Genomic DNA, 72,089 nt, shown 5'->3' with positions numbered 1-72,089 from the left:
GCCCAAGTTCAAGATTTCGTGAGACATTCAACCTCCCAAACGCTTCGTCATCCCATATCTAAGGTTATTTATGATGGTTAATCCAAGATGTTTGCATGACAAGAGAGTAAAGAGTATGGAACAAGAAGATGGTAAGAGCATTAACATACATGGTGCCCGAGGCATGGGCAAGTACATAGAGCATAAAGCACAGGTATATACAAAACAAACAACCAACAACAACAAAAATCAAAATCAGCTGGCGATTTCGCCTAGGAAGGCATTGGGCATTAAATTTGGGCCTATGGAAATACCATGCTTCAACGCCAGGAGGTCTGGAGTTAAGGTTGATAGGTTCATTGACCTCAAGTCACTCTGCTAATTCTTTAGCACGTGATCGCACATCCTCTTCAAGCCTTCTATATAGCCATTTGACTAGGGTTCATCTACGGCAAATGCTACCTATTTCAATTGAGCATCTAAGCGGGGAACCACGTCATTCACTTTCGCCAAGTCACTCTGCAGCTCGACGATAATGACTTGGCTGGCAGCGATTCGGTGCTCCATGTCAGCCAGTTTGGCTACAGTCTTGTATGCCCGGGTCTTCTCTTGGACTTCCGTAATGCAGAAAAGAGCAATCTGAACCTCCAAGTTCTTCACCTACTGCAACTTGGACCCATGCAACTCTTTCTTCTTCAGGGAGTCGGACAGGGAGTTGAACTGTTTTTGGAGTCAGTTGTATGATCGGATTGAAGAATTACGCTCCCCCGCAGTTTCTCCACCTCTACCATCTGCAAGTCCAGTGACTCCTGCAGGTTGGCCCATGCCTCTCCCTAGAGTGTGTCATCGAGCCTATTATGCCCAGCCTCTTCCAGTGACTTGGCAAGATCAGCTTTAAGAGTGGCCTTCTGCCGACGAAATCGAGTCATCCTCTTTCGTCTTCGTCGTTGGACCAACTTGGCCTTGACAAGGGCCTCCTCTAACTTCTCCTTGTCCTCCCTCTCAACATAGACTGAAGTGCCCAGTTGTCTTCTTCCAGGGCTCCCCGATGGTGTACTATGAAGGCTGCCAGTTGCTTTACCACCTATCAAGAAAGCAAACTAGGTTAGGACACTTCAAGCGAGTCTAAGGAAAGAAAAATGAAGGCAGGACGATGGAACATACCCTGGAGAAAAGGTCTATAAGTGACCCAACCGTCTCTTGGACAGATTCCTCACCCGCCAGATTGGTGGGGAAATGGGGGAGACTCTAGGATGAGACCCAACTACCCTTTAAGGCAGGGGCAGGAGTCGACACTATTCCCAATTCCCAGCCTAAGCTCATCAAATTGACCTACAGTTGTTGGCTCCTTGCTGGTACAACCCCCTTGGGCTGTCGAATGGGATCTGCCCTAACACGCCCTTTGCTGGCAGGAGGTTTACTCCCTCTTGAGCATCAACCGTAGCATCAACCTCAAGCAGGGCAAGCGAGACAGTAATGATCTCCACCAGTTGGTCCTCGGCCTCAAGTTGGCCTCAGTCTCCAGCAGGGCAGGCGAAATTTCGTTAGCCCCCCATCAAAAGTATCTCAGCTTCGGGTCTGGGTGAGGTGGTCAACTCTTCCCGGCCCTTAGCCAACTCCACCTCAGTTGTACCCTCCACGTCTCTCTAGCCTTCCCGACTCGAGACTCAACCTCTAGGGAATCTCCCTCTGGCCTTCATGCTCAGAGGAGTATTGTATTGGTGACTTGGGAATAGATACCCTCCCCTCGTGGAGTTTCGAGTCCCACTCTTTGCCGGATCTCTCCTCCTCCCTGTCGACTAGGGGCCTGATGATGCCCTCCTCAACATCAATGGAGAGAGATGAGATGCAAACTTAGGAGTCTCTCAATACGATTTTCATAAAAGCCCCGTAGAAGTGCAGCAAAAGCCTCTTCTGGGCCCGTGTAATGGTCTCGACTACACTCACCTTCCTCAGCGAGACAATAGAAGATGAAGCCAGAGGAGCCAGAGAGGGACCGCTGCCAGAGGAACAGGGGCCCGAGGGACATGAACTACCTCAAGAGTCCTCAGAGTATCCCAAGGTACCTCAGTAGTCCCCGCTTGGCTTAGCGGGGTAGGACGCGAAGCCGCCTTGGTAGCAAAAGGTAGTGGAATGACATCTTTAACCTTCGAAACTAGCACCAAAGGCTTAGTGCGGCTAACCAAGATAGGGAGGGAGGGTTTCCCAGGAGGAGGCGATGGGGCAGAGTCTCCACTACTGTCTACACCTTCCTCAACTTGTGCATTCTTTCCTTTCCCCTCCATCTGAGGGCTCAGCAACCGCTTGTTGTACTTATGCACGATGCCTCTGATGGGGACAGTATGGTCATCGAAGTGGGTGTGCGTTGGGGGAGCCTAGTATCATCTTATGTTGGCCTCAATAAGGCCTTAGAATAGACATCGTTCGAGTGTGCCTTGGCCAAGGCTTGCACGATCTCCAACCGGGTCGCCTCCATGGGAGTCGCCTTGGGCTTCACTTCTTTATCTATGGGCACTACCCCCCATACGGCCCTCATGGGATACTCTCTCTGTATGGTCTACCCAACAGGGAACTCCCATCCCTTGCCAGTTAGAAAAAAAAAATGCCGAGTCCACTCTTTGACCTATTGGTGTTGTGATTCCGAGCGAACCACTGCCTACCCAAGGTGCAACTGAAGCTACAAGTATTCCCCTTATGCTTTAGAATTTTGTGCGCCAAGAGGAACTCGAATGTGGTGAGGTTGGGTTCTTGGGATAGACCTCCTCTAGTGCCCTACACCAAGAAATGCAACAACATACTAAGATCCTCCACGCACTGCGGTAAAGCTGCACAGGGGTGAGGCCGAGGGAGTCCGTAACCTCACGGACAAGCCTGCAAAAAGGGAGCCACAACCAACATGGTGGGGTCTAGCGCCACCTTTGAGGTAAAAGCCTTCAATGACCGCAAGAGAAGGGGAGAAAGGAACGAGGAAAGAAAGAAAGCAAGAAAAGAGGCAACCAATGAGAATGAAAGCAAATGGACCAGAAATGGGTTAAGAAAAGGGCCTTAAATAGCCTCCTCATGTCGGTTGAACTAACCCAGACAACGTGCAAGACAAGCACGACGTGGAGGAAAATGGACGGGCATAGATCCGTTGTGCATGTTGTACAAAGCAACATGAGAGAAGAATTGTATCTTGATTCTCCCATGCAAGAAGAACTAGACGAGTGCAATCAAGTGCATACCAAACCTATTAGAAACATGCCATACAAAAAGAAAATGAAAAAAAAAAAAAGAGGAGAAGGGCGAAGGCAACGTTGTAATTCCCACCGAACCAATTTAGCAAGAATTGGCAGGATAACTGGGAGGGGTTTTTCCCACCGAGCCTCATCACAAGTGAGCCTAAGCCTAACTCTGAGTGTTCAGCGTTGGTCTCATCAGCCTAAGGCTCTAGATCCATCCAAAGGGCCCAAGTCCTTTGGAGTCACACCAAAGAATGGAAAGTATGAAATGTGGGAAATCATCCATAGAGGACAAATGGGACCCGCCGACTCTAACGTCCACTGTTACATCAGGCATTAAAGACTTACGACAGTAGAATGAATGGAATATGCGGATGACCCTCCATTCTCTGACAAAGGGAATTAGAAGTGACCACGTCGTTTACCCACCACTGGGACTCGCTCTAGGAGCCACGTCGCATTAAAAGAATCATGTTAGAAGCCACGTCGCATTAAAAGCCCTGACCCAAGCAACCACATCGCATTAAATGCTTAAGCTAAGATAGACAAGAGCGAGATGACTCAACCCCAACACCAGGAACGGGATGTTCCCTGGGGACTTAGTATAAAAGCCCCCCACCCTGGTACAAAGGACTATCTCTAAACTCTAAATACAAAAGCTATTGTAATACGCACAAAGAAACTAGCTTTGGCATCGGAGGCTCCCAAGACCACTTTGAGCCCACGCATGGGGAAAGCAGATGGTAGGGGTAGATGGGACTCACTGCCTTGACAACTCCCCGATGACACCCAACACTCAAGAACTTGTGCATCCAGGTGAGCAAGAAACACAAGGAACCCTAGATCTCCTAACATTAGGTATTTTGGGGCTTAATAGGGAGCATCTACAGGGGAAAGTGACTGAGGGAGCCACACCTTATTATGGTGCCATTCCCTAGACTCTACACTGGCATTAATGATGCACACTTTGAAGCCACGTCGCACTAAAGAATTCTAATAGAATGAACAGTGGAAAAGACATTGGCTCCTCAAAGACAGATACGAGCTGTCCCCACCAAAAACATAGTATAAAAGTCGATTTCCAGGTACAAAGAACTCTCTTTGATTACTCTAAGCTTACGCATAAACTACTAAGTAGATATTCTGACTTTAGAATTGGAGACTCCCCGGCCACAACCAAGGCCACCCTTTCTCCATATTTGCTTATGTGTGCATGTTAAAGCCCGAAGACCTGAGTTGCTAAAACTTGGCCCAAAGGTGCTCGAAACACAATGTTAACAAGGGTGTCGTTTGTGAGATCTTTATAGACTTTTTGTGTCCTTTGTATGCTTGTGACAACCCATTCTTAGACAGCTTAGGGACAAGAAGAAACAACGTCAATAAACAAGAAAGTGAGGCTCAGCACAATGGAACAATTGGTAAGAAAATTGACTACCAAGGTGGAGACCCTTCAAAAAGAAAATGAGAAACTCAAAGCAACCACCAACGAACCAAAAGATGTGGCGAAACCAAGCAACAATGAGCACGTGGGATCTAGGAACTTAGGAGAAAGCGGCAACAGAGAGGAGGAAAGAAAAAACATGCAAGACGAGCTGCGTAACCTCAAAGAGAAGTACGATGAGATGGCAAGTAAGATGGGCACATCTTCATCGGTAGACCAATTGCTCACCAACACAAGCCTCCCATACAGTGAGGTGGTGATGGCCATGCCCTTACCACCAAAGTTCTGGGTGTCCCTCATGGACATGTACAATAGGACTAGAGATCTTCTCGAACACATGGAAACCTTCAGAGTCCACATGACTCTGCATGCTTTCCCAGGAGAAGTGGTCTGCAAGGCCTTTTTGTTGACTTTGAAGGGGCCGTCAAGATTATGGTTCTTTTCTTTGGTGCCCAGGTCCATATATAGCTTCGGGGAGCTGGCTAGTCTATTTCTCACACAGTTTATGGTGAGCCAAAGAAGAAGACATGCCACAGCATACCTCTTCACCATCAAGCAGGGGGAAGACATGAACCTGAGGACATACCTGTCTAGGTTTAACAAAGAACAAATGACTACGGACAACCAGGATGCGAAGATAACTCTGGAGACTCTCTTGGGAGGAGTGGGCCCCGATCCCAGTTCATGGCAGAGCTGGAACAAACAAAAAAGGGTGAAGGTGCAAGCCGACAACTATATCAATGCCGAAGATACACTTCGGGCCTCAACGGAGCCGATGAGGAGAGAACTGGAACAGACAGAAAAAGGTAGAGGTGCCGACCAGAGGCAAGGACCCATGAGAAACCAGAGAAGGGACCATGCGACAACAGGAGGGAAGAAGCACCAACGAAAGCCCTAGGCCTTCAATTTGACCTGTCAGCACTCTCCATTCAGAAAGATGACCACCATCTAGCCCAAGCGAACAACTACAAGAATGACAGCCGCTATTATTGCACCTACCACCAGTCCCCCACCCATAACACCGAAGATTGCATTTCCTTGAAAGACAAAAGAGAGGAGACTGGGCGATACCCAGCCACCCGAAGGCTAAAGCGGGAATGGAGGAGGGGGTTGCAGGAAAGAAGTATGGAGAGGATCAGAAGGCAAGGAAGGGAAGGGAGACCGAGGCATAGAGTAGCCGCGCAAGGACCCCAAGGTGATCACCCCCACACACCGCATCAAGGAGGACCACTGCTAGGGGAGATCAGAACCATTGCACGAGGCTTCGCTGGTGAAGATGCAACATCATCCATGCGGAAAGCGCACACCAAGCAGGCAATGTAACAGCCCGCTAGAAATTCATTGGTGGAATTTCTATTGACTTTAGGAATCTCGTAAAAACCCCATAAGTTTTTACGAATCGACCAATCGCATAGGTTTTACTCTGTCAACATAGTCAGTGTTATCACTCACTATGGTACTAGAAATATGAGTTTTATTTATTTGAGATAGTTAGAAGTGTCAGATTGCATTATGGTCTATGCCATTAGACTCAGTGGATTATTTAGGATTTTATGGCGCAATAGCCTATTTTCATAATTCCGGACGAAACGTCTGTAGGAAATTGTGAAATTATTTTTAGGGGCAGTTCGAGGTTGAATTTTGGTAAATGATTTTCACTGTAGGTTAATATGAATTTTAAGAATTTTTAGTGTTAAGTTTATGATTCACATTTTCGGAGTGAATAGTAACCTCGATAAGCGCAACAATTACAGTATTTCAAAATCATAGTGTGAAATGTCCAAATTAGATTAGAGAACTTTTATGTGGACACTTGGCAAGATAGTAGCCACACTTAGTGAATAATATTAGACACTTGGCACCATGAGGAGTGTTTGATGGATTTGAAGGAATTAAGGTGTGAGATCATGTCACCTAAGCAAACTTTGTTTCCTCTGCTCAACCAAATTGTGACAGATCAAAGAGGGCTTCAATCCTAGTAAAACCCTAAATGGTGGGAATCCAATTGAAAGCCCAAAAGCATTGTTGAAATCGAAACCCTAAACGGTTTCCCCAAAACCCTAAAGTTGGCCTCTAAACATTTTCTAATCCGATTTATAGCATTGTGTTTAATCACTTGATTAAATCACTTCCACATCCTATTAATCCTTCAAATTTGTGTTAGAACATCATTATCCAACCTTGTTAACCTTGAAAAATTGATTGGGCCAAGTGATATTGGATTTGGGCTTGATAGCAACCCAAACCCTCTTTAAACCCCAAAATTTAGGCCCATTCGGTTTAGGCCCATTAAGGCCCACGAATTTGGTCACCATAGGATTGCTTCATGGCTAAGTTTTGTACCCCCACTTGGCTGGCCAGATCTGTACAAGAAGAGCCTAGAAGGTTCTTGAAAGACAAAGTAAAAGGGCCACCTCACTCTTTCACTCTCACACTCCACCTTGAGAAAAGATCTTGATCTGATTTTTATGAGAAGAAAAGGCCAACACTCAACCATTCCTTCAGTCCTATCACTTTACATAGCTTGTGTAAGAAGCTCTCCACTCCACTTCCCACGAAAATCAGCTCTCCTTTACACTTTTCCTTCATAGAACACAAAAGACACTCTCAGACAGTTTTTCTTACCTCTTTTGAAAGCCCATTTCAAAGCTTTTTTAGTGTTTTCTCGCAATGTTTCCTTGATGAAAGTTGTTTCTTTTGGAGTCTAGTTTACGTGAATATCTTATTCGTTCCATTTGGAGATCATTTGTTTGGTAAAAAGTTGTTTATACCCTAGAAAGGTCATTCTGGGCGATAAACTGGAGAGTGTGTTATATTTTGGAGTTTTTGACCAAGCTAATGAATAGATCTTGGTCCGAAATTTTTATGGAGTACCGTTAACATGTGTATATGATTATTGGTTGAGGATTTGTTTCATGATTAAAATTTTTGGTGAAATATTTTCTTAGGTCTAGAAACTTAGAAACTGGAAGAGGCAAAACAGTTTCTGTTTTTAGAAAGTTTAAATCGTTTATGGTTTAATCTTATTCCAATGGCTTTGATATTTTTATCGGAAGATCCTAAGCCTCTTATATACATGTTAGAATGTTATTTTGAGGATATTTGATGTTAGTTTCGAAGATATGAAATTTTATACAATGAGATATTCGGTTAGGCCAAAGTGATGATGTTCTTGGCTAAATTTATGTTTTGGTTGATGTTTACCCATGTGATCTTGAGTTTGAAGTTTGGATCTGTTTTAGGACACCTTTTTGAGCCATGTGATGTTTTGGTTTGAAGATCACTTCTTTATAAGTCATGGATCAAGAGGTTGATCAAAACAAGTTAGAAACAAAATTCTGTTTTGAACTTAGAAGAGAAACCAAAAAGTTCAAGTATGGTTTTAGTGATTTTGATGAATTTTGTTCATGATTCAAAACATGATTATTCTTAAGAATATGTTATGAGTGTAGTAGAAGAAAAATTTTGGTTTAATTATGAGTTTTGAGATTTGAAAGAATTACAACAATTACAACAAAATCAAGAGAAATAGCCTTGTAAGTTTCGGACCTATAGAGTTTTAATGGTTGTGTTTAGTTTTAAATTTTTTTGAATTGATATTTGAGCTCAGGACAAAATTTACATAAGGTATGTAAATTTTGGTATTTTTGGAGTTAGGATGCAAAATCCATAAGTTAGGGGTAAAATCGTCATTTTCCCACTTGTAGAGGGTAAAATGGTCATTTTACTCGAAGTTGATATTTCTCCATATTCCTAATTGTTAGTGATTAAGTTCTAATTTTTAGAAATCGCTACTTTCAGTTTCTTGTGATCGCACTTGAGTTTTGTCTCGAAGTGCGAAGATCGAGGTAAGTTAGCTTTTAACTTACTATCAATTTAATGTGTATGTGTGATAAGTAAGGGAACTAAATTGTATGTATGCATGTTATCATTGTGCCATGCCAAGTCATTACATATTTATCTGTTACACAGAATTTATTCTGTCATGAATTATTCATCTGTACACAAGATATTATATCACGTATTGCTATACCTTGCAAGTATGTCATGTTAAGTTAAGTATGCCATATGTTACATGTATTTCATGTCACGTAATATTCATTGTCACATGTCATGCCATGTTTCGAAATGTTGTCTGTTACATGTCATGCCAAGTTATAGAATATTGTTTGTTACATGTAAGTCATGTTACGTAATATTTTCTGTCATGTATGTCGTCTTACGTTCATTTCACGTTACGCTACGTCAAGATTTCTGTCTTTTATGTCACGTTCATGTTACGTGACGTTACGAAATGTTATGTCTGCCAGTTAAGTCATTCATGTCAATTACGACCCTAAGCGCTAGGATTGGGTAATATCCTAGTGGAACTCCTTTGTTCACGCTAGAGTGTCAAAATAAGTGTGAAATTCCCTAGGTTGACGAAGTACAGTCAACAGGTTGCGAATGGGGCCTAATTAGCTGGTCACCGGAACGCGCCAGGCACTAACGCCGATGGAGCCACACATTATGTTACGTGCAACAAGTGTGGCACAAACATATAAGTCATGGGGCCACAACAACTGTGGAGCATACACTACGTGAGACACAGCAATTGTGACACGTAGAATACGTGGGGCCACAACAACTGTGGAGTACGTATTAACGCACTCACAGCTGGTATAGAAACTTGTGATGTGATGCTGTAATCGGCAGGGACACACGGCTTAAGGGGACCTGTGTAGTACCCATATGGTCACGTTAATGATTAAGTCTATTGAATAAGATTCCAAGTTCAAGTCATGTTTCACATTATGTTATGTTCAAGTTTACGTTCACGCAATCATGGTAATCCCATGAGACAAGAATATGTTTCAAGTTCATGCTATGTTATGTTATGTTCACGTTCACGTTATATTCCAAGTTCACATTTATGTTATGTCATGCTCAGGTTCAAGTTATGTTCAAGTTCATGTTCAAATTATGCATGTTCACGTTCATGCTATGTTTCAAGTCCATGTTATGTTCCAAGTTCACGTTCATGCTATGTTTCAAGTCCATGTTATGTTTCAAGTCACGTTCATGCTAAGCTTCAGTTTCAGTTTAAGTTATGCCAGTTATGTTATGTTGTATGTCAAGTTATGCTATGATTACTTATGATTTGATTATGCATTCATGCTTTTACTGCCATGCATGCATCATTAACCTGTGTGGAAGTTTCTTATTAACTTGCTGAGATTTGTAATCAAATCTCACTGTGGTAGTCCCAACTACCATTCCCCCCGAATGGTAGATTTTGCTACAAGATCTGAAAGAGAACTGGGAATTGACCAACTGGGAACGGTTGACTAAGCGATGGTGTGACGTAGATGGTAGTACAACAGTTACCTCAGATTACTACTTGTATTTGTGGAGTTCAATCTCCAACACTCTTTTGATCACAACCATTTTGGACTAGTGTTGTGATCTCAGTTGTTTAGTACGTCATTATGTATGAAGTATGTTTTTTAAGTATTTGGGATATTTCAGTTTGGTGCATAGTATTGCTGAAGAAACAAATTATCCGCTGCGAATATTGCATAATGCTAGATGCATGTTAGGAATATTACATCTTATATATCATGAACGGGAGCAGGTAACCTTGTGTTGCATGTCTCGACGCTTCAAATGTCCGTCCGACCCCAAGCGAAATTTAGGGGCGTCACAGGCGAGATACAAAGATGTGTATTTGGCGGAGTGCCGCCCAACCAAGTACAAAAGGCACAACCCGGCCCTAGTCATTTCCTTTGGGGAGAGGTGTGACACCCCCAGATTCCACTTGGGATTGGACGGACTTTAGAAGCGTTGGGACATGCAGCACTAGGTTACCTGCCCCCATTCATGACATATAAAATGCAATGTTCCTAACATGCATCTAGCATTATGCAATATTAGCAGTGGATATTTTTTTTTTTTTGAGTAATACTAACCACCAAACTTATAATATCCCAAATAGTTAAAACATAACTCGTGCATAATTAATGAAATCAACATCCACGATTACAGCACGATCTCAAAAGATTGTAATCTCAAAATAACGGGGACCTGGCTCCATAATTACATTGCCAAAATATACTATTGGGCTAGTTCGTTGAGTAACTCACATAACTCAACTAACGATGCCAGAATACTATCCAAAGACCTAACTATGGAGATTGCAAGCTCCGCATTGCGTCTACGGCGTCTAGTCAACCTCCTCTAGTTTGCTAGTGTTTGTACCCTACTTTGAACCTGACACATCGTCTACCATTTGTGGGGAATAGTAGTTGGGACTACCATGGTCAGATTTGATTACAAATCTCACCAAGTTAACAGGAAACTTCCACACAGGTTAATGATGCATGCATGACAATAAAATCATGAATACATAATCAAAATCATAAGTAAGCATAGCATAACTTGACATATAGCATGGCATAAATGGCATAACTTGAACTGAAACTGAAACTGAAACTTAGCTTGACGTGACATGACATGTACGTGAACTTAAAACATAACCTGAACTAGCAACATAGCATGAACGTGAACTTGAAACATAGCTTGAATGTGAACATATATAATTTGAACATGAACATGAACATAACCTGAACCTGAGCATAACATAACATAAACGTGAACTTGAAACATAACGTGAACATGACATAACATGAATGTGAACTTGAAACGTGATATGGACTTGAAACATAGCATGAACGTAAGCATACATAACATGAACGTGAACTTGAACATAACATAACGTGAAACATGACTTGAACATGAAATACATGAACTTGGAATCTTATTCAATAGACTTAATTGATAAAAGTGGTCATACGGGTGCTACACAGGTCCCCTTGAGCCGTGTGTTCCTGTCGATTATCGCATCACAACACAGGTATCTATACCAACCGTGAGTACGTTAATACATACTCCACAATTGTTGTGGCCCCACGTATTCTATGTGTAACAATCGTTGTGTCTCACGTAGTGTATGCTCCACAGTTGTTATGGCCCTATACTTCATGCTCCACAGTTGTTATGTCCCCATGAATTGATTGTGCCACACTTGCTGTGGACACACGTAAAATAAAGTGTGGCTTCATCGGCATTAGTGCTTGGTGCACTCCAGTGACCAGCTAATTAGTCCTCATTCGCAACCTGTGGCTATACTTCGTCAACCCAGGGAATTTCACACCTATTTAGATGCTCCAGCATGAACAAAAGAGTTCCACTAGGATATTATCCCATCGTAGCACTTAAGGGTCGTGATTGACATGAATAACTTAACAAGACTGTTCTCGAGATACACAAACTAGATTCGAGATAGGATGACATGAAAATGAAAAGATAAAAGTCTTGACGTAGCATAACTTGACATGAACGTAAGAAGACAGACATGACATACTTTGAGATATAAATATAACAGGCAACATTTCATAACATAGCATACATGTAACAGACAATATTTCGTAACATGACATAACATACAATAAACAACATTTCGTAATATGGCATAACATGTAACAGTGAATATTAAGTGACATGACATACATATAACAGATGGCATACATAATGTGACATTCTTGCAACAGATAGTAACATGAGACAGAATATATTGTGTAACAGATAAGTATTTTGTGACAGAATAATTCGTTTAATAAATAAATATGTGATGACATGGCACGAAATAGTATATATAATAACATATGAATATAAACTGTACTTCCCTTACCCATCACTCATATACAATAAATTGATAGTAAGTTAAGAGCTAACTTACCTAAATCATCGCGTTCTACGAGAACAGAGCGAGAAACACACGAAACTATAAAAGGGTATTCTAAAAGTTAGAAATTTAATTACTAACAATTAGAAATGTGAAAAGAGACAACTTAGAATAAAATTACCATTTTACCCTCTACTTGTGGGAAAATGACTATTTTACCTCTAACTTAATGATTTCACATCCTAATTCAAAAAATTATCAAAATTTATATTCCTCATATAAAGTTTATCCTAGAGTCAAATATCAACTCAGAAAAATTTAAAACCATTCACAATTATGGAAAACTCACTATGGCCGAAACATTCATAGGTCATTTCTCTTGATTTTGGTTGCAATTTCTTTCATCTTCAAAACCCATGATTAACCCAAAATTTTGTAACAAAGATCTTCTTATCCTAAGTTTAAAAACACACTTAAAATATCCGTTAAGAAAAAGCTAATCATCAATATAACGCCCACAGATTCTGCTTGGGATCGGACGAACATCTGAAGCGTCAGGACATGGAACACAAAGTTACCTGCCCCCGTTCATGACATATAACATGCAATGTTCTTAACATGTATATAGCATTATGCAATATTCGCAGCAGATAATTTTTTTTTTTAGCAATACTATGCACTAAATTTATAATATCTCAAATAGTTAAAACATAATCCATGCATACTTAACAAACTAAACATCCACGATTACAACACGGGTCTTAGAAGACTGTAATCTCAAAACAACAAATACCTGGCTCCGTAATTATATTGCCAAAATACACTATTGGATTAGTTTGTTGAGTAACTATCCAAAGACCTAACTATGGAGGATGCAAGCTCTGTGTTGCGTCTACGGCATCTAGTCAACCTCCTCTAGTCTAACAATGTCTGCTTCCTACTCTTATCCTGACACATCGCCTACCATTCGGGGGGAATGGTAGTTGGAACTACCATGGTAAAATTTGATTACAAATCTCAGCAAGTTAACAGAAAACTTCCATATAAGTTAATGATGCATGCATGGCTGTAAAAGTATGAATGCATAATTAAAGTTGTAAGTAATCATAGCATAACTTGACATATAGCATGGCATAAATGACATAACTTGAACTGAAACTGAAACTTAGCTTGACGTGACATGATATGTACGTGAGCTTAAAACATAACATGAACTAGCAACATAGCATGAACGTGAACTTAAAACATAACATGGACTTGAAACATAACTTGGACTTGCACATATATAATTTGAACATGAACTTGAATATAACATGAACCTGAGCACAACATAACATAAACGTGAACTTGAAACATAACGTGAACGTGACATAACATGAACGTGAACTTGAACAAAAGATGAACGTGAACATGACATGACATAAACATGAACTTGAAACATATTCTTGTATCATGGGGTCATCATGATTGAGTAATCTTATCTCATGGGGTTATCATGATTGCGCAATCTTATCTCATGGGGTTACCATGATTGCGTATTCTTATCTCATGGGGTTACCATGATGGACATGAACTTCAAACTTGACATGAACGTAAACTTGAATATAACATAACGTGAAACATAACTTGAACGTGCAATACATGAACTTGGAATCATATTCAATAGATTTAATTAATAAAGTGACCATACGGGTGCTACATGGATCCCCTTGAGTCGTGTGTCCCTGCCGATTACCTCAACACAACACAGATGTCTATACTAACTGTGAGTGCGTTAATACGTACTCCACAGTTGCTATGGCCCCACGTATTCTACATGTCACAATTGTTGTGTCTCACGTAATATGTGCTTCACAGTTGTTGTCACCTCATACTTCATGCTCCACAGTTGTTGTGGCTTGTTTGTGCCACACTTGCTGTAGACACACGTAAAATAAAGTGTGGCTCCATCGGCGTTAGTGCCTGGCGAGCTTCGATGACTAGTTTGTTAGGCCCCATTTGCAACCTGTTGATTCTACTTTGTCAACCTAGGAATTTCACACCTATTTAAACACTTCAGTGTGAACAAAGGAGTTCCACTAGGATATTGTCTTATCTTAGCGCTTAGGGTCGTGATTGACATGAATAGCTTAACAAGACTGTTCTCAAGATACACAAACAATATTCGAGACAAGATGACATGAATACTAAAGACAGAAGTCCTCATGTAGCGTAATGTGACATGAACATAAGACGATAAACATGACATACTTTGAGACATAAATGTAATAGACAACATTTCATAACATGACATGCATGTAACAGACAATATTCATAACATGACATAACATATAACAATGTAACCAAGGTATTCATCTGCCAGAAGTGAGGGTTTATGAACATGTGGCCTAGACTCTTTTAAAAAAATATATATATATATATATAACAGACAACATTTCGTAACATCAAATAACATGTGACAATGAATATTACGTGACACGGCATACATATAACAGAGGGCATATGTAATGTGACATACTTGCAACATATAGTAACATGAGACAGAATATATTGTATAACAGATAAGTATTTCATGACAGAATAATTTGTGTAATAGATAAACATGTGATGATAAGTATTTCATGACAGAATAATTTGTGTAATAGATAAACATGTGATGACATGGCATGGCATATATAACAACATACGAACATAAATTGTAGTTCATTTACCTATCACACATACACTGTAAACTGATAGTAAGTTAAGGGCTAACTTACCTCGATCGTCACGTTCTATAATAAAATGCAAAACACGAGGAACTGTAAGAGGGAACTATAGTGAAAAAAGACAACTTAGAGTAAAATTATCGTTTTACCCTCTACATGTGGAAAAATGACCATTTTACCCCTAACTTAACAATTTCACATCCTAACTCCAAAAATTGCCAAAATTTACATTCCTCGTGTAAATTTTGTCCTAAACCCAAATATCAACTCAGAAAAATTTAAAATCATTCACAATTATGGAAAACTCATTATGGCCGAAACATTCATAGGCCATTTCTCTTGATTTTGGTTGCAATTTCTTCCATCTTTAAAACCCATAATTAAACCAAAATATCCATTAACAAATATCTTCCTATCTTAAGTTTGAAAACACACTTAAAATATCCATTAAGAAAAGATAATCATCAACACCAAACTTTTTGTAAGAAGACATCTCCAAGAATTCCAAAAAACAAAATCTTACTTCTAACATATTCATAACATCATCCTAAGATCAATCATGCTTTAAATCATCAAACAAAAGTCAGCAAAATCACAAAACAACACTAGGAGTTTTTGGTTTTACACTTAATCCAAAAATAGAAACTTTTATCTCAACTAACTTTAATCAATCTCTTGATCCATGGCTTAAAGACATGTGATCTTCAAACTAAAATATATCATGGTCTAAAAATGTGTCCTAAAGAAGATCCAACCATCAAACGTAAAATCACATGGCTAAAATTCAATAAAACATGGATCTAACACAAAAACATCAAATCTTAGGCCTAACCGAAATCCTCTTGCATAGAAAACCAAATCTTAAAAAAAAATACTAAATATCTTCAAAATAACATCCTAAAATAAATATAAGAGGCTTAGGACCATCATATAAAAATATCAAAGCCTTTGGAAAAAGATTAGACCACGAAATATTCAAACTTTGACAAAACAAAAACTGTCTTTCCACTTCCTGTTTTCAAGTTTCTAGATCTAAGGAAATCTATCATCAAAATCTTTATTCATACAACAAAACCTCAATGAAAATTCATAAACACATGCTAACAACACTCCATAAGCTTGGTCAAAAATTCCAAAACATAACATTCTCCCCAGTTTCACTCCCAAAATGACCTTTCCATGGTTAAAAATACTTTTGACCAACCAATGAGCATGGAATGAGACTAATAAGATATCCACAGAAACTAAACTCAAAGACGAACAACTTTTATGAAGGAGTCATTGTGCGAAAATACCTACAAAGAGTCAAAACTTTCCACGCAAAAAGACCCATAAATCTGCCTGAGAGAGCTCTTTTGAGTTTCTCCCTAAGAACGGGATGAAGAAGTGATAAAATGGAGTGAAATGTGCCTTGCACGACTTTAGACTCCTAGAGGGGGAAGTTATGGGCTTGAATGACCCTTGATTGGAGGTGGCTATGTGACATAAAGTGGAGAATAGTGAGGAGCAAGGATTGCCTACAGTAACTGTGAGATATGGAGGTTGATGGGGTGGATTTCTCCTTCATATCAAGGCACTATTGGGTGCAGCCAATGGCAGTGAATGGTCTGCCATGTGGGGGAGGAAAATTTTTCAAGAAACTTTTCCAAGGTGGCCAAATTCGTGGGCCTTGGGGGGCAACCAAGTGGGTTTCAATTTGGGGTTTAAATAGGGTTTGGTTAGGGTTTGGGATGCTAACAAGCCCAAATCCAGTTTTTCTTCGCCCAATTAAATTTTCAAGATTTAAAAGATTGGACAATGATGTCATAACAAAGATTTGATTCATTAATAGCATGTGAAAGTGATTTAATCAAATGATTAAACACAAAACTATAAATCGGCTTAAAAAGAGTTTGGAGGCCAACTTTAAGGTTTGGGAAACCATTTAGGGTTTCACTAGGATTGAAACCCTATTTGGTCTGGCACAATTTGGTTGATCAGATGAAACAAAGTTTTGCTCGGATGGCATGATCTCACACCTTGATTTCCTTCACAAATTTATCTAATGGTTCCTCATGGTGCCAAGTGTCTAATACTATTCACTATGTATAGCTAAGGTCTTGCCAAGTGTCCAAATAAAACTACTCTAACCTAATTTGGACATTCCACACTATGATTTTGAAAACACTGCACTAGGTGCGCTTATCGACGTTACTATTTACTCTGAAAAAAATGCATAATAAACTTAGTATTAAAAAATCATAAATATTCATATTAACCTACAGTGAAAATTGTTTACCGAAATTAACCTCCGAAGTGTCCTTAAAAATAATTTCGCAGTTTCGAACAAGCGTTACGTCCGAAATTATGAAAATGAGTTATTGCCCCATAAAATCCTATGTAATCAACTAAGTCTAATGTCGTAGACCATAACGCATTCTGACACTTCTAACTATCTCAAATAATTAAAATTATATTTTTGGCACCATAGTGAGTAAAAACACTGACTATGTTGACAGACTAAAACTTGTGCGATTGGTCGATTCGTAAAAACTTATTAGATTTTCATGAGGTTCCTAAAATTAATAGAACTTCTACTAGTAAATTTCTAGCGGGCTATTACAAGAGGAAAGGGTCATCTATCCGCACGACGATGCCCTGGTAGTAACTATGCTGGTCGTTAACTTCACCACTCGGAGGATCATTATCGACAACAGCAGCTTCGCAGATATCCTATTCTGGGAAGCCTTTAAGAGAATGGGAATAGATGCCTCCCGACGCCAACCAACCCCATGACGCTATAAAATTTCTGTACTTGAAGCCAGGTAGGGAGATCGCGATGTGGACACTTGCGCAATAAATCATTGAATCTCTCCCATGCCTCATATAATGATTCACCCTCAATTTGGGTGAAGGTAGTATTATAATTCCTTAAATTCACTGTCTTGGCTGGAGGGAAATATTTTGCTAAGAATTTTTGTGTCAACTCCTCCCAGGTGGTGATGATGCCGGATGACAAAGAGTTCAACCAAGCTTTTGCTTTTTTCTTAAGTGAGAAAGGAAAAAGTATCAATCAAATTGCATCATCTGTCACTCCGTTGTGTTTAAAAGTATCCCAAATTTCTTGAAAATCTACAATATGGACATTAGGATCCTCTTATAGCCCCCCAAACTGGACGGTTTGTTGAATCATTTGAATAATTTCCGGCTTGATTATGAAGTTATTGGCTTGTATAGCTAGCTGCCTTATACTAGATGTTGCCTCATTGACAGAGGGCACAACATAGTCTCTTAACACCTTGTTCTCCTAGTCGGCCATATTAAATTTAGATGCGACAACTTCTATCTTCTTCTCTTTATTAATCCAATGTAAGATTCTTTCAATCTCAGGATCGAAAATTGTATGTTCTAATTATTTAGATCAGGGCATGCACTTCTAATTCCTGTAAAGAAAAAACCAAACTAACATCTAATTTAAACCATTTTTTTTAAAATAAAAATAAAGTCCAAAGTAGTAAAAAAATCTAGTTATTATCAATATCGGTAACAAATCATTAATCCCAGGGAACAGTGCCAAAAACTTGTTGTGCTGAAAATATCTGCTAGTCCGCAAAATCGTAACAAGTAGTAAAGTATATTAAAGAAAACGAATGTCGAACCCACAGAGATTAGTTATGTTGTTGTTAGGGGTGTAAATTCAAACCTGAAAACCGGTCCGGACCGGACCGGTTTTACCGGTTTTGAACCGGTCCAATCCGAGACCGGTTCTTAGAATGTGAAAACTGGCCAGTTCCGATCCGGTTCCGGTTTTAGGATTTTTTGGACCGGACCGGTTGATAAAAATTATATATAAAAAATAATATTTGTATTATTGTATATATAAGTTTTATACAAAATATTATATATATATATATATTAATATATATAAGTTTTATATATTATGTATAATTATAAATTTTTATGTGAAATTTTAATATATAATATATATAATTATATATATTCATATATGAAATAACTTCTTATTATAATTTATAAATTATTACATAAAATTTTAATAATAAATCACTAAAAATTTATAACTAATACTAATAGTCTAATATAGACTAATGACTATAGTTATATTTATAATTTATACTACAAGTTTTTACTAAAAGTTTATTACTAATACTAATATTAAATATATAGTTTATAATTAATACTAATATATAACTTATAACTATACCAATAATCTAATATGAATACTATTATATAGTCTAATATATTAATAAAAGTATAAAACAGTTCTTTTTAAATCAGTTTTTTTTTTCTTTTATAAACAAATTTTCAATAACAAATTGTGAAACTTACATTTTAAAAAAGCCGGAGAACCGGACTGGACCGAACCGAAAACCAGAAGTACCGGTTTAGGAGGGTAACCGGTGCGTAATCGGTTTTGAAAAATACAAAACCGGTACATACCGGTTCGGTCCTAGATTTTGTCCAAAACCGGACCGAACCAGACCGGTTACACCCCTAGTTGTTATGTACTAAAATTTACTACATTAATTACTATTTGGAAAACTAAAATTTATAGAATAAGTTATCTATATTAAATTGGAGAATAGAGCATTAAAATTAAGATTTTAAAGATAATAAAAATAGATCTAGAGCCTTTGATTTCACCTAGTGGATCCCACACAATTTATTCTTCCTTATTATAAAATTTCAATTATCCCACGTTGATGATAAAAATCCCTTAACTATTTAGTATTTTCTCTCGGACAATACTAAAAATATCTCCAATTAATAACTTCATATCTCTATGTGAATTTAACTAATTGGAGACTCATTAAATTCTTTAGATTTTTCCTGAAAATTACACTAATCTCGATAAAGTATCTCTACTTTTGCTCAACTAATGGTGCTTAAGCATAAAGTTCTTATCACAAATAACATTTTGATCTCATTGCGATTCAATAGATCGAACAATAATTAGTTAGAAGATTGCAAGCATTACGAATAAGGAATAAACATTCAATCATGAAAATATTGAAAATAAAATAACTTAGAACATAAATTGTGTATTCAATGCTAGACTGCATCAAAACTCTAGAAAATAAAATTAGTTTATAATGAAACTGAAAAGAAAAAGGATAAAACTAGCGTTCTTCGTTGGAGTCGATTGATGAAGCATGCGGCTCTTGCCTCTGCTCCCCCGATCCGCCTCCTTGAAAGAAACTTAAAGAATAAATTCTGGATTATTTGCCTCTAAAACTCAAACTCTTCTCGTTAATTTCGTGCTAATGATATGCTTATATAGGGTAAAAAAGAAACCCTAACGTTTTCATGACTCCAGCCTAAAAAATCGTTTAACTTTTAGGACTATTTTTGGCAACCTCGTACGCACTCCAAGATAGCTTTCCAAATCATATATAATCGCATCCATCAGATATGTGAGTAGAAAGTTATGATCAAAATACTCAAGCATGTCCAGGCTGTCTCCTAGTGTATTCCAAATTTGGACTTCTTGTGGATTCCTTCTGTGATTTCTTTCTCTTTTTCTAGATCAAAATTACTTTCAAACCCTTTGTTAGTTGTTGCTCATGATTTCATTTAGGTTGGTCTTTTAAGTTGGTCAGTTAGACTGGTCGCCCAATCTAACCGCACGAAACTCGCCAAGTCTTCTCGCCCAAGAGGTGAAATATATCGTTCATCGCCTAACTCTTGTCGCCAATTTTGGTCGCCATTGATTCTCCTTGCCTAAATCTCCTCGACTCTCTTCAGGTGTAGTTGCCTCTCATCGGTCTGTATTTGTAATCTTTTTTTGTATCAAAATGCTCTCATTTCGCATTAAATCTTCTCATTCCTTCAAATTCAAGAAAATAAAAGAATATATATATAGAAATAAAATAAAATCATTAGAATTGAAGGAAAACTGATACTTGTCATAAATAAAAGAGTAACAAAAATTACATAAAAATTACACTTATCACCTGGCATCTTACCCCAACCTCTGCAACAAAAAAGAGTGGGATCAGCGCTAGCCTAACCCAACAGATACCTTCCATGTGATGTCAACGAGAGGGAGCAGGTCTAGTCCCAAACTCTTTGACTACTTACCTCCCCACCAGGGCTAAAGGGCGGGCAGGCAGCCCAACCTCCTTCACAGGAAGAGCGGGTCCAGATCCTCAACTCCCCAAACAACTTACCCAGCCCTCATCATGGTGTAGGGAGGACTAGTTTCTTAGTTGTCCGACACTTACCTCTCTGCGAGGCACCAAAGGGATGAGTCATGCCAAAGGCTACTCTATCCTTCTCGTGGTGGAGAGTGGGTCAGCCCTCTACTGCTCGAAACTTACATTCCTTGTGAGCGTCAATAGGCAGGAGCGGGTCCAGTCTCAAACTACCTGACAACCTACCCCCTCGCGGGAGATAGAGGACGAGATGCACCTTAAGGCCATCTCGCTCCTCCCACGACGAAGAGCAAGTCTAGCCCCTCAACTACTCGACAATTTACGCTGGCCTCCGCCACGACGAAGAGTGAGATCAGTACCAGCCTGACCCAACACTTACCTTCCCTGTGATGTCAATGGGTGGGAGAGAGTCTAGTCTCAAACTGCCCGATAACTTACCCCACCCCCACACTGCAAAGAGTAGACCGGCTTCATAGTCGCCGGAAAAATTACCTTCTTGGGGGACGAAAGGGGTGGACTTGGCCTAAGGCATCCCGACCCCTCCCCTGATGGAGAGTGGGTCTAGTCCTTCAACTACCCGACACAACGCCATCTCCAACAACGGCACGTCGAACGAGCAATGCCTTAGACTCCTCGCCATGATCCTTCTCCACCAAACGGAACTCCAAGTGACTAATACCTCATACCTCCAGCCAAACAACCCAAGTTTGCAAATTTTACACTCATAGGTTGAGAATGGGTTATGTCTCCTCGGGGGGACCAAAGGGGCAAGCTTAGCCAAGGGCATTCAAACCCTCCCCCTTGGTGGAGAGTAGACTTAGTCCTTCGACTAAGCAGCATTACGCCATCTCCAATGATGGGATGTCGGACAAATAGCTCCTCAAAATCCTAGCCGAACTCTTCCTCTACCAAATGAGAAGCCAGAGCAAGAAGACTTCTCGACGACTCACAAACCCTCCCCCCCCCCCCCTTCGGGGGAGGCCAAAGAGGAGTACTTAGCCTAAAAGCATCTCGGTCTCTCTCCCGATCGGATATAGGCCCGTTCTCTCCGCAACCCAAAAGATGTGCCGATACAAGAAAGGGATGGGAGTGTTCAGCTGGTGGGGTAGGCACTAGAGAGGTTGCTTGAGAGTGCGCTTGAGATCTGCTCCTTCCCTATCAAGGTCAAGAGGGAGTACTTACACTTTTGGCACCCTTAAATTGCTTTACCATGTGGTTGTGGTTCCAAGCATCGCCATGCCCTCGTGGACCAATCAGTCTATGAGGCCGATGAGAAGATCAGGATGAGCAAAGCACCATGTCCCCATGGACTTCCCTAGCCCTTGCTTCAGCCTACAAGGCCAACTAGAAAATTAGGGTGGGTAAGGCACCACGTTCCCAAGGACTTGCCTCGCCCCTTACCTCAGCCTAATCCACCAGTGAGAAAGCCAGGCGACCAAGTATTGTGTCCCTCTGGATTTGACTTATCCCTCGCATTAGGCCCACCAAGCCGATAGAAGAAAAGTAGAGGAAAGAGAACATTGAGGAAGGAACAGAGAAAATGGCTAAGAAAAAAGACAATTTTATTAACAAGTTCAACATATACAAAACATGAGCAAATGGACTCAAGGACATCTATAGATACTTGGTCAGAATTGGTTTACAATGGAAGGAAATAATGTACATGAACAAAAACTAAGGTGCGGGAGAGTCAGGATTATGCTTGGGAGCTATGAGATCTGGCATAGGCACAATAGGATCTGGGTCGAGAGCATTAGAGTCAGAAGGGTAGGCATCAGGAATCATGTCTCTGCCATGTAGCCATGCTCGAGCTCATTACGCTCTAGAGGGAGGGCGCGAGGGTCAAGGGCTCTTAAGTGTGCCTCAAGGGCTCCTGATTTTGCTTGGGGGTTCTCTAGAATGTCGTCCCGCATCCTCGCCTCCACGACCACCTCAACTTTGGCAAATGGCGAACCGGTGATAAGCACAGAACTGGGAGTTGCGATCGTCTTCTCCGCAGCAAGGACAAGAACCACAACCAACTTTGGCTCCACCCCTTCCCCTCTAGAAGTCCTCGGTCAAGGCACCAGGATCTCAACGGCGGTAGTGGTAGGGGTAGGTCCTTCAAGTGGCAGTTGTGCACGAAAGGACTCAAAGGAAGATCTCCACTCCCCACCTGGACGGGAACCCCCTACGCAATGTTCAGCCGCACCCTCAATGGTGGATGGTGCCATAGATGGGGGAAGAGGGGATCATCTCCACATTCACCTTCAGAGGAGGCTCCACCAATGTTGATCGATGAGGTGTTGGTTCAAAAAGTGACCCAAAGAAGTGTGTTGAGGGCAAATTTTCCCCGCGAAACAACCTGTGAGGGCACGTCGGCGCGGCTGGTGGAGTGGGGACCGCGACCGTGACAGGTTCAACAATTAAATCGGCCACGGGATGAAGGGCAGCTGGTGCGTCCAATGCACCTAGTGCCTCTGGAGCGACTGATGCCTCCAGGGCGATCGGTGCCTCCGAGGCAGCCGTTGCCTCCAAGATGGCTAGTACCTCTACAACAGCATGGCTTTTTCGACTCTAAGCTACATGGGAATGGTGCGGTCATCGAAAACGGTGCGGCCGAGAAGAGGCAAGATGGCCTTTATATTTTCCTCCCTGAGGAGAGCCTCCGAGAGGGCATCAACTAGGTGCTTCCATACCCATTCTCTAACTAGAGCAACACAACGTAGCTTCCCAGGAGAGGCCTTCAGTCGTACCACTTTGTCGTCAGGGATCACCCCCCATATGGCCCGAATGGGGAAATCGCACCGATTCACCTACCCGATCAAAAATTCCCACCCACTGCCGGACACGAAGAAAAACTTGGGGATCCAATCCTTAACTTCTAAATAGCGTGGTTCTAAAGAAACGAGGGCATGCATCTTCCTAAAACTAAAAATATTCCCCTCACGCTTTATAAGGTTGTGAGTCAAAAGAAACTCACGACCAGTAAGGTCAGCGTGCTTCAGGTCTGACTCCGACAAATCTCGTCGCTAGAGAATACAACAACACATCAAGATCCTCCATGCATTTGGGTGGAGTTGAGAGGCGACCAATGCAAGGTGATCCAGTAGGTTGCGAATAGGGCGAGGGAAATGTAACCTCAGCCTGTAAGAAAACATGCTAGGAAAGAGGGCGACCTTCGAGGCATAACCCTCATCGTCAACAACCCCCTCATGAGGCCGAGGAACCTCAAAAACCACTTTCTTAGGGAAGATAAGAACTCGGGGGTGACATTTAAGTGCTAGTTATATCCAATGAAGAATTGCTCCACGGTGCGAACCTCGAACTGGTCCAGCTCCCTTGGAATTCTGGGTTGGACAGTCTTCTTGGGAGCCATAAAGATTGGAGTTGAGAAAGGCAACTGAGAGTAAGAAGAGTCAAAAGAGAAGGATATAATAGGAAGAGACGAGAATGTGAAAAAAGGTGGAAAAAAGAGGGCAAAGCCATATTTATATAAAGAGGAAGTGACGAATGCCCTTTTGTACCCACATGGCAGAACGGAGGATACGAAAGGGCTCAAATCTCGTGAAACGCGCAACATGAAGCGACGTGGGAAACAAAATGGCACCTTGAGACAAGTCTGAGGAGTCTAGTTGCTAGGATAGAAAAGGTAAAAACGTAAAAGAAGGAAGGAGAAATGCCAAAAAGAGGGCCCCAACAATAAGGAAGGAAATTAAAATAAACGGCGGCGACGGTTAACATCCCAAAGTCGTGGGAACTCGCGTGCCCAACAGAGCTGGCAAGATGTGGATGAATCCCATAGCAATATTTGATATGAACCCGCAGGAATGAAATTCCTTGAACCCACAGTCAATTTGAAAAGTCCCCAAGAAAGTCAAAATCAAGTCAATGGATGGAGAACCTAGACGTTTTCACGAACGAGGTGATGCTTATGGACGCCATGAGAGACGACGTTCAAGGTGATGCTTATGGATGCCACGAAAGCTGATGTTTAAGCCCATGTATGTTCTTAAATGACGTTTTCACAAACGAACTGTTAAACGAATGATAGGACTGAAATGAACTGAAAAAGGAAAAGACGATTTTCAGGCTTACGCCCCAAACGATGTTTTTCTCATGAAAAGAAATGTTTTCTCATGAAAAGGAATGTTTTCTCATGAAAGGACTGTTAAAGGAAAGAAAGAACTGAATGAAAGCTCCAGCTCTTTCGAGCTGACATGAACGAATGAATGAAAAGTAAAGAAAGACATCAAAGCAAGAAATGTATGAAGATACGTAACGGCCACATGAATGAATGAAAAGGGTACAAATGAATGGGCAGATTGCAATACCGGGTAAGTACCCTATGAAAGGGATTCCCAACCCTTGGCCACGAGTGGAGTCCGGGTCAAAAGGAAGACCGCTAACCCCAACACACGGGGCGTAACAGTGTGTACTGGCCTATGAAAGTGATAAGAACGAATGGATGTATGCATGCATGTACGAACGCATGAATGCACGAACCTTTAAGAAATGAAGGTACTGACGGGGGACACGTTTTAAAGAAAGGAAAGCCATTTGAAAGAAAAATCTCGTCCAATGACGTTTTCAAATGAACGCACGTATGCATGCACGTAATAGTATGTATGAATGATGAATGCATGAATGAAAACCTATGTTGTTATATTTTAACTGTATGAAGTAATGTTTATGAGTCTTTGACTCATTTTAGTTTTTATGCATATCCCTCCCCCACAGGAACTGCATGATCAGGACAGACACGGCCCATGGGGAAGAGCACGGAAGTCTAGGCATGAGTTTTAAACGTATGAGAGGCCTTTTTATTTCAATATTTATGTTTTCCGCTGTAAACCTCTTTTATTTTCAAAGTACATTTTAAATTTTTAAACTTAGAGTCTTGCACCCTGGGTATGCAAGTGAAAAGTTTTAAATAAGACAGTAATTCCCGTCATCCTTTCTAAAAATATTTTGTAAGAAGTCCCACCACAAGGACGGGCGTTACTAAACCTCATGGTGCCTTCATCTGATACTGAATAGTCAGGTCTCTTGCCTTCTGATACCTCCGCATTTAACTTCATTAATTATGTATCACCAACTTGAGCGACCTTAATCCGATCTATCAATGTTGAACTTAAGGTCAAACTATTTAATTTAGCTTGGGTATCCCTGATGATCTCAATACCTGCTCGCTCCATATCTAACAATATATGCTTTGGGGACGTATACATCGTAGCTAATGTACCAGAAGATGATTTCCGACTTAGTGCATCTGCTACAACATTTGCCTTACCCAGATGGTAATTAATATTGCAATCATAGTATTTCAGGAGTTCCAACCATCTGCGTTGTCTCATATTCAACTCTTTCTATGTGAAGAAATATTTCAGACTTTTATGATCAGTATAAATCTCACACTTTTCACCATAAAGATAATGTCTCCATATCTTCAAGACAAAAACCACTGCTGCAAGTTCCAAATCATGGGTCGGGTAACTCTGCTCATACTTTTTCAGTAGTCGTGAGGCATATGCAATGACTTTCCAGTGTTGCATTAAAACACAACCCAAACCCTTAAGTGAAGCATCACTATATATGACAAATCCTCCGTTTCCTGAGGGAACTATAAGTACTGGTGCAGTGTAATTCCCGTCCTTGTGGTGGAACTCTTTATAAAATGATTTTAGAAAGGACGATGGGAATTGTTGTTCGATTGAAAAATTTTTACTTCCATACCCAGGGTGCAAGACTCTACTTTATAAAAGTAAAATGGGCTTTGAGATTAAAAGAGGTTTACAGCAAAAAACATCAATTTTAAAATAAAAGGGCCTCTCATACAATTAAAACTCTCATGGCTAGACCTCCATACTCTTCCTCGTGGGCCACGTCCGTCCTGACGCATACTGCTCATTCAGTTCTTGTGGGGGAGGGGCACACATAAAAACTAAAATGAGTCGAATACTCAGTAAATATTACTTCATACCGTTAAAATATAATAACATAGGTTTTCATTCATGCATTTATCATTCCATACATACTATACGTACATGCATACGTTTGAAAACATCACTGGACGGAGTTTTTCTTTAAAAAGGGTTTTCTTTTCGTAAAATGTATCTCCCGTTAGTGCCTTCACTTCTTCAAGAGTTCGATGCATTCATACATTTTTTTTTTATCACTTTCATTGGCCGGTACACATTGTTACGTCCCGTGTGTTGGGGTTAGCGGTCTTTTAGACTCGGACTCCGCCCGTGGCCACAGGTTGGGAATCCCTTTTCCATCAAGAAGCAGCACTGGGTGCACTACCAGTACTACTAACCCGGCGTTGCAATCTACCCAGTCCATTGGTACCCTTTTCATTCATTTATATGGCCGTTACGTATTTTCATGCCTTTCATATCAGTCCTTTCTTTCAGTTCAGTCATTTCATTTTCAGTCCTTTTTATTTAGCAGTTCATTCATGGGAGAACATAAGCAAGAGCTTAAACATCATCTTTCATGACATCATTTAAAGCATCAGTTTATGGCATCCTTAAAACATCAGTTCATAGGGACGTTTAAAACACTTTCTTCGCGTCAATCAAAGCATCCTACTATGTCATTTCTATGCCAACTCCTAATTCACCATGAGTACGATCCCTCACGGTACTCCTGTCATATCGTGACATCTCGTCACGTTCTTGCTACATCATTCTTACATTAACTCCTCACCCATCACAATTATGACTCTAGTTTAACCATGTCACTTCGTGACATTCTCCAATCATGCTTCCATTGCGCACTCTTACACTTGTTCTATCACTTCACACATACTCCTAGCCATAAGTCAATTATGGTAACACTTGTCACCTCAGACTACAAGCCACATTACAGCTACTTCGGGACACTGTTTCACAGTTCCCGGCACTACTCACCACGCTCTATGCCCATCAACTACGCAATCATCCTTGTCTTTGCGACGCGCCACACGGTGTATTGCTTCACCTCGTGGAGTACACTTCACATATACTCCTTTCACACACACTACACTGTATCACCACTATGACATACACGCCATATGGTGCATCACTCCACCATATGGAGTACACTCCACGTGTACTCCATTCACACATGCTAAGCCACATCACCACTACAGCATACACGCCATATGGTGCATCGCTCCACCACATGGAGTACACTCCACGTGTACTCCCTTCACACATGCTATGCCACATCACCACTACAGCATACACGTCATATGGTGCCTCGCTCCACCACATGGAGTACACTCCATGCGTACTCCCTTCACACACTATGCCACATCACTACTACGGCACACACTTCACACCCACACTTCAACACACATTACACAGATATACCCAACACTTCACATACAAGGCACATCACATCAGAACACTACACAGTGAACTCCACAATACAACGAACTTCACAATACTAACAGCACCGTCCACAACCTAATTGACTAATTAACATCTAACATAAATAATGAGGGATAGAGGGTTATACCATCGTCGGGGTTGACCCGTGCGTTGTTCGCTGACCGTCACGGTCATTTGGGCCCTTGAAGGAGGCTACGGGTGCGGATCTAAGCGTAGGAGGGTTGGGTCAGGGTCCTGGGGTGGTGGTCTCATGGTGGTGCCGAGGTGGTACACGTCGGAGACACGGCGGCTCGTGAGGGAGTTTAGGCCATGGGTCTCAAATAGGGGAAATCGGAGGGAGGGCTTGGCTAGTCGTGGTTGGCCATGGAGGGGCTAAGGGGGGTGTGATGGAGCTTGTGGTGGTGTTGGGGTGGCGCCACGGTGGCTGGAGGCGGCGGATCTAGCTCGGGGTGGAGGAATGGCCCGTGAGAGAGTGAGAGAGAGTGGGGGAGCTTGGTGGCTCGGCTAGAGATAGGGGTGGCTGGGGGAGGTCGTCGGTGGCCAAAGGAGGCTTCGGTGGTGGAGTGGTGGCCAGGAGGTGGCGGACGACGGTGGAAATGAGAGAAACCCGTGGGTTTCGTGCATGGCCTAGGGAGGATCTTCGGCCGCTGGGTCGAGGGGAGGAGGAAAGGGTGGTCAAGGCAGCTCGTGGCAGCGCTCGGAGATGCACATGGTGAAGCCATGCGTGGGTTGCTGCAAGCGTGCATGAGAGAGGGTGGCTGCGAGGTGGAAGCTGGGTTCAGTTGTGGGAGCTCGCCAGTGTGAGAGGACGTCGATGGTGGTGGCGGTGAGGTTGGGTGGATCTCGGTGGCGCCGGGTTGGGCTGAGGAAGAATCAGGCTAGAGGGAGGAGAGAGAGAGAGAGAGGGAAGGGCAAAGTGAGGGAGAAAGAGAGAGGGCTTGGGCATTTAATCCAAGCCCTTCATCTTGGGATCCTCAAGACGATCTAACGGAGGGATTCAAATACTGATTTGAAAATGCGTAAACATTAACTTAATTAAAAGCACTGAGAGGAATTAAGGTAGAATATTATTTAAACTAAATTTTAGTTTATAAAATAATATTCCTTCATCATTAATAAAATGATGAAGTCTTATTTAATATCTTTAAAAAATGAAACCATTTAATTAATTAGAGTTTTCAACATAATTTAAATCTCATAATATTTTAAATAGCTGAAATCATTTTAATAAACGATACTAAAATAATTTCCGACAATTATAATATTTTTGGAGTTTTTCAAAAATATTATAATTGTCTTATTTAAAATCAAATTTAGTTCAATAACACTGAAAATACCCCATATAAATATTTTCAATGCATTTAAAACACTGGGCATGCTTTAGAAATCCCATAATATCTTTAGAAACATGCCATCGAGATTCGTCATGCATAACGAGGCTTGCAGTCGCTAGAGAAAAATGGCAGACTGTTACATAATTTCCGTCCTCGAAATATGCTTACGTAAGAAAGAAAGAGCGGGTTGTTACATGCAGTCACTAGTCTTTTCTTCAATTCTTGAAATCAAATCTTTTCTCACTCTCATCTGTCCATAAAAACTTCTCGTTCTTCTTGTCAACTTTGTCATCGGTGCAACAATACTTGAAAACCCTTCTACAAATCTTCTGTAGTAACCGGTAAGATCTAAGAAATTTCGTACCTCATTAACATTACTAGGCTTAGCCCATTTCACCACTACTTCAATCTTTGATGGATCTATTAAAATTCCGTTTCCTAACACCACAAGTCCTAGGAATGTGATCTCTTGTAACCAAAATTCACACTTCTTGGATTTCGCATACTGTTTCTTTTCTCTCAATACCATAAGGGCCATCCTCAAGTAGTTCTCGTGTTCTTTATGACTCCGAGAGTAAATAAGGATATCGTCAATTAAAACAACCATGAAATGATCCAAATAGTTTTTAAATACTTGTTCAAAACGTCCTTGAAAAGCGGTAGGGGCATTAGTTAAACCAAAAGGCATAACAAGAAATTCATAATGCCCACATCCTGTCCGAAAAGCTACTTCTAGACATCTGTCCCCTTAACTCTCATATGATGATATCTAGATCTCAAGCCTATCTTGGAAAAGACATGTGCTCCTTGTAGCTAATTAAATAGATCATCAATCCAAGGTAAGAGGTATATGTTCTTAATAGTCACCTTATTCAATTCTCTATAGTCAATACATAATCGCATAGACCTGTCCTTCTTTTTCACAAAAAGTAATGGAGCACCCCATGGGGAACACTGGGGCGTATGAAACCCTTCTTCAATAGTTCATGTAACTGGCCCTTGAGTTCCTTTGATTCAATTGGAGCCATTCGATAAGGTGCTTTAGATATTGGTGCGGTCCCTAGAACAAGGTGTATTGAGAACTCAACTTCTCTATCTGGGGGTAGTCCTAAAATATCGTCTAGAAATACATCTTTAAACTCTCTAACCACCTCTATATCTTCCAATCTATGTTCATCCGCCGATGGTGAAACCAAACTTGCCAAAAATTTTGTGCAACCTTGTCTCAATAATTGTGCGGCCTGCATTGCCGAGATAACACGTGTTGGAAAACTTCCTCGTGGTGCTTGGAAATTGAACTCTTCTCCATTTTTGGATTTAAGAACCACCCTCTTATTAAAGCAATCTGCACATGCATGATTATGGGATAACCAGTCCATTTCCAAAATTACATCAAATCCGGACATCAAATCAAGTCGGCAAGAAGAATCCTCCCCTGAATCTCAACTAGACAACCCACTAGAACAGAACTGCAATTGATATGTTCTCCCGAAGGCATAATAACATACATACTAGTCTCTAATGGTTCAGGTAACTTTTCAAACAACAATGCATAATAATTCGAAATAAAGGAGTGTGTGGCACCAGAATCAAATAGAACAGATGCATAACGAGAAAACAACATCAATGTACCTATATGAATAGCATAATGACTTAGAACTATAAGGATATATAGAATATGCATCATATTTTGTATACATCTAAGCTTAGGACTAGGAAAGGTACCTATGACTATATCACGCATCGTCATCAGGGGTGATGGAATATACATGTGATGTAGCTATCATCTTCTGTCCTCCACTCTTTCCTGGTTCCCCATATTTCTTCATAAGGCAGTCACGAGCTAAATGGTTCAACTTCCCACACTTGAAATACATGTTCTAGCCATATAAGCATTTTTTTCAAATGCTTCTTCCCACATGTTGGACATGTAGGATAAGTCTATCCACCTATCTATGACCCTGGACAACTATCACGGTGAGGCTTCTTATTCTTGTTTGGTGTAGATTGGAGCGGTTGTGACTGCTGCTGGCGTTCCTTCTTATTATTGTATTCAATGCTCTCCAGGATACCTTATTCAACAATACTGGCTCGGTTCACCAGCTCTGAAAAATTTCAAATCTTGAGGGCACGTACTCAATCTCTAATTCTCCAGTCCAGACCATGTTCAAATTTCTCAGCTTTCTTTTCTTCATCTGGAATCAGATAACTGGCATAATGGGAGAACTCCATGAATTTGGTTGCGTACTGATTGACCGTCATCGTTCCCTGTGTGAGGTCCATGAACTGACGTGCTCTAGACTCTCATAAAGATTGTGGAAAGAAACGATCCAGGAATACATCCTTAAAGCGCTCCCAAGTAATGGGGATTCCTTCCCCTAGTTCATTCTGTAAAAGTACCCGAGTTGACTTCCACCAGTTGTTAGCTAGGTCTGTCAGGTTATATGACGCATAATTCACCTTTTGATCATTAGTGCAGAAAAACGCCTCAAAAATCTGCTCCAAATGTTCAATCCAACTATCCGCACCCATAGCATTTAACCTGCCATCGAAGGTTATGGGGTGCTGACGAGAAAACTGCTCCAACGTACAGCCAACTAGTGGTGCCCTAAGTACGGCGTACTGACCGGTAGTCATCGATTGGAAAAACTGAGTCGTTGCTGCGACTAAAGCATCTGGATTTCCACTCTGGCCAGATCCAAAAGTGTTCTTAGTGCCAACCATGTTTTGATGCAAAATATAATAATATTAATAATTAACAATCAACAGCAACTTCCTAGTGTCATCTATTGAGAGCTATTATTCTATTTTAAAATATCTTCCTAACTCCCGAACGGGCTAGGAGCATCCTAGGTGACCTTATTCATTCCAAGAGTTTGTAAAATCTCTCAAACCTGGGCTCTGATACCATTTTGTAACATCCCCTTCCCAAGGGTTAGGGATATCACGTACATTCGTAACTAAAGCCAAGTAAGAGACTTGCATAAATTTAAAAAAAAAAAAAACATTGTTCATTCCAAAAGAAAACTTAAGTCAAATCATTGTCTAAAACATAGTCATATCCAAGTTTCCAAACCAACTAAATGGAAATAAATCTTAAATATAGTCTAAGGTTCATTAATCCGCTTCTTCTAAACTTGGCCTGCCTGCTCGTAGTCCTCACTCGCCTCACCTGGGCGGTAAAAAAAAATGAAATAAAACTAAAATGAGTCGAAAACTCAATAAGAACTCACCACAATGTAAACATAATAATTAAACAAAAATTCTACTTGCACACGGGAGGGGTACCCCCCGAGTACCCGGAAGTCCATGTAGGATTATTGAAACGGTGCGGTTTCAATAATCCACTTGTTTGCCTCCCAGATATAGAAAGGCCTTTTGAACTCATAAAACTGGTTTCGGCCATGGAACCCCGAGGGACTTGAACCCGCGTTTCGCCTCAGCAAGAAGATCATGGAACCCCGAACGGAAGCGTACGGGAACCTTCCCAAGCAAGCAACGAAAAAGTTTCAAGCAGGGTGGTCATCTTCTTCTGCTCAAACACACGACTGCCCCACCGACGTCATAGAAGACGAAACACAAAGGGAGGTACTTTCATGTGTATTAGTATCTTATCTTCTTGTGTTCTTTTGAAAATGCACCGAATCTCCCATTGATTGGGTTTGTTTCTTCAAAATGAATGCTTGGATTCTCCCAATACTGAGGAAACATTCATCTTGAATAACTGAAAACCCTAACCCTAACCCTAATATAAGATTTCGAAATTCTTGTAGATTCGAAATAGCACTTGATTTAGATCCGAAATTGCAACTGATTTCGAAATAGTTGTGGATTTGAAACTTGTGGATTTGAAACCCCTTTATCGGTATGTACTCTGTTTTTTTTTTTTTTTAGGAAAAAGCCTTTTAGGGTTTTAGGGGGGGACGAGTTCATCGGGTTTATTTCTCTAACATTACTCTTGATTGTTGTGAATGTATGCATGAAATTGAAATAGGATACTGAGTCCTGATACATTTATGTTGTTTTGTTTTGTGGGAGAAATTTAGGGTTCATCTTAGTCACTAGATTAGTCCTGAATCCTGATACATTTATTTTCTAAAATGTAAACTATCCATTTTTTGTTACTATGTAATCTTGTTTCGATTTTGTGTTTTTTTTTTTTAATTGCATATTGTTTTGGTATGTCAAAGTAGTCGTTGTCAGGTGTATATCAAGCTCTTGATCTCTTGTTGAGGTTCACCTAATATTCAGCATCTTTTTCTTAGATTTATCTCATGGGATTAATTCATGAAGAAAGTGTATAATTAACTTCCTGAATCTGTGAATTGTTGGTTTGTTTAATTCCTCTTTTCTTTTAATTTGCTGTGTGGTGGTTCTACTTTACTATTCGAAACGTGTCTGAGGTTTTGTTGGCATTCAAATGTCTGGTGAACCATTAAAAGGCTGAAAGTTGTGATGGGTCGAACTAATTGACTTTTCTCCTAAATATGTGCCACTTTTTTGCTTCTTTGCCAACAGATTTCGAGTTGGTTTGATATATTATTTGTCTTTTCAAACTAATCTGTTAGTCTGTTCATTATTTGTAAGGTCCAACACGTAGAATATCTTATTAAATGTTTGGAGAGTAAGATTTGTTTAGTTTAAATGTGTAGAGACTTTAAATTAGTCTTGATAGTTGATATTGTTTGAAAGAAGATGCTGCAAGTTTAGTTTTGTTCTTGATTGTCTGTTTTCCTTTTCTTTCTTCTTTGCCGTCAGTTTAAGAATAAGCTGGGTTCCACCACGGACTCTTCTTCATCTTTTGGTAAACGAAGTCTGGGTCAACCATTATGCTTCTGTGAAATTGAAGCCCAACTAAGATACTCATCTACTATAAAAAATCCAGGACGACCTTTCTTAGGGTGTCCTAACTACAACACAAAGGTAATGATATTAATGTTTAATCAAAATTTTAAAATTATGTGCATCTCACATGTTTCCAAAAAATGTTTAAAATGATTAGGGATTACCATATTGTAAGTATTTCAAGTGGGTTGAGGAGGATCAATACAAAAAGTCCGATCTAAGAGAAACTCACAATGAACTGTTAAGAGCCAAGAAAGAGCTGGAGAAGATACTCGATGATATCGAAAAGAGCAAAATTGATCTCCGTAAGAGAGCGGATGAGATCGAGATGAGAGAGATGACGCTATCCAATAGAAATGAGGAGGTTGTGAAGAAGGAGTTGGCGGTTCTTGTACGCGAAGCGCAAATAAGACGCTCACGCACACTACTCCGAGTGTATTGGGCTGCCGCATTTGTTGTAGCATGTTACTTGTCTTGCAAATAGGTGACTTAGGATTAGTGTTAGAAGTTAGTTGCTATGTATATCTAAGTTGTTTATATGTTGGTTGGTGATGTTAGAACTTAGTCTGGTTGTATAGTCTAATTGTATTTTATGACAATGACATGACTTGTGGAAGTAGCTGTTTATATATTTAATATATTATTATATATCATTTTTCAACTTCTTCTCCTATTAAGCAAACAACTAAAGAAATAATATGATAGGTTGAAAGTGATACAAAAATTGGCTAGGATTTAACCATTATGAGAGAGCTTAATATTTGTACACTTTCTTTTGCATGTGTATCATTTATCTCCTTAGCAAAACATTTTTTGCTTGCATATGCGATAAAATTGATAGCATATAAGAGATTCAATTCCTCTTCTCCAGTGCTATATGAACCAAAATAAAGGCATAATGCAGAGATCCGAACTCATGAGCAATGAATTATGGTCTATTTTTGTGTTATCTGTAAAGTGTATTAGGAGGATGAATCCAAACTCATTGATATACTTGAGCACAAGAAAGCTCTTATTCTGCAGCCATATACCAGATTTCATCAGCGTTTTGACCACAACCACAAAAGCAAAACTCTGGCAATTGAAGCGTTTTGACCACAATGAGATAAGCAAATTTTTGATTAAATAAAATTCAAGCATCATAACCATACAAGACCGTAACTATATATTTAAAGCTGATGAAATATATATAAAGACCATTAAAAAAACTGTAGGGACAATTTGTTAGATGGCCATCACAGCTACTCAAAATGTAAATGATCATAACGTAAAAAACTTGCAAATAAAATGGGAGTCTCACAGGGGTATAACGTAAAATAGCATTATCCTGTTATTGGAGGCAAATACATATTTCAAGCAAATCTATGCCAGCCTGATCTTACATGCCTTTGTACCACTGAGTACAACTTGATAAACTTACAGAAATGACTAATGTTTCATCCAAAAAACAAAAAATGACAAAATAACAACACCCATGACTCATCTATAAATTAAGAGTTAGCCTTGATATCTTGAGTTTTTGCAATGAAAGATTGCCATCCGTATAACTGTAGTATATGCCAGTAGTAATCACAAAATACCAACTGTCATTCACATCGAGCAACCACACCCTGCATGGAGAAAGATAGTTATCAGTATATTTTTCGAGTGAGAATAAAATTGAGTGAGAATAAGATAGTTACCAACTGTTGTAAAATAAAAATTTGAGTGAGAATAAAGTAGACACAAAAGGCTAATGAAATATGGATTAAGAGAGCTATCAATATTGCCCAAAACTCGATTAAGAGAGCTGGACTGGATGCTCTTACCAGACTATCAATATGACCCATAAAACCATTAAAAACTAGAATATGGATTTAATAAATATAATTAACAGTACGTCATTCATTTAAGAATCACACACACTTTAATGAAAATTTAATGTTCATCTATATCAAGACAAATGGGAAAATCTATTGGTCAAAATATATTCGATTATAGAAATTTGGAGTGGCAACGAGAATATATATCTCCTATAGATACATTTTCCCAGTTGCTTTCCTCCATTTAACAAATATTATTCATTTAACCCAACTACAGTTCACAATTCTTTCTATAAAGGATTCCGAATCGAAGTTTCTTTATACACCAAACAAAATGGCATACCCAGATGGTTGAAAGGAATTGAACCCACCTTACAGCAAAAAATACTAGCCACAATGTCTACCCTTCAATTGGCCCCACTGGGACAATTCACTTTTACCCAAATTAATTCTCAAACATAAACCTGCTTCAAAACATACAAGATTTGATCTGATACTTAGGAAGATGTTCAGCATCACAAAATACTTGCACATGGAAGGAGAGAGACAGACACCACCATTCTAGAACCACCCACCAGCCAAAACCTAGATACTTCAACAGCCCTACTAAACAGTTTGCTGAGCCACGACTAACCATCGAATTGTAAAGGAGACACAGAAAAGCTTGTCTCAAACCTCTAGAACTATTAAAGAAGCCAGGACAGCCATTAAAAAGAAATCTCAGAATTCTGTTAGAATAATCTCATTATAAGGCTGCTGCTGTTTTCTTTCTATGTTTAGTAGAGATTCTCGCACCTCATTCATGTTTCTCCAAAACTGTATGCAGTTTGAATACTTTTTTCAGGAGTCTTAAATTTGCAATAGTTTAAAGTAATACCTTTCTCTACATATATAATTAAAACGTATATGAGATTAAAAGCAATAACACAAGCAAACCACATTTTATTCTTTGTTTTTTGGTACTTTCAATCCTACAGATCATTGTAAACAGTAAAATAAGAGAAGCAACAAAGAACAACTGCAATTTTCTTTCTTTGGTTTTTATATTTTTTTTATTTATAAAAACAATACCAGATTTCAAATCATACCTAACAGTCAGGTTGCCCAACTCTTTCAGGGAGTTCAACACTGTACGGAGCACCCTACACATCAAAATTTCATAGAAGGGGTTAAATTACCACAAAAGGTACGCTGGAAAGCTAAAACCAGCAAAAACAAAGATAATCTCCAATGGGATGTACACGGCAAACAAAATCGTTTATTTTTTACACGGCAAACATAAATTTGATCATCTGGAGATGCTAATGAATGCAAAAGGACGAACCAAATTCGAAAATAAGAGTGGACATTTTTTTTACAGTGGGGTTGCAATGCATGTGGTCAAGGCACTTTCATAACATATTCAATTAGTAAGGCTGTATGTGCATGTGAATGGTGAAGCCCTAATTATCAAACACAAAGAGACAATGACAATGTGTATGCACGTGAAGAGGCACAGTTACAACAACCTTGACCTCTTCACATGTATTATAGATTCAAAAAAAATCACCACATTGACCATCACAAATTAAGTGCCAAAAACAACAACAAAGGAGACTTGGTGGCCATTATAATTCAAAGATTTCTCATACCCACCAAATCCAACAGCCCCCAGATGATGAAAAAAGTTAGAAAAACCAATCCAAAGCCCCAAACTCCGGGTACCATGGCCATGATTGATTATTCACTCTGTTCCTAATCTCTTTGTCTCTCTATCAGCCACTGCGCAACCATTGTTATTGCATATACACTCCTATTATACTCAGTATCCTATATTTCTCCCACAAAACAACAAAATAAATAACAACAACATTCTTATAAAAGAAGAAGAGCAGCTACGAACATATTTTTCTTAAGACTAGCGTTTCTTGAGACAGAGCAAGAGCCAAAGATCAAGAAAAATACAAAAAAAAAAAACCATAAAACAGAGGACTCACTTGAACGCGATGAAACGACGAACGGTAGAAGTTCAGCGCAAAATGGTTTCGGCAGAAACCATAGATGGAGGACGAGGAACCCGCAGATAAAATGGTTTCTGGGTTTCGGAAGAAACCATAGATGGACGACGAACCCGCACGAAAAATCTCTTCTGGGTTTCGGAACAAACAAATGGTTTCTGGGTTTCGGAAGAAACCAGATGGACGACGAACCCGCACGAAAAATCTCTTCTGGGTTTCGGAACAAACGATTGATCTCCGTGAACGACGAACCTGCAGGAATTTCTGGGTTTCAAGTGGGTTTCGGGTTATGTGCGGCTGTTCTTCGAAATCTAAATCAGAAGAAATTGTTTTTGGCGCTATGAAATCGGCTCTTTTGCCTTTTTTTTTTTTTTTTTTAATATAATTTAACCCTGGCATTAATGCCACGTCAGGGATTCCGCTACGGGTACCCCAGGCCGGGTACCTGTAGCAGTATTGATAATTAAAAGGTTTTCATAGAATTTTCATGCTGAATAAAATTTTTGTCATATCATGTTGATGCTCATGTTATGCATGACTGTCTTAACTTATCTGAATTAACTGACATATCGGACTGGCCCACATACTTAACCTTGTGTGCAAGACTAAGCACCGGCCCCACATCCCGCTGCAGCAAGGGGAGCCACTGAGTAGTATTCTGACATACTACGGTGGACCACGCTTGAGTTCGTGGCTTGCACATCTACCCTGAATACTGAACTAAAAGGTCATCTGTTTAACTAATTTTATCTTATCTTATCTTGCTCTTAAATTTAAAATAACTTACGTGTCTTATGCGATGTGAGATATATGACATTCATACACTATTATAAATAACTGTAAAATGCTAAACCTAAACATAATGTCGAAAAACAATATAATCATATGCTATGATGATTGATATGCTTATACAGATCGTAACGTGCATGGTACATAAAAAGAACGGCTATCAAAGAACTGGCTTTAATAGTAATAGTCTAACTATATGCTAATCCTAATTTGTGATCAAATTACTTATCCCGAATGATACCGAATAATCTCCTCGTATCTCATTGCCATGTACAAAGCGACTTCGTGCGAGAGGAAGGCAAGCAATGTAATGACGGTTGGACAAAGGTCTATCTCTTCCAAAGGCACGGTGGAGCAAAACACCAGAAGAGAAAGACGGTGAGCACGAACAAAATATATATCTATTTTTTTATTTGTTGCACAATAGATGAGATCAAGAGAAATTTTGCTTGATGCAAAAGGATGGGAATAGAGAATAAAGGAGGTAGGGTATTTTTTGCACTACTAAAATTATGGAGAATATGGAATATAAATTGAAGAATTCGGTTCTTAATATGTAACGTCTGAAAATTGAAGAGATTGTCCAAGGAATGGAAACAGAAACAACGGCTGAAAAATCTGAAGGTTTTTCAAGGAAATAAATTAAGAACTAAAATTAGTAATAATAATGGTATTAATAATATAAACATAAAAAATAAAATAATTTAAAATCCTTAATTTAAAAATCATGGCCGTTACAGAAAAGCTTATGAAAATAGTGCAATATTAGGTCATCTTTTTCCTCTCCTTCTCTCCACAATCCTTCTCCATCTTTGAGTCTCAGAATCTAATTATTTTTTCTCCTGTGAGAGGCCTTTCTATGAAAGAATTTAGTATTTTGGTCTCCTGCCTTTAACCACAAAGCCTTTGATCTTTGTCTCCACAAAATTTCATCCCTTTCTAACCAGCAGTGTAGTTCATCTCTAGCTTGTTATTGTTCTTCCTTGCTCTGGATTGTTAGGTCCCTATTCTGGATTTTTTGAAGCCCAGCTCTTGCTTGTGATATCTTGAACTGGACATTCCCAAAGTACTGCTTATTCCACTTTGTGAGATTTTCACTGTACACAGATATTTTGTTCATGATATCCCCAATACCATTTTGCCCAGTGTTATATTACCAAGACTTCTCAATGACCTTTTCACAATCTGTATTCTCGATCCACGTTGCTTTAAACTTGAAAGGTTTAAATCCCTTTCTTCTTATACTGTTGTCTTCTATCTGCATAATTATGGATATATGATAAGCATAATTGTTTGAACTCGTACATGTAATTGATCAATAGCAGTAATTTAGCATCGATAGTACATAAATTACTAGTTAAATGAATGGACCAGCACGTACTACCTCTTGGTTGCTTTGCACAGGGCTGGCTCAATAGGTTCGGGGGCCTAAGGTTAAAATTTTGGTTGAGGCTTTTTTCTAAAAGTAAAATTAAATATATTAATTTTTTTATAGAATAAATATATTAGTTTTAATATTAATTTTTATATTATATTTTTATTTAAAAATAATTCCTATCGTTTGGCAAAGTAAAATTACTGATTAAGATTTTATAACACTTTTCAACTAATAACCAAATTAATCTCTATTAGAAAACTTTCGATTTAGAGAGGATTTTATCAAATCTAGTTTTACAAGACGTGCTTTAGACTCTTAGAGCCCTTAGGAACATAATTATTCTCAACTATTATCAGATGTTCTCAACTTCTACTTTTTTTTTTCTCTCATTTCTCAAAATCTAATAAAACACATTCACTCAAATTATTTTATTACTATTTACATATATTATAATATATTCTTAGTATCCAAATGAGCTACAGAAGCACTTATAATCATTATTGTTAATAAAGTTATATAAATAACTTATACATTTGGAAAAAGTGGGCCCTTGCCTCTACAAATAAAGGATTATATAAAAAAAATTATGAATACTCGAAAATTAGACTTTATTATTTATAATTTTTACATTATATATTAAATTAATAATGATAAAAAAGAAGTCTATTCTTAGAATGAGAGTACCTAAAATAATTATTATGTGGAATACTTTTAAAATTAATAATGACATAATATTTATTTGATACTTTAAATATTTTCATTGAGTTAATTATTTTTTTTAATTAGATATTTTTTCTATTTAAATAATTCTACTTAATTTATTTTCGGGAGAGCTTCTTCCACCAGGGGCTTCGGCAATTAGGCAATTGCCTAATTTGCGAAGAGCCGGCCCTGGCTTTGCATGTGGGGGCATAAAGAGCTCAATCACACATGGCATGAGAACCAGCAGGGTAGGAGCTGTGATCCAATGACTGAAACTGAAAGCCTGAAAGCTCTTTCACACGTGCTTTCAACAGGAGAGCGTCGGTCAAATTCGCAATCTACACTAGGTTCTAACAACACGTCCGTGCATGACTCGTTAATCGGAGTACGTAGAGAGTGCTTTTCGTGGGTCTAAACGAGGTAATGCTTTTCTGATTGGGTGGTGCAACTTACAAGAAATCATGATATTATAATTGCCCTTTTAAAGCTTAACTGCTACCTGTTTTTAACTTCTTCTCTACTTTTTCACAAGAAAAGGGAAAAAAATAAAATAAAAGTAAAATAAATAAAGAAATTAAAGGAAAAAGGCAAAGTGAAAGATTATGAAACCAAGTAGATTTGATCTTTGCCTAAAAAAAAAAAAAAAAAAAGTAGATTTGATCTTTGCATTGGAAAAAAAATACGAACAAAGCTCGAGGTTGGCTAGGAACCAAAAACTAAAAATCAATAATAAAGAGATTGAAAGCTTTTTTGTTGCTCTTTTGATCTTTTGCATGGGAGAATCTTCTACCTAACTTTTTGTCTACCAGACTATCTTTAAAATAGTATTATATATATTTACAGTTTTATTAATAAAATTTATTTTATTAATTTTATTATAAAATCTAAATTTAAGATATTTTTAATTTTTAATATATTAATAATTGATTCTTGTAAAAATAAATTTTTTATAAATAAATTTTAAATACTTTTAACATTTTTCCTATCCTTATAATCTCTTTTACGAACGTTTGAAGAAGGAATTGACCCCTAAGCCAAATAATCATGAACAGTGAAGCGTCGAAGCCGATTAAGATTTTCCTTGATTGTTGTGCAAAAACAAAAGGTACCTTCGACAAGACATGCTGAACCGTCAAATTGATTGGCCGAGATGTTTAAAGCGAGAAAGAGAAACCAAACGATCAGAAAACCTGTAATTAGTTGCTTGACAGCGTGATAAAGACCTGTAGTACCACTTCATCGCATCGTATATGTAATTGGCGAGTTAAGTTGTACAGTGGCAAAATGTCATTTCGAAGCATTATCACCATATCTGTATATCTGATTTTTTTTTTTTCTCGGCATCTGTATATCTGATTTGATTATAGAGATAATATAAAATGAGAAATCTGATAATAATAATAATAATAATAATAATAATAATAATAATAATAATAATATATACAATTATAAAATATATAAATATTGTACAATCGTTTTGAAAAAGAGTGAGATTTATTATTAAAAAATTAATTTATTTTTATATGGGTCCCGTATTTATTTATTTTTTTCAAAACGATTGCACGACACTTATACACTTACGACTGCAAGTATCATTTCTCATAATAATAATAATAATAATAAATGATTTATAAATAACAATAAAATATTTTGAATAAAAATGTTTTATAAAATTTTTAAAAAATAAAGAAAAAAAATTAAATAAAAATTTATAAAGTTAAAATAGAGTAAAAATATTATTTTTATTTTGAAATTTAAAAAGTTAAATTATTTTTTATGTTTTGTTTAGAGATTTAGAAAAATTGTATGATTAGGTAATGATTACTTGAAAAAGTTTAAAATTTTAAATTAAAAAATATTTTTTTAAATGATGTTTGAATATTAGATTTATAAAAACAAATTAGGTCTTAGAGTTGATTTGGATTCATAATGTGATAAGATGATTTTAAATAAAAAAAGAAAGTTAAAAAAATATTGTTAAAATATTATTTTTTAATATTATTATTATTTTAAAATTTAAAAAAATTGAATTGAGATTTGAAAAAATTGAATATTTTATTATATTTTATAAAAATTTAAAAAAATTATAATGATGAGATGAGATGAGATGAAACATTTTTTGAATCAGAAGACATGGCCTTAAACTTTTGAAGTACTCATGATCATATAACTTTCTAAAAACATTATCACAGAAGCGCAAGGATTTTTTTCTTTTTCTTTTTTGCGCAAAATATTTTCTTTACGAGGCAGGCCACCAACTTGTTCCTCAACGAGTATCGATGGACCTCATTATCCAACGACGGAATTACTACTATGAACACAAATGCCTACAATATTCTTAATCACAATTTGATGACCAGATCGGATTGCGATTGGCCAGACTAGATCAGGTGATGTATCATCCTCGAAAAGATTTTCTGTCCAGGCGCAAGGATGGCCAACGGATCAAAAATCGCCTTCCTTTCTACGAATCTTGTCCATTGGTTCCCAAAATGTCCCTTCCATTCCTCCTGAGATTTATAGTGAGGAAGGTACAGTTTGAAATCAAAGCCTTTGTTAATGCAACACTGAATAATCTCGTGGTTCTGCGCTACCAGTTTTTCAGCTAAAGGCCCCTTTGGGTACGGGGGACTGAAACGTAGCAATGCAATTATGTAGAAGATCTCGTCCTTCGGCAACACAACAGAAGTCCGAGTATCCCACCTGATGTACATACGATATAAACATAAATAATATACATTCTGTTAGGAACAAGCAAATTTGTATAATTATAAATTGTCGATTTTTTAAAAATAAATTAATAAACTGACATGATTTTATATGATATATTATATCAAGACATGACAATTTATGAATTTATTTTTATAAGATGTTTTTATAACTAAAAAAAATTATTAATTATAAATGGCAAATAGCTAATCGCTTTATCAGTTTGTGGCATAAATTTAAAGTTTACGCTTTATCAGTAACAATTAACCAAACATATAAATAAATAATGAAATGTAAGCATTTTTGGAGTTACTTGAAAGACACCATCATGGATGTTCCAATATACGGGCAATTTCGTCCACAAGAAAATCATTGCTGGAGCCCAGCCAAATTATGGTGTCATTATAAAACAGTGGGCCAATTATAAATTTCTGTCATTTCTCGAATGGCAACACTGCCGTGAAAGTAACATAATTTATTCCTTTCTACCCCAAAATAACTTCTATTAAAGCGACCAAAAACGCCCCACTGTCCCGCACTAATTACATCCTACAAAGAGCTTCATGAACACATACTAAGGTCATATATATTTAAAGTGATTTTAAATGATTTATAAATAATAGTAAAAAAATAATAAATAATTTATAAATAATAATAAAATAATAAGAGACTACCTCTTACCAAACACAACCGAAGAAACTTGAATTTACCAAACTACCACCAAGTGGATTGATATTTGAGGCAGCCTCTCCTATCCACGCCCGACTCATTACCTTAACTAGAAATATGGCAAAGGCAAACAATTTCTAGTAAAATACTCTACCGTGGGTCCCAACGCATCTTTGTCCCACAAGTAGTCTTTCCTACGTTTTCTTATAGGCAACACCAAACACCCACCAGCACCTGACTGGATTGCATTAATTTGTTTTACGGTAGGAGGCACTGTAACAAAGAGGCATTTAGTAGCGTTGTTTTGGGTAATGAAATCCTCTTCTTCGGGGACCCACTTGGGTGACCTTAGTAGTAGAAAATATTTGACCTACCTCCAAAATCTTAACCACCCTAAGTAAGTTAGCAAGCGTATCGGATTTGATAGGGCCAGATGACTCAAAACCGGCGCGAAAACTTATGGTGGGTCCGTACGTAGAGCCTCGTCACTGAAGATCGAGCGAGCTATTTACGTCCAGCTCAGACGAAAGCAGCCCTTATTCAAGCAAATTCAATTATCCTAGTTTAAGCCATATTTATCATGCCACAAATGATAGTTGAAATTACGAGAATAAAAATATAAAATAAAAAATCTAAATAAAAAAATTAATTTTTTAATAAAAATTTAATTTTTTTAAATAATTATATAATATTTACATATTCTATAATTATATCTGACATTTCCTTTTTATTCCTGTTATATAATACTAATTGGTGAGCCCACAAAAACATAAAGCCTGTGGATGTAGCACTTACATGCTTCGCACAAGAGGGTAGATCAACATGGGCCCACCAATTCCTGCCTTAAGGATATTCTTGAACACGTGGCGATCAAAATCAGCAATGTCTGACTGTGATACGAATAGGTTCAACCAAGGGTGAGGCGCGTCCCAGATACCGTTCGCCTTGGCATGTTCCTCGGCACGCTTCACACGTAATAGAAACTCCATGTACCTCAAGTCTACCTCAAACTTTAAATGCGCAAGGAATCCTAAGCGTCCAAGCAATCTATTCACAACCTACAAAACGACAAGGAAGTATCGCATAAACAGGGTTAGTCATTGATAATCTCATGAACTTAAACCAAGGGACATAAACGTTCATGGTTTACAGGTTCCAGAAAATGATGGCTTTTTGGCCATTTGTGGAACTGTGGGGACCATAACGTCAGCAAAATCTCAATGATCAGCGCAACAACATCAACTGACGCGTCATTACCATTTTAACCCGGACTCTATCTGTATATCACGAAAGTGACAAATCTGAGTCCTGACAGGGAATTTGGAACCTTTCTGGCTCATGCAAACTCATACTGAGACTGCTCGATAATTCATTACCATTATATATATATATATATAATAAATTGAATTCTTTACAAAAGTTCTATAGTCACTTTTATTAATTCTTTATATATTATATTAATGTGATTGAATGATTTTTTTTAATATAAAATAATTATTTTAATCAATCAAATCAATATAGTGTACAATAAATATGCAATAATAACGGTAGGTAACCTAAATCACAAAGAAAACAATATAATGGCACTCTCGTAATTGAGAGGTGAATCCATGGGCTTTTTATGGTGTAATGCGCCATAAAATCAAATGGAGGATGCATTATATATCGTATGGTCCGTTTCAATCAGAAGTCAGTCATGATAAAATGGTAAAGGACGAAAACGATCAAAATAAAATGGCAAAAGTAAAATGCTTTTTTTTATCTTTTTTCTTTTTTTCCTAGCAAAAATGAGATGCATGTAATGTAATACTTGGATCATGGCTGTAGACGAGAATCGGACGTCCTACGTTGCCTGGCGTCCTACACGTGTTAGGGATTCCTGAAGTGTTTTTGACTTTTTTTCACCGTCCGGCGGGACAGTTTTGGCATGGAACCCACGTCCTACTTAGCAACCACCTAGGTCAAAACTCAGTTGCCAACTACTTACGGGCTTACGAGTTACGACCTCATTTGTACTGTTACTTGAGGACGCGCCCAGCTTGTGTCCCCCCAAGCCATATGTAAACTTAAAAAGGATTTCTGATCTACAAAGTACAAACAACAACTCTGAAAGAAAAACGTCATCTTAAGGAGTCCTCAAATCGTGACCGCTAAAGAAACGGTGCATTTTTTTAAAGATGGTCCACGTTGCAGGAGATAAGAGAGAGAGAGAAGGTTCGTAAGTTCGTTACCCTATCAACGGTCGAGGGGTGGTCATTGTTTCTGTAGTGAAAAGCTACTTCAAGACAGTAGAGGACGGAGCCGGCTGTCTGAGGAATACGAGTCGGATCGAATGCCTGGTCCGGGTCCAACGGCACCGAGGGCCAGCCATTAATCGGATCGTCACTGTTCACGAACACGAAGCCCTCCACGTAATCAAAGGAGTCGCCCTCTCTCCGAGTCACCAGAAACTCGGCGTCCCGAGTGAAATCCTCAAACTCGGTATACACCACCCTTATCCATCTCACCTAATCACAATAAACAACCACAATTACGTTCCGTAAACGTGCCTTTCATGCTTTAATCTCACAAAGATTTCTTGTAAGCAAACCGACAAGTGGGAGATGTCGAATTCGAAAGATTTCATTATATATTTTCTTTTTTATTTAAACTCCTAACTTGCAAAATCGTAAAATACCCACCATGTCCGGTGCTGGCTGTAGCAAGACCCTAGCTCTGGTGATGATACCGAACTGACCAAGACCACCGAGAGCCCCAAAGAAAAGCTGGGAGTTTTCCGTCTCCGAGCAAACAAAAATATCGCCTTTGCCCGTTACGACCTCCAATTCTGCAACGTTGGAAGTTTGCGGACCGTAACGGAAGGCCTGGCCACTGACGCCGGCGTTGGATAACGTCCCGCCCACCGTTAAACCCAGGTAATCAGTCCACGACCTGGGAGCTAGCCCGAACCCCAAGACGCACCGTTTCAGGACATCTTCCCATAATGCCCCTCCCGAGACATCAGCGAAGACCGTGCCGTTCTTCCTCACCACTTGGAAATGGTCCTCCATAGAGCGCATGTCCATGACGAGTCCACGATCCGCCATCGCCTGGCCGCTGATGGAATGGCCGTTGCCCCGCGCAGCCACCGTCAGACTCGATGACCGCGCCGCCGCTTTAACCACCCTAGCCACGTCATCGGCTCCAGAAGGTCTAACTAAGGCCAATGGTTTGGAGGAATACAAGCCACCAAAATCCTTACCGGCTAATCCGGTTGCCAGGCAATCGATAGTGCCCTGGAGGTCCAGCGCGTTAAACAGGCTCGAACAGTCGTCGTCGTCGTCTTGCCTCGACTCGACGTCGTTCCCGTGTACGAAACGCTCCAGGTAGGCAATCATATTCGCCGGCGAACTGAGAACTTGTTGTTTTGCTGGTCAATTATGCCGGTAAACGGTAATGTTTCTTTTGGCCCTGTGAAAGTCGACTTTTAGAACTCTCTTTCTCTCGGTTCCGCTTCAGAGTTTTGGAATTAAATAGCGGCTGATCGATTTAGATTTTTAATAAATTAAAAAAGAAAATATGATTAGTAGCAGCGGAAAATTATAATTGTGACGTCAGCTTAGCCCTCGATATTCTGTTGACGTTGTAATCCTATCGACATCTTGTGTCTGCCACTTCCAAGTATATAAATAAAAACAGAATAACGTTAGATATAAGTCTTAAATAGATAAATTTTTATATAAATTTTTTGTAAAATAATATGTCCCACTAATAAGAAATAGTTCTTTTTACACTTTTAAAGATGAAGTTTACTTTTTTACAAGAACTTGTATGAAATTTATCTATTTAAAATTTGTACAAATCATTTCTCATAAAAATATATGATTTTTTTTTTCTAGAAATGTTATCGTAAATGCACCCTATTTATTTATTTATGAAACTATGAGATTTCCATAGATGAAATTCTCTATAACAGAGACATTATATAGTGAGGAGAATCCTCAATATCTATAAGATCAGAGAGTCCTAAGGCATTCTTGCCTAATGTGTGTGCAATTGCATTTGCTTCTCTTGGAATGTGTTTGATGGAATTAGGTCTGGATAGAAAAACCGTAGACCTGCCCCGCCCAAATGAACCGAACCGACCCGTCCGATAAATGCGAGTATTTTCGGGTCGAACCTGTAAAACACCGGTTTCAACCCACCTAAAATCACACAAATCACACCCTAGCTCTCTCATTACCTTTGTCGACTCTTCCCAATCCAATCCACCCTCTTCACCTCTCGCTTTCTCTCATTTTTCTCAACTTTTCTCTGTTTAAGGACTGAGGCCGCCGAGGATGCTCCGTTCGACGAGTTCATTGCCGATGAGATTGAGGCCGCCAACATCCTGCTCCATCTCCCTTAACTATTCTTTGAGTCTGAGAGTTGCTGCAGATTTCCTTCATGGGGTGCCATAAGAAAGATATCTTTGGGTCTCCAATTTATCTGACAGTGCAGGCAACTGCATGAGCCCAACACGTGAGTTGCTCTTCATGGCCAAATTGTCGTTGAATGAAGGCAGTATGTTTGGATGTTGATCTTCGAACATTGGATATCGACATGTTTCCTCAAACATCCAGGACTCGGAAACCTCCTTCAAATCAAAACCCAAATCAAGCTCTCCTAAAGTCTTTCTCCTTTGATTCTTGCTGCTCTTCCACCTTCTCCTTGTCCTCCTTCTCTCTTGCTTCTCTATAGGCCTCTTGGACTCCAGAAACTCCATTTCAACTTGCTCGACGATCTTGGGTTTGACAATTTCAATAGCAAACTCACTACATTTGGGGCACATGAATGTGATCACCGAAGTCTCAACACTCAATAATATTTTGGAAGGAGATTCTTGATTTTTGCTTCAGATCGGTCTGATGTAATTTTATTTTCCTTTTTTTTTAAAGAAAAAATAACAACGGGTTGACCCGATATCGGGTCAGGTCAGACTGAGATGTATCCATATTCACGCGGGTCGGGTCGGCCCCATATATTAAATAGTTTGGTCGGGTTGCAGCCCTAGATGGAACTGCGTTCAAAACATTGAAGATTGGTCTTTATATTTGTTATCAGCATCCCAACATAACTCAAATCTTCCATACATCCATTAATAGCTTGCACAACTTTCTTTGAATCTTCCTCCAAAATAACTTTCCTCAGTCCCAAGTCAATACCAAAGCTAGTTGCTTGAAGAGCAGCATAGGTCTCTGCTAGTGAAGGATCAGGTAGTAAAGCTCGTCTCTTCCTCATTGTTGCCAAAATATTGCCTTCACTATCACGAGCCACTATGCCAATTCCTATCTTAAAATTAACCCTATCAACTGCTGCATCTCAGTTAATTTTAACATAATCATTTGGGGGATGTACCCAACCTGCATTCCTAACAATGAAGCTTGAAAGCTAACTGGTTTCCACTTCCTGAGATACTCTAAATTCTTGCAAAAACTTATAAGCTTGTTTAACTAAAAGATTAGGATGAGTGAAGGTGTTTCTGAAAATAAGATCATTCCTTCTCCACCAAAGCTTCCATAATACTACTGACAGTTCCTCCATTTCCTCTTTGTTTAGCTTCATAAACATGATATTTAGAAGATCTTGAAAGCTGTTGAAAGAGCTAATGCTTTTTTGGATTTCCATATAGCATTGTCCCCAGACATCTCTTGCTGATATGCAATCCCATAAGACATGTTCAATAGATTCTGGTTCCTGCAAACATAAGGATAAAGAGGGTCTACCAAAATTTTCTTTTTACATAAGTTGAGTCTGGTACGTAATATGTTAAGAAAAGCTCTCCACATAAAGGTTTTTGTTGTTGGAGGAATTGACAATTTCCAAAATTTGGTCCATCCTTTTGCCTTTTTTTTTACTTGTGAGGTTTGGCCTTCTAATCTGCTTTGTATTTCACCTTGCAGATGATATGCACTTTTTACTTTGAATTTTTCATTTGTTGTACATCTCCACATTAATACATCTGGCTTGTGTGATTGATGGGTGCTGATGAGGTTTGCTTCTTCTTTGGTAAAAATGTGATTGACTAAATTGAGCTTCCAGTCCATAGTGTTTGAGTTGATTTACTCCTCAACCTTAGCTTTTGCATCCAGAAATTTTATTGGAATTTGTACAGTGAAAGTAGTTGGTCGAGGCAGCCATTTGTCAGACCAGATACTGATTGTTTTGTCCTTTCCAACCCTCCAAATTGTCCCTTCTTTAAGCAAAGGCCTAGCTGAAATCAGGCTTCTCCATACAAAAGATGGACAACTACCCATATTAGTTTGGAAAAAATCATTTCTTGGAAAATATTTCATCTTGAGAACCTGATGCACAAGTGAGGTTGGGGATTGGAGAATTCTCCAACCTTGCTTTGCTATGACTTCAATGAATATTATTTTCTTAATAAATTTAGCAATATCGATTTTTTTATTAGAAAATATGGGAAAAAGGGCACAAGTTAAATATGGCCAAAGGATGTTTTTTAAAGAATTTCTTTTTATAAACAAAAAGGATATTTATAGTCATAAAGTGCAAACGCCGCGCACTCATTTAAAAAAAAAAGAGTAAATATGAAACTTATATGAAAAATTAATTTTTTTAATAGTAGATTCCATTCTTTTAAAAAAGAAGGCGCAACACTTGCAAAACCTATGAGTCTATCTAGCATTACCTTTTTCTTAAAAAAAACAAAAGTATACAAAGTATAATAGCTATTGGGTACTTTTTTTTTTTTTTTTGTGAAAGGAAATACCTTTATGCCATTCCATTATAAAATTGATGAGATACAAAAATGAGCTTCCTCCATAGTTACAATTAAATCATAAATGGTAAAAGCAACTTTTGCAAGTAAGTGGGCTATAAAATTTTCATTTCTCCTAACATGAGAAACTTCTCACTTTGCAAAATGCTTAAGACATGACCTTGCTTCACTCATAAACATGCTTGAACTGCTCCAAGCTTCTTTATCTTCTAATAATGCCTTTGTGACTTGCAATGAGTCCCCCTCAATAACAATATGTTGCAGTCCAAGATCCAATCCTAGTTTAACAGCCTGTAAAGCTCCATATGACTCAACTAATACGGGGTCAGGAAAAAATTGTTTCCTCTGCCTCATAGTGGCAATGATTTGGCCAGTTCAATCCCTAATAGCCACTCCAATGCCAATCAATCCATTAGCCTTATCCACTGCACAATCCCAACTCATCTCAAACCATTTCGATGGAGGAGCCTGCCAAACAGCAGCTAAGGAGCAGACCTAGGTGTCTCTGCTGTTGTGATCAGTATCCTGACTCACTAAAAAATGAGCAGCACAAAGGCTATCCCAAGTGCAGGAGGATGTCGCGTAATAATTAAGAATAAATTTCTAGATCGTCTTATCAGGAAAAGTTACTTAAAATCAAACTCGTTTAAAATGGTGAAAATATTCACAAAGAGAAGATAAAAATAATGGTATGTGCAATGAATGAAAGAATGCAACAAGAAAGAAAAGGCACTAGTTATGGACTAGATCATATTTTTAGATTTTTGAGTGTCAAAATGAAATGTAAAAAACTAACAAATTGAAATTAACAATAAAAACAATCAACTAAACTAAACAATCTTAATTAATCTGAAAATTAAAAAATAAAACAGAAATTATTTAAGTCTCAGTTAAGGTTTAATAAATCTAATATGCAATGGAACTAAGATATTAATAAAACTAATCTAAGAATTAAACTAGATTAGAAAGTAATTGACAAAATACGAATTGAGAATTGAAAACCCCCAAAATCAATATTTTAGAGTTCATCCTTGTATTCAAATCACAAATTTTCAAAATCAATCCATGGCAATTGTAATCACTGTTAAATGAAAGCTTAAAGAAGCGATAAAAATAAATAACACGAAGTAAATAAACAAAAAATAAAATGCCCAAAAGTCTAAGCCAAATATCTCAAAAATATATCACAAACTTTAAACTAAAATTAAATAAATAGTAAAGAGTGAAAAGAACAAGCCAAATGAATGGAGATGGAGATGGGAAGCAGTGGAAGAGACTACTGGAGTGGCAATCGGACCTTGGAAGAGTTCTTCAAATGTGCAACATTGCTCTACAAAAAGTTCTCAATTTCGTGCTAATGATATACTTAAATAGGATAGAAAAGAAACGCTAATGTCTTTATATTCTCGTATACAAAATCGCTTAAATTTTATGATTCAACTTGGCAGCCATGTACGTGTTTCAAAAGTTTGAATTTATAAATCTCTATTAGAGACAACTTTGTATCCCTTTAAGATAGTTTTCCAACGCATCAAGAATAGTATCAATCCGATATTTGAGTGAAAAGTTATGATTAAAATACTAAAGTATGTATATTCTGTCTCCTAACGCATTTTGGACTCTGATTCGAATTACTCACAAACTCCATCATTATCCTTATTTGAAGAGTGTTACACTAGTTGAAAGTTCTTAGGTTATTCTAACGTCTTGCCCACTTGAAAGTCCTTTGAATTTGAAATTAGAAATAAAATAAAATAAGAATAATAGAATATCAAAAATATGTTGTGCATGTGAATGAACATTGTCCAATCAAATCACAAGTTATAAAATTAAGCATAAATCATGCTATTAACCAATTTAAATCACAACTTGGATTTATTCATCTTAACATATTTTTCATCTAAAACCAATAATAATGTAATGAAATAAATAAAATATGCAATAATTCAGCTCAATCACACCCCCCAACTAGCGTTCTGCTAATCTTTGAGCAAAATACTGAAAATTAATTGAAATAAATATTGCATAAAGATCAAAATCTAAACAGAAACAATCAAACACAATTCTGAATTCTTACAAAAGTGACACATTACTACTCAACCCCTAGAGGATATATCTACTAAGACTATCTCAACAATCTTTCACATAGAATTGAGGCAACTGTATCAGAACTCAAATGTGTGTCTGGAGCTAAACTGGTTGTGTGTTCCTCATTACTAGCCATGGTTTGTCATAGGATTTTTCAACCTTAAAATTAATCATTGCTGATTCTAATTACCTCAAAGCCCAAGGGACTAGCAGTTTTCATGACAGCTCTGTTTTTAAAGGTTGAACACTCAACCCCCAAAGTCTTGGGTAACTGTTTCTAACCCTTTACTTAGGAAAGCTCACTAAGTCACCTTTATTCTTTTTTTTTTCTAATATTTTCAAATCTCTTTTTTTTCTTTTCATTTTCTTCTTCTTCTTCTCTCTCTCTGTTTTTTTTTTTTTTGAAACATGGTTCGGTAGTCCCGCAATTTACTTCTCCTGTGTTAAATCATTGAACAGGTAATAAGGAACACTACAAGTGTAGGCATGTGCAAAATGTCCTTCCAAATTTGCCATTCATTCTACAAAAATCTTATCAAGTCTCATCTCAATAAGTATAGCATCCCGGTGTTTCAAGCTACACATCAACAAAATATGATGTATAAAAAATCATGTTCTACGCTTAAGCTTGAAAATAAATCTTCACAAAATGATTCCGCTCAACTACTCCACCAAAATGCTCAGATTTTACAAAATACCAAAAATGGAGTGTGTGTCAATCATATATGTATCAATGCACATCATATTAATTTTTTTTTTCTTGAAAATCTATGCACACAAGCTACCCCCAACTAGTGAGAGACATGGTCCTCAATGAATAGAACGAAAAAAAACAAAGTGCACAGAAATAAGCAAGCAAAACAAAAAAAATCAACATGAAAAATAAAATCAAAGCAAAATAACAAATAATAATAATAAAAAAAATACAAGTAAAGAAAACTGTAAAAGGGGAAAAGATCAAAACACTTCTATGGAATCTTGCACAAGCAAGATCTCTTCGTGTGGATCAAAGACCTTCAGAAACGGCTTTAGACGTTGTCCATTGACAGTGAAGCTATTGTCATTCTTTGGATTGACAATGTCTACCGTCCCGTGAGGATAAACCTTTTTTACAATGTACGGCTCACTCCATCGGGATTTCAATTTACTAGGAAAAATATGCAAGCTAGAGTTGTAAAGAAGAACTTCCTGGCCAAGTGTGAAATGCTTTGGATGAATTTTCTGGTCATGTAGAATTTTCATGCGTTCCTTCGCCAGCTGAGCATTGTCATAAGCATCCCGACGAGTTTCATCCAATTCATTGATCTGCAATTTTCTCAACTCTGAAGCTTCATCAAATGACATGTTAACATGTTTTATAGTCCAAAGAGCTCGATGCTGAATATCAACAGGTAAATGATAAACTTTACCAAAAACTAATCAATAAGGGGACATCCCTAGATTAGTTTTAAAAGTTGTCCTATAAGCCTACAAAGTATCAAGAAGCTTAACTGACCAGTCTTTCCTATTATGATTGATAGTTTTCTTTAAAATGATTTTGATCTCTTTGTTTGCCAATTCTGCTTGCCTATTTGTTTGAGGGTAATGAGGGGTAGAAACTCAGTGTGTGATACCATATTTCTTCATGAGTGTAGAAAATGGTTTGTTGCAAAAATGAGAACCCCCATCACTAATGATAACTTTGGGCATGCCAAAACGAGTAAACAAAGATTGCAAAAATAACACGATGGTCATTTGTTTTGCAAGCGACGACCTCCACCCATTTTGAAACATAATCCACAGCTAATAAAATATATGTGTTTCCAAAGGAAACTGGAAAAGGTCCCATGAAGTCTATTCCCTAACAATAAAAAATTTCTAAGGTAAGAATAGGGGAAAGGGGCATCATTTCTCTTTTGCTAATGGATCCCAATTTTGGACAAGGCTCACAAACCTTACAAAACTTATAAGCATTTTTAAACATGGAAGGCTAGTAAAAGCTGCTTTGCAAAATTTTAGCGATTGTTTTCTTTTCTGAAAAATGACCACCACATGCACCCATATGACAAAATCTCAACACAGAAAAAAAACTCATCATCAGGAATGCATCTACGAATCAATTGGTCTAAACAATATTTGAAAAGGTATGGATCATCAAAGTAAAAGTGTCATACCTCATAGAGAAATCGACGCTTATCTTGGGTGGACCATTCAGTCACCAGATAGTTGACTATGTCAGCATACCAGGGAGCTCTATCAATCACAAACAACTGCTCATCCGGGAAACTATCATCAAGAGGAAGACTGACATTTGAAGAGGAGGATGATGGCAATCTAGAGAGGTGGTCAACTACCACATTTTCGACTCCTTTCTTGTCCTTAATGTTAATGTTGAACTCTTGAAGTAGTAAAATCCAGCGAATCAAGCGTGGTTTTGCATCTTTCTTAGCCAACAAATACTTAAGAGCAGAGTAGTTAGTGAAAATAGTAACAGGAGAACCAAGAATGTAAGTCCGAAATTTATCAAGTGCAAAAACCACTACAAGCAATTCTTTTTCAGTAGTGGTATACTTTTTTTGGGCATCATTCAAGGTTCTACTGACATAATAAATCACAAAAGGTCTATTATCCGCACGCTGCCCCAAAACAGCTCCTAAGGCATAATCACTTGCATCAGTCATGATTTCAAATGAAAGGTCTCACTGCAGGGGTTGCATAATAGGGGCAGTGGTAAGCGATTTTTTAAGGGTATCAAAAGCTTTTTAGCACTCATCAGTCCAAACAAATTCAATATCATTTTGTAAAAGAGTGCACAAAGGTTTTGCAATAGAACTGAACCCTTGAATAAACCACCTATAAAAGCCAGCATGACCAAGAAAAGAACGAATATCCTTAATCGTCCTAGGGATATGAAGTTTAGATATTAATTTAATTTTTGCCTTGTCGACCTTTATACCTTTAGAAGAAACAAATGTCCCAAGACAATGCCCTGAGTAACCATAAATTGACATTTCTCCCAATTAAGTAAAAGATTTTTTTCCTCACATCTCTAGAGAATACGTGCCAAATTATGCAAACAACTATCAAAAGATTTTCCAAAAATAGAGAAGTCATCCATGAATATTTCACAAATATCATCAATCATGTCAGAAAAAATACTCATCATGCATCTCTGAAAATTAGCTGGAGCATTACACAAACCAAAAGGCATTCTGGTAAAAGCAAAGGTGCCAAAAGGACAGGTGAAAGTGATTTTTTCCTGATCCTCAAGTGCTACAGCAATTTGATAATAACTAGAGTATCCATCCAATAAACAATAAAATGCATTATCAGCCACTCTTTCTAAAATTTGATCCAAGAATGGTAAAGAAAAATGATCATTCCTATTGGCTGAATTAAGTTTTCTATAATCAATGCACATTCTCCAACCAGTAACCATTCTAGTTGTAATTAACTCATTTTTATCATTTTTTATAACAGTTAAACCATATTGTTTTGGTACCACTTGAGTTGGACTTACCCACTTACTGTCTGAGATTGGGTAAATGATACCCACTGCGAACAGTTTAAGCACTTCCACTTTGACAACTTCCTTCATGGTAGGATTGAGCCTACGTTGAGCATCATGAACCGGTCTAGCATCATCTTCAAGATGGATTCTGCGAGTACAAACAACAGCATCAATACCTTTGATGTCAGCTATTGTCCAACCAATTACGCCTCATTAAGACTTCAATCAACTGGGTTTCATTCTTCTGATTTAATTTTGAGGAAATCACCACAGGAAAAGTGCATTCTTTAGGACCAAGAAACACATACTTTAAATCTTGAGGAAGTGGTTACAGTTCCAACTGGGGAACTTCTTCCTTTGAAGATTTAAGTATGTCTGGTGGTGGTAGAGTTTCAAACTGGGGTTTTCATCTTGCGCTTGCAAATTGTACTTCAAGTGGCAAAGAAGAATTTGCAAAACAGTCTAAAAATTCAAAGACATTTTCATCAACATGGTCAATTTTTTCATCAAATAAAAATTCATGTGACTGAAAAATGGAATCATTATCAGAGAAATGAAAAGTTGAGCAAATAAATTATGTTGGTGTCAAACTCTCCACAACATTCAAATCACTTGTGTCATCAAAATGTGTTGGCATCTTGCAAGCATTGAAAACGTTCAACTCAAGTGCCATGTTCCCAAAAGTAAGCTTCAGAACTCCACTTCTGCAATTAATCAAAGCATTTGACGTAGCAAGAAATGGTCTTCCAAGAATGATAGGAGCTCGGTAAATAGTGGACGCTGGCTGCTACATATCAAGAACTACAAAATCCACTGGGTAGTAAAATTTGTCCACCTGGACCAGCACATCCTCAACAATACCCTTCAACTCCTTAACTGATTTGTCAGCCAACTGTAACATGATGGACGTCTTTTTCAGCTCACCCAATCCCAGCTGCTCATACACTGAGAATGGTAGCATCTTCACACTACTCCCTAAATCAAGTAAAGCTCTACCAATGCGTGACTCACCGATGATAATGGAAATGCTGGGAGAGCCGGGATCTCTGAACTTCTGAGGAGTCTCGCTCAATATCAATGCACTGACTTGCTCCGTTAGGAAAGCTTTCTTCTTTACATTCAGCTTCCTCTTCACTGCGCACAAGTCCTTCAAAAATTTTGCATATGAAGGCACTTGTTGTATGACATCCAAGAGTGGAATATTAATCTTTACTTGCTTGAAAATCTCCTGAATCTCAGTGTGGCATTTGTTCTTTTGGACAGATGCCAATCTCTGAGGATAGGAAACCACAGGTTGGTACCCCCTACTAGTTTCAACATCTGCACTCACAGGCTTCTTCAGCTCTGGTCTCACTACCTCTGGTTCTTTTTCAGCTTCATCAGTCTCTGTTGCATCTTTAGGTGTAGGAGCAACTACCTGTGTGTCCATAGTCATCTCTGGTTGGGGAACTTCTTTTCCACTTCTCAAAGTAAGAACATCCTTCACTGTCTCAAAAACCTCCCCTGAGACATTATGCACTTGTTTTTATTGTTGCCGGTATACTTGAGGATTAATCTGAGGCTGTGTTGGGAATTTCCGTTTCTCTCGAGTGTTCAATGTCGTGCTCATCTTATTGATGGTGCCCCGTAAGTCATTTATGGCCTGAGTGTTTTTATTGTTTGTGATGACCTAAATCTGCATGAATTGCTGAAGTGTATTGGCCATCTGTGCCATACTGTCATCTAGAGAACTTCTTCCCGATGATTGAGACTGAGAACTTTGTGCAGTTACATGAGGCTGAAATCCTGGAGGTGCTACAAAATGATAGTTCTGAGAACTTTGATATGGCTGATACTGGTGTTGAGGGGCAGCCTGATGAAAAGGCTGCTGAGAAGGTGGCGGAGACCGATCAGGCTTATCATTCCTGCATGAGAAATTTGGGTGATTCCTCCAGCCTGGATTATATGTATTGGAGAAAGGCTGATTTTGTGCTCTATTAACCCAGTTTACTAATTGCATTTGCTCAGAGTCACTCTGCTGAAATACTGGCATGACTAGGCAATCTTGAGTCTTGTGGTTTGAATCTGTACATAAAGAACATACCTCTACTGTTTTCACAGCCTTCACCTTTTCCATCTCCATAACCTCCAGTCTTCTAGTTAATGCAGCTATTCGGGCTTGAACGTTAGTGTCCTCCTTAAGCTCATATCTGCCCCCACCAGCAATAGCTCTCAGTGGCTGTGCTGTCAATGAAACTCGATTAGTCTGAGTGTTCCATTGTTGTACACTCTCAGCAAGATAGTAAAAAAATGGCAATGCTTCATTAGGTTCCTTACTAAAGAATTCTCCATTACACATAGTCTAAACAAACTACTTGCATTGTGGAGTGTGGCCAGTGTAAAAATAATTCACCAACCTCCAGGATTCAAAACCGTGATGTGGACAGATGTTCACCAAAGCCTTAAACCTTTCCCAGCTGACCTGGAAAGTCTCGTCAGATTTTTGATTGAATTGACTGATCTGCTCTTGTAAATACTGAGTTCTCTGAAAAGAATTTTTTTTTTGTAAGAACTCACGCTACATATCAGACCAACTAGAGATAGAATTAGGCCTCAAAAAATTAAACCAAATCTTCGCTTTATCCTTTAAAGAGAAAGGAAATAAACGAAGTCTAATAAATTCATCAGTAGTGGCTCTATTGATAAAAGTAGTGCAAGCCAATTCAAAATCTATCAAGTGCTGATAAGAACTTTCATAATCCATATCGTGGAACTGAGGTATCACTAACATCATGCCATGCTTAATAGAAAAATTAGATGCATCATCAAGTAAAATAATGCATGATGGTGTAGTGGTGCAAGTGGGCTGCAAATAATCCCTAAGAGTGCGTGGTGTAGGTGTAGCATGGTTTGTTCAATTTCAATGTCCTCGTCTATAGAAAAAATAGAAGAGCTATCTATCTCTGGGCTGTGTATACTACTCTCAGTGCTCGATGTAACTATAACCAACCTATTTGAATTGTCCCTCATCCATAACATGAAACATCAGTCCAAATAGAATAAGTAAGGTTCAAGTGACTGACCAGTAGGTGACAAGTGAAACGTGTAATCATAGATAAGATAGTGAAAGAAACATGTGAGATAAAAAAATAAAAAATAAAATAAAATAAAAAATAACGAGTCTAAATTTACATCAAGCAACTATTCTCCAGCAATGGCACCAAAAACTTACTCACTCAAAAATGAGTTGCACAAATGCTATCCCAAGTGCAGGAGGATGTCGCTTAATAATTAGGAATAAATTCCTAAATCGTCTCTTCAAGGAAAGTTACTTAAAATCAAACTCGTTTAAAATGGTGAAAATATTCACAAAGAGAAATAAAAATAATGGTATGTGCAATGAATGGAAGAATGCAACAAGAAAGAAAAAGGCACTAGTCATGGACTAGATTCATATTTTTGAATTTTTGAGTGTCAAAATGAAATGTAAAAAACTAACAAATTGAAATTAACAATAAAAAAAATCAATTAAACTAAACAATCTTAATTAATATAAAAATTAAACAATAAAACATAAATTATTTAAGTCTCAATTAAAGTTTAATTAATCTAATATGCAATGGAACTAAGAGATTAATAAAACTAATCTAAGAATTAAACTAGATTAGAAACAAATTGACAAAAGACGAATTGAAAATTGAAAAGCCCCAAAATCAAGATTCTAGAGTTCATCTTTGTATTCAAATCACAAATTCTCAAAATCAATCCATAGCAATTGTAATCACTGTTAAATAAAAGCTTAAAGAAGCGATAAAAATAAATAACACGAAGTAAATAAATAGCAAATAAAATTCCCAAAAGTCTAAGCCAAATATCTAAAAAATACATCACAAACTTTAAACTAAAATTAAATAAATAGTATAGAGTGAAAAGAGTAAGCCAGATGAATGGAGATGGGGATGTGAAGCAGTTGAAGAGGCTGCTGGAGCGGCAATTGGACCCTAGAAGAGTTCTTCAAATGTGCGGTGCTACTCTGCAAAAAGTTTCCAGTTTCGTGCTAATGATATGCTTAAATAGGGTAGGAAAGAAACCCTAATGTCTTCATATTCCCATACACAAAATCGCTTAAATTTTAGGACTCAACTTGACAGCTACGTACGTATTTCAGGAGTTTGAATTTGGGAATCTTTATTGAATCAACTTTATATCCCTTTAAGATAGCTTTCCAACGCATTAAGAATAGTATCAATTTGATATTTGAGCGGAAAGTTATGATTAAAATACTAAAATGTGTCCATTTTATCTCGTAACGCATTTTGGACTCTGATCCGAATTACTTTCAAACCCCATCATTATCCTTATTTGAAGAGTCCTACACTCGTTGAAAATTCTTAAGTTGTTCCAACGTTTTACCCACTTGAAAGTCCTTTGAATTTGAAATTATAAATCAAATAATAGAAATTATAAATAAAATAAAATAAGAATAATAGAATATCAAAAATATGTTATGCATGTGAATGAACATTGTCCAATTAAATCACAAGTTATAAAATTAAGCATAAATCATGCAATTAACCAATTTAAATTATAACTCGGATTTATTCATCTTAACCATTTTTTTTTATCTAAAACCAATAATAATGTAATGAAATAAATAAAATATATTGGTTCTAAATGTATAAAATATGCAATAATTCAGCTCAATCATATCCCTCTCAAACAGCATGCCTAACAATGCTCTTGCCTCCCTCACAATGGAGTTTGGATGAGAAAACTCCTTGTTAAAAAGGAGTTCCTTCTCCACCAAAGCTTCCTTGCCACCACCACAAATTCTTGCAATTCTTCTTCACTCAGTACCATAGTTAATGAATAAAAAAATAGCAACATTGGAGAATGAGGGATAGGGCATTTCTGAGAGCATAAAAGGGTGGCTGAACACAACATTGTTTAGTTATATTTAGCTCAAAATTATCCACTACCAAAATTTGCTACTCTATTGTTACTCTCTGTGAAAACCAATTAGGTGGTCTTGGAGTATAAATGATGTGATATTCTCATTCTAAGTATAAAGTTTATTCTATTATAAAATTTATACTATTAAATTTTTATATAATTACTATTTTTAATGATATGACATAATATAATAGAATGAAAATACCATGCTTCTCTATTTAAATTAAGATTATGTAATAATTATTTTTCCATTATGTTGGTGCATTATATTGATGTGACTGGAGCTTAACAATATAGTTGAATAGCCTACGATGATGAGTTAGGCGTTGATATAGTTGTCGAATGCTCCTCTATGAAATAAATAATAAATAGAGCATTTAAAATCTAAATAAAGAGAGATACAAAAATTTATGTGGTTCAGTAGAAACCTAAGTCCATGGGCTATTTGGGGGTAAGATCCACCATGTTCAATGATTGTATAGTCTTTCATGGCCTCTCGTAGCTGTCATTACAATAGAAAAAATAAGGTTAAAGGGAGGTTGAAGAAGAAGCTTTTCTTTTAGAGAAAGAGAGAGAGAGAGCCCCACAAGTTGTAGGGTAGTAGAAAGTCTTTCCTTGTAGAATTATTAGATCTCCAAGTTTGTAGTGGTCCTCTCCTTTTATGTAGGTCCCATTCATTCTTTAGAGTGGCTAAGTCTTGCTTGCCTTACATAACTCACATTTTTTAGGGGGACACCATAGCTGGTGTTCCAAGTAAGGTGGCCAGGTTTCCAAGTTTTTCGTTTGACCGAGGTTGGTCTCCATTGTGCATTCTCTTTCTTCCATTTATTTGCCTCTGGATTGCCTTAACCTATTTTATTGGGAGCTTTGTTACTTGGAGCGAGCATTGTTGCTCAATACGATACTTTGTTGTTTGAGGCAAGCATTGACATGGTCCTTCACAACCTGGGTGTGCGTTGTTGCTCAATGCGGTCCTATGTTACTTTGGAGTGCATTGTAGCTCAATAAGTTCATTTGTTACTTGGGTGAGATTTGAACATCAACGAGTTCATTGGTTGCTCAATGCGAGGATCCTATCCTTTCTTGCTTGGTGAGCCCTTTTGTTGCTCGGCATAGTCCTTTATTGCTCGGGGTGTTCCTTCGTTGTTTGGTGTGGTCCTTTGTTGCTTGGGCAACATTGTTGTTTGGGAGAGCATTGTTGCTCAATGCAATTTGTTGTTGCTAAGGGCATTCCTTCGTTGCTCAGTGAGGTATGTTGGTGTGAGGACCACCCTATAGCATGGGAAGAGACCTCTTCCCACAAGCAATGTATTGTGGAAGATGAGGTAGCAGGTCGAGCAAAGTGCATCTATTCCAAAGGAGGCAAGCAACACTGTGTAGAAAACCTAGCTGACACATCTCAACACTAGGTGATAAAAGACTTTTTGCCTTGTGATTGGCGAGCAAGAACTATCTTAATTGTATCTTAATTGTATTCAATCAAGAACGAAGAAATGAAGAGTCTGGTAGTTCTGGAAAATGACGGTCCGCAGCAAATGGTGAGCTACTGGCAAGGGTGAGTGTGATGACCTCAGCCCCCTCTTGGGATTTGAAGGAAACTAAAGCGTCGTAACATGTAACACAAGACTATATACCCCTCATACATGATAGTTAAGATGTAATGCACCTAATGATAACTAGCAGTATGCAATATATCGTAGTGAAAAGTCAACTTAGGTCAAATAATAGGACAATTGCCATGGTACCGAAGCACATAAATCCCAAAATGTAGATTTCATAAGAGTTGTCAAAAGAGTTAATTATTCCAAAAGAGACTCTCAAAACACGGAACCAATACATCAAGTTATCAAAATAAGTCATTCCCCAAAAGAGGTCCCATAACAAAAGTCTTTTCATGAGGCCGATCCTACTTGGCCTTGTCCTAATTCAGAATCCTCCTCAGTTGCTCAAAAAGCTACAACGCCTTCGTGATGAATTGGTTGGCAAGCTCCAACCTTTCTAAAAGCGATGACTCCTGAGAGACCTTGCGTCTCTCTAAAGACTCCTTAGGCTTATGGGGAACTGGTCTCTTTGTTTTCCCATTAGTGTCCTCTTGGATTCCTGTCACAACTTCTACCATTCCGAATAAGGAATGATTGTGGAAATTACAGCAGTGAGATTTCGAGAAATCTCAGTAAGTAAACAAATAACATATAGCAGATATCGTAAGCATATGTAACCAAACTTAACAATGAATGCATGAACATGAGATTTTACTTATGCATTTGACTTTTCAAAAAGACATCGTGCACATCTTAACTTTTATAGAACATCTTTTCGTCATTTTCATACTTATTCATTAACATACTTGTGAGCTCAGTTCTTGTTCATGCATCATAGCATAATTTTGAGCTCAAGGCCTTTCTTGACTTTTAACATATAAATGGATACCTCATGACTCCCCTATGTACCGTGTGTTCCCCACTAGTTACCGCATCAACCACTGGCCACTTTGACCAAGATGATTACGTCTTACTTTTAATCTTTCATATTATGGCAGTTCACTTTTCACCTTCACCATAAGGCACCTACTAGTTTTAGGTGAAACGTCGCTCTGGTATCTTTTTTCTTTTAGGAACCATTCATGGTCCATCGATTGTACTTCGTCGACCCAGAGGTTGTTACCATTCCATTTTAGTCACTCTTGAGTGAATAGGGGAGTTCCATTTGGACATTTCTCCGTCCTAGCCTTTGGAGTCGTGACAAAACTTTGAAAAAACTTTTTTTTCTTTTCAAAAGGTTTTCACAATCCCAATGCATGTGACATGAACTATGGAAACTTAGAACTTTCATTAGACACATGCAAATGCCGAATGCTTCATCATAGCCATATGACATACAAACATGCAAATCCATGGACATTTCGCGTTACGGCTTGAAAATATTAGAACATGCGACCATGTTCTTTTATAAAAATTCTAAGGCATCGAATATCAAACAAGAAACAAACATTCAATACTTTACATATAGTGGCCGAAACATATAAACCCTAGTGCATCCAAGAATCGGTCTTAACTTACTAAAACTTCAATCACAAAAGATCATACCTCACCCATGGTCATAGCTGATATCTTTAAATTTGAAAACGTGCATTCCATCAACCTTTTATGAACTCAGATCTTCTAATGTACCAAATAAATTTTTATCAATAAACATTCATGTGGTGGCTGAAACATGCTAGTGATCATTCTTATAAAAGAAAAGTATTTTCATGGACTTAATCCCATAAGAGATTCGGTCATGTAGCAAATATTCATTTGCATGTTCAAATATTGTGCAATCTGAACCCTAAGGTTGGCTTCTCATTCCATTTTTATAACATGAACTAATTCTATAAGCCATTCTAACCATACATTGGATGGTCATGTAAAGAAGATATTATATCACATGGAAGAAAACATCAATATGACAAGCATCCACATAAAACTGAATAACTAACAAATTCACATGACATATACATAAAATATGGAAGTACAAGTTAGAAATTTACTTACAAATATCCACAATCGATATGTGAGCAAGCTGAAAATATATATAACAATCTGTAGGTTCGGTCATTCAAAACCCTAACCCATGTGAGTGAGTGTTGTGCTCTTGACATCTTTTTCCAAAAAAAAGACTCCCAATATTCAGATCTCCATTCCCTCAAGTCCGAATCTTGCATAAACTAAAACCCTATTTCAAATAAACATTAAGGCCATGCCCTCTTTCTTTGAAATATCATGCTTATGAGCTTAAAGCAAGTAGGGTTGAGTCCTCCTTCCTTTTTGAAGAAAAACCCTAATCTAGCCATGTGTACGTATGTGTAAGCTCATGCGAGAAACTCCACAAAAACCAAAAACTAACTTCCTCTTGGTCGTGGGTGAGTGTTTTTGAGCATGAGATTATGGTGAACTTTGTCAAGTCCGAAACTTGCTTCTCATGGCTGTGTGCGTGGTGTAAAGAAAAGATTGTTTTCACTTCATACCTTAGGTGATTCCCTCCTTAGAAGTATCCTCCAACCTTGCTTGCCCTAAAAAATGGTGTTTGAAAGAGATGAGTGTAGTGTGGATGGTGAGAAAGTGATGGAGAGTTGGAGAGAAAGGTGGCGGCCTAATGTTTCAAGAGAAATTCACCAAATGACTAAAAAATTTAGGGTTTTCGGCTCCTCTCCCTTATATAGACACAAAAAGATTCTTGCACAAGCCAAGCTCATTGCATGGATGCCAAGTAGCGTCCCACCCTAAGGCCTCTTCCTTCTTCCTCATCATTTGATTGTGTTAGAAACACAATAGGTCCTTTTGGACAAGTGGCGCCTCCTTCCTCAAAACTGAAACCTCATTCCCACTTTTCCCCTTCACCTCATGTTTTGGTTCAATGAACCTTGTAGCTAAATGGTCTTTGTCATGTTAAAAATCATCCTCAATCTCTTACATGTGTGCATGTGTGGCAAGTGGCAAGTGTGAGTGTGTACATGGTGGTTGCCAAAACTTCCATCTCTTTCCAAGAAGATCTTCTTCCACCAAACTTTTGGACAAGTGGCATGTAAGCCTTCCAAACCGAAACCCTAGTTATTTCTTGAAACTTTACCCGTGTGCATGCTTGCCAAGTGGCAGGTGAAGTGTGTGTGAGTGTAGGTGGCCGAAATCTCCATCTCTTCCCAAGGAGATTTTTTTTTTCCTTTTCTTCTTCCATCTTCTTGGACAAAGCATGATTGGTCATTGTGGGTGGCAAAATGCACAAAGTTCCTTGCCCTAGCCATCCACCTCAAGGAAGTCTTTCACACAATCCTTCTAGAAACTCCATAGGTGTGTGGCTCTCCCTTTCCATGTGGATTTCGCCCTTTCCCAAGACAAACATCCTCTATTACTTTTATGCTTGCATGACACATGGCAAAAAAAGCAAGAATCTTTTCTCCTCCTTTTCCTATGGTTTGTCGTGCAAGCTCTTGGCCTTCCCTAAGCTCCACTTTTCCATAACCTCATCATTCTTCTTCTAAAATCTCTTTCTCATAGTGACAAATGTCACAAAGCCTTTTCCTACTAGCAAGCCTTCTTGCATGCATGACACATGGCAAGAAGGTGGGAGATCTTCTATGGTAGGCGTGCAAGGCCAAACCATAGATCTCTCTCACCTCTCTTCCCACAATATAGTCTAGACTCATCAAGTCCTAGATATAAGCTCTATTGGATGACATGTGGCTTTCAAGAACTATAGTTGGGCATGAACCCTATATCTGTAACAGCCCGCTAGAAATTCAAAGGTAGAATTTCTATTGGCTTTAGTAACCTCGTGAAAACCCCATAAGTTTTCATGAATCTACCAATCGTATAGGTTTTATTATGTCAACATAGTCAGTGTTATCACTCACTATGGTGCCAGAAGTGCTATTCTAATTATTTAAGGTAGTTATAAGTGTTGGAATGCATTATGGTCTGTGCCATTAGACTCAGTTGATTATTTATGATTTTATGGCATATTAAGTCAATATTCATATTTTCGGACGAAACGTCTGTTCAAAACTATGAATTCTTTTTTAGGAGTACTTCGGGATTGAATTTCGGTAAAATATTTTGACCGTAGGTTAATATGAATATTTAGAATTTTTTAGTGCTAAATTTATTATTCACTTTCCTGAGCGAATAATAACCTTCGTAAGCACACCTAGTGCAATATTTTTAAAATTATAGTGTGGAATGTCCAAACTAAATTAGAGAAGTTTTATTTGGACACTTGGCAAGATCTTAGCCACACATAGTAAATAGTATTAGAAACTTGGCACCCAGAGGAATGTTTGATGGATTTGAAGGAATCAAGGTGTGAGATCATGCCACCTAAGCAAAAACCCTATTCCATCCGACCAATCAAATTGTGTCAAACCAAAGAGAATTTCCACCCGAGTGAAATCCTACATGGTTGGAGTCCAACTGAGAATCCAAAAGCATGGTTGAAATTGAAATCCTAAATGGTTTTATCTAAACCATAAAGTTGACTTTCAAAACCTATATGAATCAATTTCTAGCATTGTGTTTAATCGCTTGATTAAAAAACTTCCATATGCTATTAATCCTTCAAATTTGTGTTAGAACATCGTTATCCAACCTTGTTACCCTTGAAAAATTGATTGGGCCAAGAGATATTGGATTTGAGCTTGATAGCAACCCAAACCCTCTTAAAACCCCAAAATATAGGCCCATTCGATTTAGGCCCTTTAAGGCCCACGAATTTGGTCACCATAGAACTTCTATTTGGATAAGTTTTGCACCCCCACTTGGCTGACCAGATCTTTCCAAAAGAGGACCTAGAAGGTTCTTGAAGTACATCATAGCTAAAGGGCCACCTCACTCTTTCACTTTTACACTCCACCTTGAGAAAAGATTTTGGGCAGATTTGTGTTTATTGTAATGGGAAGAAAATGCCAACACTCAAGCTTTCTTTCAGTCCTATCACTTTCCACTATTTGTGTAAGAGGCTCTCCAGTTCACATCCCATGAAAAGCAACCCTCATTTACACGTTTCCTTGATAGAACACAAAAGACACTCTCGGTCAGTTTTTCTTATCTCTTTGGCACGCCTAATTCAAGGATTTTGTAAGTATTTTCTCGCAAAGTTTTCTTCATGAAAGTTGTTCCAAAGGTCATTCTAGGCGATAAACTGGAGTGTGTGTTATATTTTAGAGTTTTTCACCAAGCTAATGAATAGATCTTGGTCCGAAAATTTTATGGAGTACTGTTAACATGTGTATATGATTATGGGATGAGTATTGGTTCAATCATTAAAAGTTTTGGTGAAAGATTTTCTTAGATCTAGAAACTTAGAAACTGGAAGAGGAAAAACAGTTTCTGTTTTGAGAAAGTCTAAATATTTTATGGTTTACTCTTTTTCCAATGGTTTGATATTTTTATTGGAAGATCCTAATCCTCTTATATACATGTTAGAATGTTATTTTGAAGACATATGATGTTAGTTTTGAAGATATGAAATTTTATGCAAGGAGATATTCGGTTAGGCCAAAGTGATGATGTTCTTAGCTAAATTTATGTTTGGGTTGATGTTTAACCATGTGATCCTGAGTTTGAAGCTTGGATCTATTTTAGGACACATTTTTAAACCATGTGATGATTTGGTTTGAAGCTCACATCTTTATAAGTCATGGATTAAGAGGTTGACCAAAAAAAATTAGAAACAAAAATCTATTTTGAACTTGGAAGAAAAAGCAAAAAGTTCAAGTATGGTTTTAGTGATTTTGATGACTTTTATTCATGATTCAAAACATGATTATTCTTAAGAATATGTTATGAGTATGTTAGAAGAAAAATTTTGGTTTAATCCTGAGTCATGAATTTGAAAGAATTGCAAAAGAAATTAAGGGAAATAGCCTATGTAAGTTTCGGCCCTATAGAGTTTTAATGGTTGTGTTTAGTTTTAAATTTTTTTGAATTGATATTTGAACTTAGGACAAAATTTAATTGAGATATGTAAGTTTTGGTGACTTTTGGAGTTAGGATCCAAAATCCTTAAGTTAGGGGTAAAATGATAATTTTCTCACATGTAGAGGGTAAAATGGTAATTTTACTCTAAGTTGATGCATTTTGATATTCCTAATTGTTAGTGATTAAGTTCTAACTACTAGTTTTAGTTTCTCGTGATTGCACTTTAGTTTTGTTTAGAAATGCGAATACCTAGGTAAGTTAGCTTTTAGCTTAATATCAGTTTAATGTGTATGAGTGATAAGTAAGGGAACTAAAGTGTATGTATGCATGTTATCATATGTGTCATGCCAAGTCATTACATATTTATCTGTTACACAAAATTTATTCTGTCACAAATTATTCATCTGTTACACAAGATATTCTGTCATGTATTGCTACTATACATTGCTATACATTGCGAGTATGCCATGCTAAGTTAAGTATGCCATATGTTACATGTATGTCATGTCATGTAGTAATCCCTGTTGCAAGTATGTCATCTTAAGTATGTTGACTGTTACATGTTATGCCATGTTACGAAATGTTTCTATCTCAAGTAAGTCATATCTTTCGTATTCCAATCACATTTTGTCTCAAATACAGTTTGTGTATTTGGAGAACACTCATGTCCAGTTGTTCATGTACCTCATGTTCATGTACGTCCCCGTGTGATTAAGTTATTGATCAGCTCATAGTTATTGTTAAATCATGGTAACCCCTAGGGCTGAGCACCGATTGATTCGGAGTCGGAGGGCCCAACCTCCGACTCCGACTCCGACTTTGTCGGAGGTCGAATCCGACCTCCGACTCCAACTCCGCGATGTACATAATCCGCTTCGACTCCGACTCCGACTTGTCGGAGCGGAGTCGGAGCGGAGTCGGATTTTTTTATTTTATTTTTTTGTCTTTTTTAACTTCATATTTGACCCACTTTTAAAAAAAAAAAAAAAAATTGTGAGCTTTCAAATTTCAACTTTCTCAATATTACAATCTAAACTAAATAGAAAACCTGGACATGCATGCAATATCAATCTAATGTTATCATTATACTAAAAGAACATGCAAACAAAAACCTGCATATCACACCTATTCCAAAGGGCCAAACTTACTGATATCCACATCATCCATCATCCATATCCTCATATCCACATCCAACTAAATACTAATCACTTCAATAAACATCCACATATCACACCTACCATCCATCATCCATCACATATCTAACAAAAAAGAAATCCAAAATGTTCTAAGAGCCAACCAAAATAAATGTTCCAACAACATTTAAATATTTAATTACAAACTTTCAAATGCACCAAAATAAAATAAATTACAAGCTTCCAAATTACAATATTCTAAATGCCCAACAAATGAACCAAAATATATTAAATGTTACAAATTTCCAAATGTTCCAACTTCCAACTTTCAAGTTGTGCCTGAAAAAAAAATGAAAATATTAGTAAGAAAAACAACCCAACTTTAATATCATATGAAAAATAAACAAAGTAGAAGTAAGGTCTCGGAAACTTAAATATATATGGACCAATGGTATAAATAAAGTAGAAGTAGATAGCATAGTTGTCTTTGAAAAGTAAACAGAATTTAGCATGAAGCATTTAGTATTTTGGATAGTAGCTCAAACCTCAAAGGCTTGATATGTCAAATTGTCAATCATCTTCACGAAGTAAGTTGGCCATACCAATGATTAATTCTACATTAAGATGTTAAAGTATAAGAGGTTAGTATCAGAACTAACACACAACAAACAAACAAAATAATACGGTTAAGACAATCACTAAAACAGCCAAACACAGCCCCAAAAGCATAATACAAACTCATTAACTAAACTTGTGGATGTTTTACAATCACTAAAACAGCCAAATATATTTGAGAAAACAACATCAAAAATTACATATAATCGGTTACATATAATCACTAAAACAGCCAAATATATCACATATAATCGGTTACAATCACTAAAACAGCCAAATATATTTGAGAAAACAACATCAAAATTTACATATAATCGGTTACATATAATCACTAAAACAGCCAAATATATCACATATAATCGGTTACAATCACTAAAACAGCCAAATATATTTGAGAAAACAACATCAAAAATTACATATAATCGGTTACATATAATCACTAAAACAGCCAAATATATCACATATAATCGGTTATAATCACTAAAACAGCCAAGATGTTGTTTGCCTAATACAAATAAAACTATCATTTATAGAATGAAATTAAACACATCAGAATCACTGCAACCTCTTTAGCTTTCCATTATAGAACCAACAAAAATCAACATTATCAACCTCAAAAATTTGATTAAAGAACAGAGATGGATTTGGGTAATCGGTTACCAAGAGGAGCTGCGGCCTACGTGACTCTGTGAGAGGAGGGTTGCGCGAGACGGCGAGAGAGGGGCTCTGCGATTCGGGCCGTGCGAGGGAGAAGCTGCGCGAGAGAGGGGTTGCGCTTGTGCGAGAGATGGGTTGCGCGAGAGAGGGGTTCTG

General features: G+C 37.9%; 3 protein-coding genes and 1 non-coding gene across 4 annotated transcripts; 1 reads left to right on the top strand and 3 right to left on the bottom strand.

Moving 5' to 3' along the window:
• The first annotated feature begins 17,882 nt into the window (after positions 1-17,882).
• LOC118348827 lies at positions 17,883-17,989 on the top strand. Its single transcript, XR_004801834.1, has one exon. It is a non-coding gene; the product is annotated as a small nucleolar RNA R71 (small nucleolar RNA).
• A 14,231-nt stretch (positions 17,990-32,220) lies between these two features.
• On the bottom strand, positions 32,221-32,640 carry LOC108981902. The gene has a single exon (XM_018953154.1). The coding sequence runs from the start codon at positions 32,638-32,640 to the stop codon at positions 32,221-32,223; it is 420 nt and encodes a 139-aa protein (XP_018808699.1).
• Positions 32,641-43,568: 10,928 nt separating this feature from the next.
• Positions 43,569-48,336, bottom strand: LOC108985996 (cytokinin dehydrogenase 7). Its single transcript, XM_018958487.2, has 4 exons — positions 47,489-48,336; positions 47,039-47,314; positions 45,603-45,865; positions 43,569-44,132 (listed from the first exon to the last, which is right to left on the bottom strand). The coding sequence occupies exons 1-4, from the start codon at positions 48,182-48,184 to the stop codon at positions 43,811-43,813; spliced, it is 1,557 nt and encodes a 518-aa protein (XP_018814032.1). The 5' UTR covers positions 48,185-48,336; the 3' UTR covers positions 43,569-43,810.
• Positions 48,337-56,796: 8,460 nt separating this feature from the next.
• Positions 56,797-59,483, bottom strand: LOC108985990. Its single transcript, XM_035690685.1, has 5 exons — positions 58,862-59,483; positions 57,937-58,648; positions 57,758-57,849; positions 57,155-57,333; positions 56,797-56,907 (listed from the first exon to the last, which is right to left on the bottom strand). Exons 1-5 carry the CDS (start codon positions 59,481-59,483, stop codon positions 56,797-56,799), a joined length of 1,716 nt encoding a protein of 571 aa, XP_035546578.1.
• Positions 59,484-72,089: the final 12,606 nt, after the last annotated feature.

The sequence above is a fragment of the Juglans regia genome, chromosome 6, assembly GCF_001411555.2.
Source record: "Juglans regia cultivar Chandler chromosome 6, Walnut 2.0, whole genome shotgun sequence".
In the NCBI taxonomy this organism is placed as follows: Eukaryota; Viridiplantae; Streptophyta; class Magnoliopsida; order Fagales; family Juglandaceae; genus Juglans; species Juglans regia.
The sequence above is the reverse complement of the archived record's forward strand: the minus strand, read 5'-3'. Positions and strand labels throughout refer to the sequence as shown.

What these genes read in the sequence shown, in the direction of transcription:
- LOC108985996 (XM_018958487.2), bottom strand. Translation starts at nt 48,184, where the DNA reads ATGATTGCCTACCTGGAGCGTTTCGTACACGGGAACGACGTCGAGTCG. An exon ending in TACAGCCAGCACCGGACATG is followed by an intron (nt 47,315 to 47,488) that starts GTGGGTATTTTA and finishes TATTGTGATTAG; the next exon opens with GTGAGATGGATAAGGGTGGT. An exon ending in TACCCTCTTGTGCGAAGCAT is followed by an intron (nt 44,133 to 45,602) that starts GTAAGTGCTACA and finishes TATGTACATCAG; the next exon opens with GTGGGATACTCGGACTTCTG.
- LOC108985990 (XM_035690685.1), bottom strand. Translation starts at nt 59,483, where the DNA reads ATGTGTAATGGAGAATTCTTTAGTAAGGAACCTAATGAAGCATTGCCA. An exon ending in AAGAAGTTCTCTAGATGACA is followed by an intron (nt 58,649 to 58,861) that starts GTATGGCACAGA and finishes ATAATGTCTCAG; the next exon opens with GGGAGGTTTTTGAGACAGTG. An exon ending in GATTTTGTAGTTCTTGATAT is followed by an intron (nt 57,850 to 57,936) that starts GTAGCAGCCAGC and finishes GATTAATTGCAG; the next exon opens with AAGTGGAGTTCTGAAGCTTA.
- LOC108981902 (XM_018953154.1), bottom strand. Translation starts at nt 32,640, where the DNA reads ATGGTTGGCACTAAGAACACTTTTGGATCTGGCCAGAGTGGAAATCCA.